The 72,089-nt window shown below is 40.5% G+C and overlaps 1 protein-coding gene and 1 pseudogene across 1 annotated transcript; one reads left to right on the top strand and one right to left on the bottom strand.

Annotated features, from left to right (window-relative positions):
• The first annotated feature begins 42,622 nt into the window (after positions 1–42,622).
• Positions 42,623–46,110, top strand: LOC127420954 (protachykinin-like). Its single transcript, XM_051663607.1, has 5 exons — positions 42,623–43,046; positions 44,489–44,591; positions 44,760–44,783; positions 45,365–45,421; positions 45,609–46,110. The coding sequence occupies exons 1-5, from the start codon at positions 42,942–42,944 to the stop codon at positions 45,653–45,655; spliced, it is 336 nt and encodes a 111-aa protein (XP_051519567.1). The 5' UTR covers positions 42,623–42,941; the 3' UTR covers positions 45,656–46,110.
• Positions 46,111–48,982: 2,872 nt separating this feature from the next.
• LOC127420946 (asparagine synthetase [glutamine-hydrolyzing]-like) lies at positions 48,983–65,471 on the bottom strand (annotated as a pseudogene).
• Between the last annotated feature and the right edge of the window lie 6,618 nt (positions 65,472–72,089).

Below are 72,089 nucleotides of genomic sequence, written 5' to 3'. Positions count from 1 at the left end.
GCAGGAACACATTTTAAAATGTTTGGCTACTTTCTGAAGCTGAAAAGTTGTTTGCATTCTCAGTTCCACAGTCAATGATGTCATTATGATACATGTATAAATGCATCCTCCAGGAAGCTTATTTGAGAATTTGACACATCTAAGAATGATGTGTTCCGAAGAGAACATCTTATTTGCTTGAGAATTTGACACATCTAAGAATTATGTGTTCCGAAGAGAACACCTTATTTGCTTGCAAATGAGACCTACTATAAGAAATGTTCACGCAGAGGAAAAAACAGGTTAATTTCCTTCTAAACATACTCAGGTCTGTAACTTCACAAGGTCATGACAAATTGAATGACTCCACAGAATATGAAATTGCTGCACATTAAAAGCAGTGTAAAACATTTCCAGATAACTATCACATGTAAAAGTTAATTTCATAAATCAAGTGTTTTGCCCTTGATTGCTTGCAGGATTTGTAAATTCAAAATGCTAGGGATGCATGGAAATGAGAGAGGTGGTTGTTGAGAAGTACTGTATACTGTATATGTTGGAATACACTTTCAATGATAATAGTCCAAAAGCCTATACTTGATGATGACCCTTCCTTAATGTATGCACATTGAAAGTAGGCCTAACTTTTAAATAGCAACTTGTGCATGTTGTATATAGAAGCATTCAGATTTTCTGCTAGTCATAAGGAGACAATATTGCACTTGCCTTTGCAGAGTGCATCGATTCTGTTATGCAATGGAAATATATTAGTATTAACTACTGCATGGCTTTATGCATTCTAGCATTCTTTAAAGCTCGACTTTTATTATTTAATTGTATAAACTTATTATTAGATAAATGTCTTATTTAATTATTTTTTATTTAAAGAAAATAATGTTTTTGGATTGTGAGGAAAGCATACACAATACACAGAGTGATACATATGCCTAAATCATACTAAAAAACAACTTAAATGCATACCTGATACATACTTTGTGGCTGCATGTCAGTCATAACTTATATGACTCATTTCTTAGAAGGAAAGCAATAATAAACTACTTCATTAAACAGGAAGCAGTTTAAATTTTGTGACTATTATTTGTGTACACATTTATCTATTGAACAGAATATGGAAATGTCCTGGCCTGATTTTAATGTATTTACCTCATAGAGCTTTTAAATTTGCTGCTACAATTATCACATACCTCTGTTAAAATTACACAGCCAATGTGTCATGAATGTAACATCAGCATTTAAAAGAATCTTATTTGATTAAGTTATAAATTAATTTGACATAGGTAGTGATTCCCATCAAAAATGTTTGAATAATAAATTGCAGAGCTATTAAAATTGGGATATTATGATAAAACAATGAATATTTTATTCAATATACTGTATTAGGCCATATATGACGAGGGAGATGCAAATATACTGCACAGAATTATCCTGTAAAAAAAAAAAAATCTAGAATGGCTACTCAAAGATAAACTACTCACATCTTGTATTTGACCTGCTGCTCTATCCACAATATTCCTGAGTCCCATGATGCTTTGCGGGTGATGTTGGCGAAACTTCCGATTAAGCATAACAATCGTTATTTTATGTACTAACGCAGCATTAAAAATGACAGAAACTTGAGAAAACCTGATCACAGAATTATAGCGAGGTGATATTGTTCTTCAATCTGTTAATGATTATGTGTTTGAGGATGATGGCAAATATCACAAATAGAAGCATTTTAGTTATTTTGTTGAGTCTTAATCCATCGATGAAAGAACCTGAGCAGACTAACCTAAATTAGTGCCTTCAAAGCTGTAAAGTTGGACATGTTTTTTTTTTTTTTTTTTTATCCCTTTTTCTCCCAATTTGGAATGCCCAATTCCCACTACTTAGTAGATCCTCATGGTGGCACGTTACTCACCTCAATCCGGGTGGCGGAGGACAAGTCTCAGTTGCCTCCGCTTCTGAGACAGTCAATCCGCGCATCTTATCACGTGGCTCGTTGTGCATGACACCACGGAGACTCCGCATGCGGAGGCTCATGCTACTCCCCGCAATCCATGCACCAAGATTATGTACTTACTGCAGATACAGGGGAGGTCCAGACAGCAGGATGCTCATGTATTACAGGACTCAGGCGATGAGACTGTCATGCTGCCGTTATTTGGATAAAATACAATTATTTTGTGGGAGATGAATGTGTAGTAAGCTCAATCTAGCTTTATTATCAGAATCAGAATCAGAATGAGCTTTATTGCCAAGTATGCTTACACATACAAGGAATTTGTCTTGGTGACAGGAGCTTCCAGTGCACAACAATACAAAAACAATACAAACAGCAGCAAGACATAGATAATAATAAAAAATTAAAAATAGTTATACACATACATACATACATACACACAGACACACACATACATATATATATATACACTATATTGCCAAAAGTATTCGCTCACCCATCCAAATAATTGAATTCAGGTGTTTCAATCACTTCCATGGCCACAGGTGTATAAAATGAAGCACCTAGGCATGCAGACTGCTTCTACAAACATTTGTGAAAGAATGGGCCGCTCTCAGGAGCTCAGTGAATTCCAGCGTGGTACTGTGATAGGATGCCACCTGTGCAACAAGTCCAGTCGTGAAATTTCCTCGCTACTAAATATTCCACAGTCAACTGTCAGTGGTATTATAACAAAGTGGAAGCGATTGGGAATGACAGCAACTCAGCCACGAAGTGGTAGGCCACGTAAAATGACAGAGCGGGGTCAGCGGATGCTGAGGCGCATAGTGCGCAGAGGTCGCCAACTTTCTGCAGAGTCAATCGCTACAGACCTCCAAAGTTCATGTGGCCTTCAGATTAGCTCAAGAACAGTGCGTAGAGAGCTTCATGGAATGGGTTTCCATGGCCGAGCAGCTGCATCCAAGCCATACATCACCAAGTGCAATGCAAAGCGTCGGATGCAGTGGTGTAAAGCACGCCACCACTGGACTCTAGAGCAGTGGAGACGCGTTCTCTGGAGTGACGAATCACGCTTCTCCATCTGGCAATCTGATGGACGAGTCTGGGTTTGGCAGTTGCCAGGAGAACGGTACTTGTCTGTGCATTGTGCCAACTGTGAAGTTTAGTGGAGGGGGGATTATGGTGTGGGGTTGTTTTTCAGGAGCTGGGCTTGGCCCCTTAGTTCCAGTGAAAGGAACTCTGAATGCTTCAGCATACCAAGAGATTTTGGACAATTCCATGCTCCCAACTTTTTGGGAACAGTTTGGGGATGGCCCCTTCCTGTTCCAACATGACTGCGCACCAGTGCACAAAGCAAGGTCCATAAAGACAAGGATGAGCGAGTTTGGTGTGGAAGAACTTGACTGGCCTGCACACAGTCCTGACCTCAACCCGATAGAGCACCTTTGGGATGAATTAGAGCGAAGACTGCGAGCCAGGCCTTCTCGTCCAACATCAGTGTCTGACCTCACAAAATTCCCATAAACACACTCCTAAACCTTGTGGAAAGCCTTCCCAGAAGAGTTGAAGCTGTTATAGCTGCAAAGGGTGGGCCGACGTCATATTAAACCCTATGGATTAAGAATGGGATGTCACTTAAGTTCATATGCGTCTAAAGGCAGATGAGCGAATACTTTTGGCAATATAGTGTATATATATATATATATATATATATATACACAAACACATATGTAGTGCAATCTAATACAAATCTGTTATCTGTAATGTACAGTGCAAATACAAATCTGTTATGCACTGTGCAAATGTTTTTTTTGTTTGTTTTTTTTTTCAGAGGAATGAAATGGCAGAAGAGGTTGGATGTTTTGGATAAATATAAAAAAGACTAAACTGTGTATTGCACATATATTGCTCAGTGGGGCAGTTTAATTGTTTATGAGATGGATAGCCTGAGGGAAAAAACTGTTCCTGTGCCTGACGGTCCTGGTGCTCAGAGCTCTGAAGCGTCTGCCAGAAGGTAACAGTTCAAAGAGGTAGTGGGCAGGGTGAGTGGGGTCCAGAGTGATTTTTCTAGCCTTTTTCCTCACTCTGGAAGTGTATAGTTCTTGAAGGGGGGGCAGGGGGCAACCAATAATCCTCTCAGCAGTCCGAATTGTCCTTTTGTAGTCTTCTGATGTCTGATTTCGTAGCTGAACCAAACCAGACAGTTATTGAAGTGCAGAGGACAGACTCAATGACTGCTGAGTAAAACTGTATCAGCAGCGCCTGTGGCAGGTTGAACTTCCTCAATTGGCAAATGAAGTACAACCTCTGTTGGGCCTTTTTCACAATGGAGTCAATGTGGGTCTCCCACTTCAGGTCCTGTGAGATGGTAGTGCCCAGGAACCTGAGTGACTGCACTTCTGCCACAGTGCTGTTTAGAATGGTGAGGGGGTACAGTGTTGGGGGGTTCCTCCTAAAGTCCACAATCATTTCCACCATTTTGAGCGTGTTCAGCTCAAGGTTGTTTATTGTTAGTTTATACACATTGGTTGGACAGAACACATAATCTCTGTATCTCATTGTACACAAAAGTTCAATGTTCTCTGTAAAATAACTATAAAACAGTATGTATTATTAAAAGCACTAGCTGTACAAATAAATTTAATTGATACTGAATTAATGTCCACACTGTCCAAATCACCTTTTCCCCTTAAGAGAAGGCATGCACATTCTGCAAAAACACTCACAAGAAAGTGAGTTGCAAGCAGGAAAAATAGAATAGTTAATTTCAAACGTAATAAAACATCTCACTACTGTACATGTCTCACCTAATAATTATGGTCTTCCGCTGTAGAATTGATCCATTTAGCATCACAGCATGAAAACAGTTGAAAACATTGTCACTACTCACAGACAGTTCAGGAAAAACACTGTTCCACTTTATACTCAGTAATAATGCCATTTCAAAACATGTGAAGCATTCACAAAAAAAGATGCTAAATAGAAATGAACAAACTCTCAAATGTCTAATGAACTTTCAGCACATGTACACACAGGGTTAGGTTACTTTTGAAATGTATTCCACTACAGATTACAGAATACATGCTGTAAAATGTAATTTGTAACATATTTCATTAGATTACTCAAGGTCAGTAACGTATTCTAAATACTTTGGATTATTTCTTCAGCACTGGTAGATTTTTTCATAAATCTAATTGATCTTGTTTTAAGGATTTTTAGATATTTTTAAAGGAAAACAATACAAAAATTATCATCAAGAATACGATTTTTGCCCTAAAATCAAAGGTCTTACTAGAAAAAAAGAAATTATGATCCAATGTGAATTTTCTTGATAAAAAAATATGATTGTGCCTGGTAACATGTGCATGTAAAATGGCTAGAAATAGCATTTTAGCTTAGCATAAAGCTGACAATTTACACAAGGTTTATTTCTATTTCTGCTGCTCCAAACTTACTTCAAACTTACTTCTCTGTCTGCTCGTATGAATGTAACGTATCATAAGAAAGTGTTTCACTGCTGTTCAAATGCACTTTGGATCGCATCATTTATATGGATAAATGTTTTCCATCTGAAAGGACTAAATATTAAATGAAACAAATGACAATAAAATGCAAAGTAATCTCTTCAGTAATCAAAATACTTTTTGAATGTAACTGTATTCTAATTACCAATGATTTAAATTGTAACTGTAGTGGAATACAGTTACTTATATTTTGTATTTTAAATACGTAATCCCGTTACTTGTATTTCGTTACTCCCCAACCCTGTGCACACACACCTGTTAGCACAATAATGCTATCATTTATGTAATTCATTGTGCTCCGTTTCTGGATGTCTATCGCAGCTGGACTGTTACAGTGGATAATATAAGTAATCCTGCTGTTGACTTCTTGCCAATAAAGTGAAAAGAGCACACAAACAAATTATTTAAAAGCTTTTTCAAACAGATGTTTCTAAGTCAATCCATCTGTAGGCAGCCAATGGAAGAAGCATCTGGAACTGGAGCGCTTTGCGAGTGGTTTCTGATCATAACATTGCTGTTTTAGATCAAACTTTAGTTTCGCTTGATTGTTAGGTAACCATTGACTGCACACATTGTCCGGGGAATTTTAAAGACATCTTACAACATTTAAAAAGCAAGAACCAAACCGCATAATACGCAAGCAAGCAGTGACCGGCTACACACAAAACGCCAACCAATCGCACTTCCGCTAGCCATCCGGAAATTCTGCCCACCTTGCGAAATACAGTGGACTCGCTGAGAATATTGTGGATAGGCAATCACTGTTTTTGATGATGGAAATTAACAGAAAATGTCTCATAGAATAAACAGTACTATAACAAAATTTTTGCACACTGACTTTTACATGCAAGATTCTACCTGGTGAAATTAACACTAGAGGTGCTATAACAACTATATGTTTTATTCACTTTCACACAAATCACGAGTACAACAGCTGATTATGACTTTACAAACACTTATTTTTCACACTATTACTCACACACTTCTATGCTATGATATCGAAACACTTTTCATCTAAAAATATAACTTGAAAAATGATACATTTTAACGCTTGGATTGGCCACGTCCACACTAATACGTTTTTGTTTGAAAACGCATTTTTTTATCTACGTTTTGGCTTTCCGTCCTCACTGAGATGGCGTTTTTGTCAGCGAAAACTGAGCTTTTTGAAAACGCTCTCCCAAGTGGATAAATTTGAAAACACCGTCTTCACGTTGTAGTGTGGACTGGGAAAACAGGTATAACAATGACGTATTTGCTGTCATGTGGCGCAGTCATGTGATCCATTCAACCAAAACAATTAAGATGGCAGCCTGTGTTATAGCGGCGCTGTTGTGCCTGATATTCACTTTGATAGCGTTGTTAAAGATAAATGCTTCTTTGTACGACATTCACATTGCATTCCTTCAAAGGCGATGGAAAGTTTACTCGGAATTGGTGTCCAGCGACGGAACACGAGGACAATTGCGTTTCAGACCATACATGCAATGGCAATATTTTGCATGTGCAGTAAGGGGATTTAAGTGTTTTTATACGTTTCAGTGTGGACGAGCAACTTTTGGAAAATGCTTGAAAATGGCAGGGTGGACGGAGAGCGTTTCGAAAATGAAAATGCCATTTTCATATGTATCCTGATTAATGTAGACGTAGCCTACTAGACCGCGGATCGAAACCAGCCACGCATGCAAGCTGACACGTGAGATGAGAGTGTCATAAAAGCGACACAAGATGATGTGGTTGCTTGAGAAAATTTGCTTTTCAATTTGCATTTTGTTTTTGGGCACTATTGGTTAGGTTTAGGTGTTCGTTTAGGGTAAGGCACATAATTTTATTTATTTACAGTATTTATTTATTTCCCAAAAATTTTGGCAGGGTCATAATGTTCATGAGACCAGGCTGGAAAAATATTTGCTCTGTGGTGTTTGAACTATAAGTTGAATTCTGTGAATTGTGAAAAGAGTCTATTATAGTATTTAGGTCAGAAAGTTTCATAATGGACCTGCTCTTCCTGAACAGTTTATTCTGGTTTTTGGAATCATTGCTCCATCAGCAGACCACAGTAAAGATAAGCATACTGCTATAACAAAGAACATAATCCAACTGTGGAGTCAGTCTTACCAGTGTGTGGATTCTTCCTCCATTTTATCCTCATGTTCCGTTTCCCTTGTGTCATTTTCCATCTGAAACTCCATGGAGAGTCACACTGACACAACACAGGGGAACAAATCCCCATGATAAATCCCCTCTGCTCTAAAATGAATCATACCTGATATTGTTTGAAATCCTTGACCATGTGAAGAAAAATGTAGTTTTCCTTATTAAATTGTCGAGTTTATTAAGCTGAATGAAGTTACACCATATCATTCCCTAAAAATATTATTTACTCAAAGGCCAATTTTAGAGTGCAGTTTGAGTATTGCAAATAAAACCCTCTTTAAACTAACCAAAACCCTACATTTTCTGTTAAATATATTAACTTGATGTAGGATATGTAAAGAAATGAGGACTGCACTAATTTTACACGTTTTATGTAACATGTCTGTGTAGTAATCTTTACTCGTTACTTTTGGATGGACAGAAATTAGATGAATTTTATGTACAGCCAGTAATTGTCAGTTGTCTTGAGTTTTTGCCACGGTAGTCTATTGTTGGGGTATCATTCATTTCAGATAAGCCTACCTCAAAACAGCATGTAAAATAATACAAACTGTGACTGGTCATTTTTCATGTTGGTTGGACAGAAGTTTCCTGCATAAGTGGGCAGAAAAGGCTGCAAACTAGACCAAACTTTATGCCGTCAGTCAAAACCGTGGCTATGTAAGGTAAGTACAGGTGCACTAAGTAAGTTGGCTGCTACTCGTTGTTGTGCACTAGAATGTTAGTCAACCAGCTCACCAGAATTAAAAACACAATGTATGCTGGTCAACCAGCACATCAGCATCCCATGCTGGTCAACCAGTACACCAGCATTCAAAACACAACATTTGCTGGTCAACCAACACCACAGCATTCAAAAACAAAAATGTTTTTGCTCAACCAGCACATCATCATCCCATGCTGGTTAACCAGCACAGCAGCATTCAAAAACCAAAATATGTTGGTCAACTAGCACATCAGCATCCCATGCTGGTCAACCAGCACATCAGCATCCGATGCTGGTCAACCAGCACATCAGCATCCGATGCTGGTCAACCAGTACACCAGCATTTAGAACACAACATATGCTGGTTAACCAGCAAAAGGTCAATCAGCTCACCAGTATTCAAATACAACATAAGCTGGCCAACCACCAAACCAGCATTTCATGCTATTGACCAGTAAACCAGAATTCTGTGCTGGGGACCAGCAAACTATTATTTCATGTTGGGGACCAGCACAACAGCAAACAAGCATACCATGCTGGAACCAATTTGTAAAATGTACCTTATGATGGTTTTTCAGCAAGACAGTGTGTCTTTATCTGATTGGTCGGTGCTACTTAACTTCTGCAAATTGGTGTACACCTGTCTGCCTGAAAAATAAAGTTACCAGGCTGATAAAACATGTGCATTTGAGAAATAATTATTTACTGGTTTTGCTAACATGTTTTAGGTTAGAGGTAACAAACCTTAAAGATACTGAGTTTGGTGTGAGGTGCTTAGTAGCATATAACAGTGTCAAGCAGAATGAAATGTAACATGTCTGTGTAATAATCTTTACTGAGGACCATCAGCAAATGGTCCTTACCATGCTGTGACCAACGTATAAAACATACATTATACTGGTGACCAACAATGCAGTTCAGCAGGGTGGTGTCTTTGTCATTTGTTCTCTATGATCTTGTGTAAATATACCATAGACAGATGTTCTATCACATATGTCAACCCAAGAGGTCAATTGCAGAAGGACAAGTACCTGACTTTGTTAGAACTTATGCACCTTGGACCAATAAAAACAGTCAGTTAATTGTGCTTTGGTGATTTGTGTCAGATGTTTGATCTAAGACAGTACTGTGCACATAAAGTATCATAATGAAGTATTATTAGAAAAAGCACATTAATTTGATGTCTTTAAACAAAGAAGCAATTCAGCATCAGCCATACAAGTGACATTTTAACAGTTTAAAAGCTTCTTAGTTCTTAAGAGGCTGTAAACACTTTGTGTCCAAGCAGAAGGGATGTCTGCAGACAAAATGAATAACATCATTTAGTGTTATTATCATACACTGGAGGGAAACGATATTACACGCTAATGGAACCATCAAGTCTGCCTGGAATAAAAAGCATCACTTTTCTGCATAATCTCTCTGATATCTGCAATCGGATCTTGGAAGTGACTGCCTATTTAGCACACCCTTTACAAATATGAGGCACAAGCTGTACTAAGTCAACAACATGTTTTAATGGGTTTGGAAACACAGAATTTTTTTCGTTAAGTTGACTGACTGCCCTTGTTCAAGTTTGAAAGCCTCAACTGCAGTTTGCCATGCGATTAAATGACAAAAGCCATATAGAAAATCTACAGTAAGTAACTGGAACTTGATCTGATATTTATTAGTTGCTATTCTTGTACCAGAGAGTTGTAATGACTCTCTACATTGAATATGTGATGTTTACATTAGGTAAAGAGAATTCTATCTACTTTTCAGGCATGTGCACCTTATGCATCTAACCAAGGACCGTCACGGTAATGATTTATGCTGCACAAATCAAATAAAGAGATGGTTACACAAACACTCATCATAAATGTGAGGAGGGTTTGGAGAATTAAATTACGTAGAAGCGGAGCAAACTGGATTAAATGCAGCAGGTCATTACGTGACTAGATCACTGTGCTTAGACTTAACAAATAAGGCTGTAAACAGTACAGAGAAAGAGAACCTGTTAAGGCCCCCAGTAAAAGGTGTTAGAGTATAAAGCAATGTACAGCGTTTAATACCTCTGCTCATTGACAGTCCATTTCACTTTCTAACTGAATTAAACGCTGCTCAAATTTTGAAATCTCTTGAGAAGGATAAGGACATTACACTTTAAAGAGCGTCAAAGGCTTGCACACTTCCTGTCCAATCTATCACTGACATTTGCTGTGTGTATCTCTGCATCCCTCCTCTCAAGCATAAGCCAAAGAAAATCATGATTTACAACCGTGATTCATCAGAGAAGCCATGTTAATTAAAAAACAAGGTGATGTGTGGTCAAGGGCATGATCAACATCATACACTTGGCATTATCTTAACCTGCTGATTCCCAGAAGAGTAATGTGACAGATTAATCATTTTGCAAGTGGTTTCAATATCCCTGACAAATTGAGACTCAAAGATAGGGTCCTGTAATGTGCATTTATGAACATAATGGAGTAGCCTATGTTTAATTACAAATATTACTGTAAACAAGAAAAGGAAAGTTCATCAAGACCAAAAGTTCTCAGACCGAGTGAACTGCTGGTACCGAATTTAAAGTGATAGTTCACCCAAAAATGAAATTCTGTCATCATTTACCTATCCTCATGCCATTCTTGATGTGTATGACTTTCTTTCTTCTGTTGAACACAAACAAAGATTTTTAGAAGAATATTTCAGCTCTGTAGGTCCATTCAATGCAGGTCAACAGGGTCCAAATCTTTGAAGCTCAAAAAAGCACATAAAGGCAGCATAAAAGTAATCCATAAGACTCCAGTGATTAAATCCATGTATTCAGAAGTGATATGACAAGTGTGGGTGAGAAACAGATCAATATTTAAGTCCTTTTTTTACTATAAATTCTCCTCCCTGCCCAGTAGGTGGTGATATCCACGAAGAATGTGAATCGTCAAAAACAAAGAAGAAGAACTCTTAGTAGGGAAGAACACTTAGGAGGGCTGTGTAAAAGTGGAGATTTATAGTACAAAAAAGCACTCAATCACAAAACATCGTATCACTTCTGAAGATATGAATTTAACCGCTGGAGTCAATGGACAATGGATTTTTGGACCTTCAGAGTTCTGGCCATCATTCACTTGCATTGAATGGACCTACAGAGCTGAAATATTCTTCTAAAAATCTTCATTGGTAATACCTTACAATAGGGGTTCCATTCGTTAACATTAGTTAATTCATTGGGTATCTTGAACAAACAGTTAACAATTTTTATTTATTTTTTTTCACAGCATTTGTTAATATTTGTTAATGTTAGTTAAAAATAATTCATTCAAGTTCATAGTGCATTAACCGATGTTAACAAAGGGTACTTTTGATTTAAAAAATGTATTAGTATATGTTGAAATTAACATGAAACAAGTATAATACATTCTGAACAAGTATTGTTCATTGTTAGTTCATGTTAACTAATGCTAACAAATGGAACCTTACTGTAAAGTGTTACCTCTTCATTTGTGTGGGTAAAAAAAGTCATACACATCTGGAATGGCATGAGGGTGAGTAAATGATGCGAGAATTTTCATTTTTGGGTGAACTATGAGTTTTCAATCCAAAACATATTAGTGTGGCTGTGGCTCAAAACCAATGTAGGGCTTTAGATCAGTGTTACTATCAGAAATAATTAATAATTATTTCTGTAGTTATTAATTAATATTTAAATTAATTAATTGGATCATTACAACTCATTAAAACCTCATATGGGACTCCAGTAAATGTAGTGTGCTACGTTTAGGAGCAAGTTTGGTTATTAGCAATAATTAATAATTATCAAAGATAATTATTAATTATTAAAATCTATAGAACATTGATGAGAATCAATGTTAGCTTTTTTAAATCCTTTAAATCAACAATTAACAAAGATAATCGTTAATTGTTAACATCGATGAAACATTAATTAAAATTAACACTAGCTTATTGATCATTCAAATTCAATCATCAAAGATAATTATCAATTATCAAAAATTAATAGAATATTAATAAGGATTAACATTGACGGGGCACCACCCTGGAATCAGGGACTAATAACCAGATAGTATAACAGTCTCAATATTAGATTGTTTTCTTAGGAAAATCGACATCCGAAGAATATCGATTTTCGGAAAAAAAAAGAATGAATGAAGGTTTGAATCCGAGCACTGACATCTCTTTGTAATATAAACAAAGTTTATTTATGCAGTAATATTAAATAATAATTAATACAATGCAGTCAATAAACTTCCGACTTACAGCTACAAACTAAACAGTGATATGATTAGATATGGAAATAAAAATAATTCTATAACACATAGGGTGTGTGTGTGTGACAGTGTGTGTGTAAGGAGGGAAGCGCACAAAATAGCGGACATGACTCTCGTGGAGAGTATGTCACGCGAAACTTCTGGCCTGGGAATATGACCGCAAATGGGGGCGGAGATGGCGTCTACCAGTTACCACGTATATCCGCTTGTACGATAGCTTAGGGACAAAGCTGGGCTTTAGCATTTAAGCTATCTACGAGCCAAAATGTGTGCCAGAATGTTTGTGAGGGGTCGCGTGCCTGCATGTGTGTGTGTGTGTGTGTGTGTAATTAGTACGAGAGCGAGAGAGAAGTGACAGCCCTAAAGCTGATTTTGCGATCGTGGGAGAGAAAGCAGCTGTTTAGTTCATCGCTCAGAGACGCGGTGGATGGCTCGTAAACAGTCCCGTGTTGTTTGACTCTTTAATGGATGAACTCAGTTGCGGTCTCACCCGCGATGGCGAAATTGCACAACAATCCAATTTGGTTGGACCACAATACAGCAAAACATATTCGTGATAATTAATACCCTGAGTATTAATAATGAGTGGACATGGCGGTCCGTAAACTGTACAAGCAAAAACCTTGAAACACAAGAATAACACGCTATAATATTCTATCTCTGCCCAGACGTAAACCTCTTACTTGAATCGCATGAGCACACAGGTAGAATGTGTTTTCCTCCGTCCTTTAACTCTGACCCGGTTCCTTGAGTCTCGGGTGATGACGGGAGGCCGTTTCCTCGCTCTGTCGGCGGGCGGTACGGCTGTTGATTGTCGGCAGGCGGTACGGCTGTTGATTCTCGGCGGGCTGGCGGAGAACTCAGAGATGTCGACTTGATTGAAGATGGAAGAGAAATCTTTAATCTCTTCACTTCTGTAGGCAAACGGATGAAAATGCGAATTGCTCGGTGGTCTTCGGATCCGTTAGAGTGTTTGGTTGAACACAGAGTAATCTCAACTCGTCCAGCGAGATGAAGATTTTATGGCTACAGTTTCAAGTCGGACATTACTTCCTTGTGCCACGAGGTTGCACCTGAGAGCAGCAAAAAGCTACGTCTATATTCGGTGAACAAAGTCGCTGGAAGTGAAATCCCGGAAGCATTTCAGAGGTATTTCTACTCCTGATGATGTCATGGTTGATGGACATTCTGTTGTGTGCCTTATCCAATAGGAGTTGAGAGTTCGATCCTTTAGTGAGCAAGGCTTCATGGATTTGTAGTCTGTTTTGGACTCCCTTTGTTTGATTTTGGCGTGATTTTTATCAGGAAGATTTATGACTTGGTGTGGGGGCTTGAGTTAGGTTTTTATGACTGTATTAGGCCTGCCTTTGTCTTCTATCTGAATACATGAGGCCCAACACCAATTAGCCACGGACACATGAAAGCTGCAACTTTCCACTCTTCTCAGCTTGTTCAAGAACAAATAAATAACATTATTATTCTATTTGTAAGCTTTTATTTGGTGTTGCTCCACCTGATTGTGGATAATGGCTAAACTGCGGACTGAGTGAGGCCACTATTCAATGGTCTGAACTGTCATTTTATCATTCTGCCCATAAAAATGTATAATTTTAATAATTGCTTGAGTCCCGATTTTTATTTTTTTTTACTCAGTATCTGCAGGGCTGGTCAGCTCTTACACTATTTTCCTCATTATAACTGTGAGTACATTTTGTTCCTTTTGGCTGCATAAAACGTCCCATTGGATACATTTCAACAGACACAAGGAGGAGTACAGCAATTAAAATAGCTTGGAAAAATATTATTTTTTGACATTTAGAACACTATTCCATAATATTCCACCTGATAGTCAAATTTTAAATTTGAGTGAACAATCCCTTTAAGTTATAAGTATTACACTAAATAGCAGACCACAGATTTTTTTATGCTCTGGCTTCTTATGTCTGAAGATACAATCCAAGGACTTGTGAAAGTGCCAATCATTGTTATCACAACATCAATACAAAGTGCTTCATTTGTCCAATTTGTTTGCATCATAATTATCTCCAGCAACAGCATAACAAACACAATTACTTTTGTTTGTTTAATAGACATCCAGTCACACAAGCTTCTTTTGTGCCTGTTATGTGGATCGAATTGCCAATCTGATATGAACTGGACCTGAATTGCGCTTTTTACCTCTGAATATGATAATGCATACACTTTTACCCCTGACTGAGATAATACATAAATCTATTTTGCAACCATCAACAGGAAGACAGGATCTGGTCTATTTTATGTAACATTGATAATACCAAATTATTTAAATGCATATTTCTAGAAGTTTACTGTCAACTTTTAGAGGCACACTTTCATATAGATGGCCTCAAAGCTAATAGACATTAACTAAAAGTCGCATAACTTCAATTTTGATGGGGTCTTCAAAATAACTGTGTTAAATGCTTTATTTTGTATGGTGATGCTAGACAAATTTGAAATTGTCATAAGTAAAAATCAATAAATTTATGGTTAAATTATAAATGATGGATTATAAAACATCAAATAAAAAACATGATTTGCCTTCAAGAGCCAATCACAATAACAGAATCTTTTAAATAATCAATATGCATTCACTCATGACACTGTAAGGCTTGCACTGGGTCTTTAGATTATTATGCAGCAGATTATGCTGATGTATAGAATTTTTTCACCCCTTCATCTAAAGTCCTGGATTTCTTCTCTTTTTCATATGTCAAAAGTGGTATTTCATTAGAGATGCACGTGAATAATAACCCATGAGTTATATATCTGTCACTTTAAACAAGCAATTATCTTCTGTTTCAATTGTCTCTGCTTCGTGACTAGTAAATTGCACTGCAATTATATGTTGCATAAGTAGCCCTGGTTGCCACTTTGACAGAATGTGAATTTGTTGAAGTTAGAGTCATCCACTGATCCTCATCTGCTTCAGACTACAATACAACCCAGCGTCCTCCTCTTCTCTGATATATTTCACTCTCTCAGTGTATATTAAAATGTGCATCACAGAAATCCAAAGCATTGGTGCAAATGTTCTCCTTCAGTGTTGCTCTTCTGGTTAACAGATTTGATTGCAACTAAGACTTTCAGGCAATTTCTCAGAAACCAAAACAAACAAGCACACAAAAAGTAAAATAGCACATCTTATTTAAAGAAATATGTACATTTTGTTTTTTATTTATTAGTTAAGACTGATCACGGTGACAGTAGGTTGAAAGTTTTTCTGCTGAAATCAGTCTGCAGTTACCGAAATTCGAATTACTGCCTCCAGAAGCTGGAAGTGTTGCTGAATATATGGGCACAGGTGAAATGTCCACAGAGTGGCGCCAAAAGTGAGTTGTATTTTCAGTTGTAAATTATGTAATAAAGTCAACAGGAATGCATATTTTATTAACTCTACCCCCAAATCCAAAGCAACCCTAAACCTAACCGTCAGTGGAGTAGAAATATAATTTGTACGTGAACATGGAAACTCTGAATACCGCCTGTCATTGTTTATCTAAGTGCAATTACATGGTTCCCACAAGACTAGGACCCCCGTCTCGGACGTTGCTTGCACAGTGTGCTATCAGTAGCGCTAGAGGAAAACAGGTTCACATTTGGCTGAATAGGCTTGATTGAAGGGTATTGACTGCTGAATTGGCTAGATTCCATTAATGACATGTTGAGAGTCTTGTATTGCACGGGCACCAGCCTTTGTAGTGGTAAATATGCTTTTTTCTAGACCACAATTGTCATGAAACTTAATGCAATTACAACTTTTAGCTGATGCTGATGAAAAATCAAGATGAAAAATCAAGATGAAAAAGCAAGACCTTTATGTGATTATTTGAGTGAATAAGTGTAGCGCGGAGGAGGGCGGGGCCGGGCCGGAATGACGCATGCCTGGACCCCAATCAGCCTGATGAGGCCAGCGAGGGATAAAGGCGACCGGGGACCGGGTGTGTTTTTGTTTAAGTTTATCATTAAACTTTATTTATATTATCAAGCCGGTTCTCGCCTCCTCCTTTCCCTTATAACCCCTGTACAAAAACAATTATATACAGTAAAACATCAAGGTTGAAACTCAGGCTGCTGTTATTGTAATTTCTTGGGAGGCCAGAAATCAGGCACTTGAATGCAAAGAATGAACTGAATTTTGAATTACACTCCACTTGTGAAGGAATATAAAATGTAAACAATTTCTACGAATGTTTATTAATACAAAGCCTTGACAGAAGGTTTTAACTCTAAAACACTGTCTCTCACAAAGTTTTTAGTGCTTTTCAAATCCCAAGGTGGCATTCCCTCTAAACGTTCTTTTAAGGAAATAAAGGACACTTTTTAGCAAGCACAAAAGATATTTCATAACAGACATGATAGATGTCCATAGATAGCACAAGAAATGCAGTTCTAGATTGTTTAAATTGTTTAAATTAAAATTGTGTCATGATTTGCTCACCATCATGTCATCCCTAACCCATATGACTTTCTTTCTTCCATGGAACAACATATAAAGAGACATTTTTGCAAAATCGACAAGGACAAAGGACAGTTAAGCTCCTAAAAGGACAAACACCATAACAGTAATCCATATGACGTATGTGCTATATTCCAAGTCAAATGAAGTTTAGGATAGCTTTGTGTGAATAACTCTTCTGAAGCCACACGAGATATCATATGACTTCAGAAGACTTGGAATAAAGCACAATGGTCATATGGACCTCATTTAGTTTTGTCTTTTTTTCTGAACAAAGAGTTTGAAATTGTACAAAAAGTTCAACTAAATGTTTATTCTACAAAAGTTTCTCCTATTGTGTTCCATGAAAGAAAGTTACACAGCTTTGGAACGCCATGAGGATGAGTAAATTATGTCAGAATTTTCACTTTTGGGATATTGCAGAAGTTTAGATTTTATTGCTTCTACGGTATATTCTAAACTGTTTCGCAATTTATTTATTTGAATTGCTCACACATACCGTTAGAAAAGGCTTTTCTTGTCTAAATGAACCAGCATCCTTGAGATTGGTAGTAACTGCAATTCACACCCAATTTGCACTGACAGCAACCCCCCCCCCCCCCCCCCCCCAAAGAAATCAATGCACTTTCAACAGCACTTGAAAGGCAGTCAGCCAGATCCTGACATTCAGTCCAATTATCATGTCACAGCACCACAAAGGATGGTAAAACAAGGTATAAGTGGAGTTCCTGCAGTCTTTTCTTTGTCTTTCATGTTGACATACCTATTGTGATATACTGATACACACTAAAGATACCGCAAACATTAGACAAGCCTTATTTTCACCTTTAACCGCAAGACAGGTGCCCAGCCGTGACTCCACAGTGTGAACAAAAGCCTGTGGAAAATGAAGATGTCACTGATGGTTTTTCATGGAGTGGATAATTGGGGCTAGGTGATGTCCACCTTTTAGTGATTGCCACCCCCTGTGGTGCAATTGATAGGTATGAACCTTCACATGGAAAGCATGTGAAAAAGTTGCGTAATGTGCGCTCCTGCACGCCCCCACTGAGTCAACACCCTCCACTCATACACACAGAGTATGCTCTGAATAACATACTTCCATAGTTTTACTATTTCTGCAGAATATCCAGTATGTAGGGTGAATAAAGGTATGGTGGGACACTTTGATATTATTTGTCATTGGTGGGTTTTTTTTTTGTTTTTTTGTTTTTTAAATATGATCCAAAGTGCTACATCAATTTCATCTCTTAGGTACTGGTTTAGAATGAATTTGATGCTGGTTTTTAATAATGAAAAATATATACATAATAATAAATAATTAAGCTTTAGTGTCCCACTTTACATGAATTTACCCTGCATTGTGCACAAAATGTTCAGTATGCATGCAATACCTTACGTATAACTTAATGTATTCTCATGTGCAGTACACAGCAGAGCTTGCTACATGCAATTAACCTAGTTGCCAAACCTAGTTGCCAAGTGCATATCTACTCTGTCTGTTTCTGACTGATGGTGTTCTCAGTATAGTACAGTAGAACAATTCCCAGTTGCATTAGAATGAGCTTTATTGCCAAGTATGCATACACATACAAGGAATTTGTCTTGGTGACAGGAGCTTCCAGTGTACAACCATACAAAAACAGCAACAAGACATAGATAATAATAAAAAATAAAAAATAATTATACACATACGTACAGACACACATACATACATACACACATATACATGGGTAGTGCATTAGTAGAAAGGGACTCCATTTAGTCACACATCCCTTCACTTAGGGATGGGGACAATGACATCATATTATATAGTCTATTGCAGCCTTATCAATCACACTGCTCAAATTAAAGATGTCAAATTTAATTTGATTCATGAAAGCAAATCATAAGCATAGCCTGACAGGGACGGTCTGTTTTACGAAGGTTACAGCTAGAGTTCGATACCACATCAAATTAAGAAAATTGCATGGGAGCGCAGCATAGGAGGTTGTGACGAAACTTGCCAGATAAAAACCAAATAAACTAGATCTCTTTTTCATAAACACATCCACAATGTAAAATATTGCCAATTTTACCAGATTAAACAGTAATTTCTTACAAAAAACACAGTACTGTATTGGGTAGTTGACATGAAATAATTTCAAGAAGTTAACATGTTATGCATTGTGACATGCCATATTCCCTCTAAAACTATTTTAAAAAGCATATTAATGATTCTTTTATAATTATTATACTGTACATGAAGATTGTATGACCTCAAATTAATTGAGAGACTACTTACAGTGCATTCAGGAAGTATTCAGGCACCTTCATTTTTTCACATTTTGTTATGTTGCAGCCTTATGCTAAAATGCTTTAAATTATTATTATTATTTATTTTTCAAATTAATCTACACTTCATACCCCATAATGACAAAGCAAATGAGTGAATTTGCAAATTTATTAAAAAGAAAAAACTACAATATCACATTGGCATAAGTATTCAGACCCTTTGCAATGACACTTGAAATGTGGTGCATCCCATTTCTGGATCATCTTTGATATGTTTCTACACTTTGATTGGAGTCCACCTGTGGAAAATTCAATTGATTGGACATGATTTGGAAAGGCACACACCTGTCTATATAAGATCTCACAGCTGAAAATGCATATCAGAGCAAAAACCAAGTTATGAGGTCAAAGGAACTGCCTGCAGAGCTCAGACACCGATTTGTGTTGAGGCATAGATCTGAGGAAGGCTAAAAACAATTCAGCTGAATTGAAGGTTCCCAAGAGAACAGTGGCCTCCATAATTCTTAAATGGAAAAAGTGTGGAACAACCATGACACTTCCTAGAGCTGGTCACCTGGCCAAACTGAGCAATCGGGGGAGAAGGGCCATGGTAAGAGTGGTGACCAAGAACCCCAAGGTCACTCTGGTTGAGCTCCATAGATCATGTGTGGAGAAGGGAGAAACTTGCAGAAGGACAACCTTCACTGCAACTCTCCGCCTCTCCTCAGTGCAAGACACATGAAAGAAACTGAATTTGCAAAAAAAGCAACCTAAAGGAATCTCAGACTGTAAGAAACAAGATTCTCTGGTCTGATGAAACGAAGATTGAACTGCTCAATTCCAAGCATCATGTCTGGAGGAAACCAGGCACCGCTCATCACCTGCGCAATACCATCCCAACTGTGAAGCATGTGGTGGTGGTAGCATCATGCTGTGGGGGTGTTTTTCAGCAGCAGGGTCAGGGGGAATGGTCAGGATTGAAGGAAAGCTGAATGCAGCAAAATACAGAGATATCCTTAATGAAAACCTGGTCCAGAGTGCTCAGGACCTCAGACTGGGCCGAAGGTTCACCTTCCAACACGACAATGACCCTAAGCACATAGATAAGACACTGCAAGAGTGGCTTAGGGACAACTCTGTGTCCCTAATGTCCTTGAATGGCCCAGCCAGAGCCCAGACATCTCTGGAGAGACCTGAAAATGGCTGTCCACCGATGGTCCCCATCTAACCTGACAGAGCTTGAAAGGATCTGCAGAGAAGAATGGCAAAAAATCCCCAAATCCAGGTGTGCAAAGCTTGTCGCATCATACCCAAAAGACTTGAGGCTGTAATCGCTGCCGAAGGTGCTTCAACTAAGTACTGAGTTAAGGGTCTGAATACTTATGTCAATGTGATATTTCAGTCTTTTCTTTTTAATAAATTTTCAAAGTTATCAAAAATCTGGTTTTTGCTTTGTCATTATGGGGTACAGAGTGTAGATTGATATGGAAGAAAAATAAATAATTAAAAGCATAAGGCTGCAACATAACAAAATGTGAAAAAAAAAATTAAGGAGTCTGAATACTTTATGAATGCACCGTATGAATTATTAGGCCCACAGTACAAATTACTGTTAAAGTACACTACCGGTCAAAAGTTTTGAAACACGACTGAAATGTTTCTCATGATCTTAAAAATCTTTTGATCTGAAGGTGTATGCTTAAATGTTTGAAATGAGTTTTGTAGACAAAAATATCATTGTGCCAGCATATTAATTTATTTCATTATAAAACAAAAATTTAATAACAATAAAAAAAATTTTTTTTTGAAATTGATGACTTAGACCAAATAATAAAGAAAAAGCAGCCACTAAGTGCCCAGCATATAGATGGGAACTCCTTCAATACTGTTTAAAAATCATCCCAGGGTGATACCTCAAGAAGTTGGTTGAGAAAATGTCAAGAGTACATGTCTGCAAATTCTAGGCAAAGGGTGACTACTTTGAAGATGCTAAAATATAACACAGTTTTGATTTATTTTGGATTTTGTTTAGTCCCAACATATTTCCCATAGTTCCATTTATGTTATTCCATAGTTTTGATGACTTTACTATTATTCTAAAATGTGAAAAAATAAAATAAAAATTATAATAAAGAATGAGTAAGTGTTTCAAAACTTTTGACCGGTAGTGTATATCAACTAGTAGCCAGGTAAACACTGGCAATTCAGACAACCTTTTTCTTTTTTACAGTGCATGCAGTAATCAAAGTTGCAAAGGCAAATCCCTTACTATACACAGGCATTTCAAAAGCACTTCGGGGGAGCCTTTAGCACAGCTGACTCAGGCGTTCTCTATATTCATAATCATTGCATCTGAGTCTGGCAGTAATAAACATATTTTAGGGTGACTGAGAGTTCTGCCAAGACTCCCTCCCCCCACCCCCCACCTCCATTACACTTGGCAGGGTCAGCCCCATTCAGCTTCCTTCGGGAGTGCAGCATAAGTGTACTACCTTAATTAAAGTCTCTCTAAATGGGAATGTCTATGCTGCTGAATGAAAATAGGAAATTGAATAGAGCAACCAGATGACATGAAAAATAAGAGGGAAGTAAGACAGCACTTGTCTGATCCGATGGGGAGACTGGGTGGAGTCACGCATCCTGATTGCTTGTGTTTTTAACAACTGTCTAGCATTTGTGATTTTTCTGTAGTGTGGCTTGAGTGGTCAATAACATGTACAATACTTAACTTAATAACATGATGAATGTCTGGCAGAAAAAAAAATGTCACATGAAGGAATCTGAAGTGTCAAGAGAATCTAAAGAATTCTGTTCAATTTAGGAAAAGCTTTGATTTTAAGTGTCAGTCTATTATAGGCACCTGGCATTGTTCTATGTTATTTCATACAAGTCATACAGCACATATACTGTAGCTGTGACATGAATGCTAAAATCTTAGCTAACTAAATTACATATTCCAGATGAGCAGTTACATTGCATTGTGATCTAGCTTTTTACATTTTCTGAATAAAATGAGAGTTGTTCTTGCTTGTGCAAAACTCACCACAACGATGCTACTGTGTTGTTAATGTTTCCTGGGTAGTTGCTAGGATGTTCTGGGTAGTTGCTAAGTGTTTGCTTACTTACTGGCCCAATTCAAAAGAGCCCTCCCCCAAGTCTCTATGATATTTTGGTCCCTAGAGATCTTGGGTCCATCCTTCAAAGTACGGTAAATATCTGGGAAAATTTTCACCTATTTTATCATCCTCACAAGCCGCAGGATTTCAGCTATTATTCAAAGATTTGGAATGAGTTCATGCCAAAGAATAATATTTAGGATTAAGAGTTTTGTAAAACTCAAAAACAGGACTCAAAACCAGAATAATCAATAGATTTTCACTCGCCAACCACAATCAGGTGAAACAGGTAGCTGGCTCGCAACCACTCAGATTTTTTCTTCAGAGCCAAGCGGTTGTGTGCAAGCTGTCTTCCACTACCGGTCCATTCACCTCCCAAGAAGTATTTGCTGTTGGATATATGCCGCATTCCAGCAGCTTTTCTCTCCTTCTGCACAGATCTGTGCAGATTACGCCCCTGGGCACTTCAACAGCGCTAAGAGAGTTTATATTCCTGCAAAGAGTATATTTTCTCTATTAGAGCAAACACATTGACGTGAACGTCTTTTTAAAGATGCGCCTTTTTCAAGATGCCTTTCCGTCTTCGTGTGATTCCTGTATGTAGGCGCTATCTGCTTCCGACGGCCACGGGCTGGGTCGTAATCACACTGAGGCAGCGTTCGTGGATGGTTCATGTTCTCATTGCAAGAATATGACCATGGCAACGTTGCGGTCACGGCTTTCCTTCTTCTGGGGGAAAGCCACTCTAGCCGCCCCCCGTGCCGTGCCTTCTACCTCCGGTACGAGGCCGGCTCGGCTGGCACTGGAGGCGATTTGCGGGCTTCAATGGGCTCCGCCGGGTAAATCTCCGTGGACCTCCCATTCCCCAGCACGCTCGTTTGCCCCCGGCGAGTTCCGAGAGGAGACTAGCTTAGTGTCCCTTTCGGAGCTCTGGAGCGGGATGAGTGCTCGATCGCTGCATCGGAGAACGTACTGGCGATGTCAGACGCCGAGGACTCGACTGGGCTGCCACCTTCGGGTCGGCCCGCCCAGTCTGAGGCTGACGGTGAGATGACCACCATGTTTGCCTGGGCCGCCACCTGTGTCGGGTTGGAGTGGAACCTTCCACCATCCCCTGCTAGATGATTTGTTCCTGGGTTCGGGCACCGCTCACAGCCAGATGTCTGCTGCAAACCCGGAGCTGGTATCCAGACCACTCCATCCCCCAGTCGGGCTGCGGTACCCACATTCTCAATAAAAGAGCAGTTTCCTCACTCTCTGGGTCACATAGCCAGTGTTTACGACCGCCATTATCACAGCAACCGGGCACTGAGCACCTGCGACTTAGACGCTGTGAACGCGGGCCCCCAGCCTTCGCGCGTCCGGTCGCACCACACTCACACCCACGGCCAGGTGGCTGTGACGGACTACGAGGATGGTCAAAATGTCCCTCCTCCCCCTTCACCAACCCCCCCGACGCCGGGTACATGGAGCAAGGTAAGTGCTTCGAGAGTCCCCTCAGTGTAGCCATGAGTTCGAGACGAAGCGAGGCTCCTCGACGTGGCATCCTCTGCTCCCTCCAGCCGTGAGGCCCCACACACAGGTACATTAAATGCGATCGTCCCCTTAGTGCCCCTCGCCCAGAGCTTGGATGCGTGGCTAGTGCTTTCCAACCCGTCGCGGTGGTTGACAAGGACCATCCGACTCGGCTATGCGATTCAGTTCACCAGGCACAGAGAACACCACCACCTTGCATGCGGAGATCGATAGAGCCTGTCCCTCCAGCCGAGATGAAGAAAGGGTTTTACAGCCCTTACTTCATAGTACCGAAGAAAGGCGGTGGGTTGCGGCCAATCTTGGACCTGCGAGCAGGTCACCCTTGTAGCCCCGTATTGGCCCACCCAGACTTGGTTCTCAGACCTCACGCTCCTCGCGACAGCCCCTCCCTGGCGAATTCCCCTGAGGAAGGACCTTCTTTCTCAGGGACGGGGCACCATCTGGCACCCGCGCCCAGACCTCTGGAACCTTCATGTCTGGCCCTTGGATGGGATGCAGAAGACCTAAGTGGCCTACCACCAGCAGCGGTAGACACGATCACTCAGGCCAGAGCTCCCTCCACGAGGCAGTTTTGTACCCTGAAGTGGCATCGGTTCGCGAATTGGTGTTCTTCCTGAGCTGAAGACCCTCAGAGTGCAGTCGGGTCAGTGCTTTCCTTCCTGCAGGAGAGGCTGGAGGAATGGCTGTCCCCCTCCACCTTGAAGGTGTATGTGGCCACCATAGCGGCACACCACGATACAGTGGACGGTAAGTCCTTAGGGAAGCACGACCTAATCATCAGGTTCCTGAGAGGTGCCCGGAGGGTGAATCCTCCTATGCCACACCTGTTCCCCTCATAGGATCTCTCTGTGGTCCTCCTGGGCCTTCACGAAGCTTTAGACGCTCTGAGCAGCTCTTTGTCTGCTTTGGCGGAAAGGGAACACTGTCTCCAAACAGAGGCTTGCCCACTGGATAGTTGATGCCATCACCATGGCATGCCAGGCCTAGGCCGTGCCTGCCCCTTCGGGAATACGAGCACACTCCACAAGGAGTCTGGCATCCTTGTGGGCACTGGCCCATGGCAACTCTCTAGCAGACATCTGCAGGGCAGCGGGCTAGGCGACACCCAATACCTTCGCGAGATTTTACAATCTCCGGGTTGAGCCGGTTTCGTCCCATGTTCTGTCAGGTACGAACAGGTAAGTTCGGGAATACGGACAGCTGGTCGGGTGTATCGCTTGCGTATAGCACCTTTCCTCTCCAAAGAGGCGAAGATGTGAACCTGTAAACCCTGGATGTCCTTCCTCCCTAGTCCTGTGGCTCGCTAATTCAGCGGAGGAATTCACAGCCGGAACCAGTATGTGTGCTAATATGCCCTTACTGAGGTAGGTGCTCCACAGGTGCCGGTTACTCCGGTAACCCCCTGTGATGTATTTTCCGCAGTATGGTCTCCCTATCGGCAGACATGTGTCTCCCTTCGACAGAGCCCTCTCTGTCCCGGTCACCGTGTTTGTAGAGCTCCTCCCCTTTCAGGCAGGACCTACCACCATGCCTCTTCCATGTGCGACTCTGAGCCCACATGACGTGCTTGCCACATGTTACCTCCCCTCCGGGCAGGATGTGGTCTCCACAGGGTCTTTTCCCCCTGAAAGAATAGGATAGGAAAAGAACACAGTGCCCAGTGCATATATTGAGCATTAAAATGGCACCAGCTGAATAACTGAATACTCTGTGGAGAGAAAACATAGAGAGAAAAGGCCGTGGCTGGCACGGCCTGCTCCCATACTAGATACGTCTATTCCCCCCCAGGGATGTGGGGAACTATACAATGTTTTTTGGGGCGTTGGGGGAGGCTACGTGCAGACCGGTGCACCTGCTACTATGTACGCAGCAGCTTGCATGCACCTGCACTGGCAGTCCACGTAACACAGTTCAGCTAGCTTCGTATAGGGACCCCTAGTGTCACTAAATCGACACAACATCGAGTGAGTGACAGAAGGGGAACGTCTCGGTTACTGTCGTAACCTCCGTTCCCTGATGGAGGGAACAAGTCGTTGTGTCCCCCCTGCCACAATGCTGTACTACCCGCTGAAATGGCCGGGACCCTGTCTCGGCTCCTCAGCACAAAACCTGAATGAGTGGTTGTGAGCCAGCTCCTTTTATACCCATATGTCCGGGGGAGTGGCATGCAAATTCCACTCGCCAATTTTCAATGGCCTTTTCTCAAAGATCTGAGGTGTTTCTGGCTCCCAAGGGTGACCCCTAGTGTCACTACATCGACACAACGTCTCGTTCCCTCCATCAGGGAACGGAGGTTATGACAGTAACCAAGACGTTTTAGTGCCTCTGTAGTCTGTGATACAATCCATACAACGAGCCATGTAAACAAATGTACTATCTTCACTTGATGTCAAGAATTCTGAGGTTTGCTTTAAGGGAATATTCTGGGTTAAATCGAAGTTAAGCTCTGAAAATTATTTAGACTTATACTACAGTTTGTAAAATACAGTTATGTTCTTACAATAAAAGTCTAAGTGGCAATCGTACAGCAGTTGCCCTATACTTCCATTAGTGCAATTCTGTAATCATGATTTATGCTTCCTTTCACAAACAAGTAAAAAAAATGTTTCCATAGTAACTGACAGCATACCACAGACGTTTAACTTAATGAAGAAAACATGGTTGATATGCTGCACATTAAAAGAGGTCAGGACCTGCCAGCAGTCTTTACCTTACAAGGTGAAAAGACTTGTGTTGTATTCATACTGTATGGCATGGCAAAACAAGAGAGGACAAGGCCAGAAATGAATGATGTAGATTATGAGAGCGTCACACACACGAAAAGATCAGACCTCCCACACACAACAGCTTGAAGACTCCTGCAATAAATCTTGGGCAAATAGATGATCCAAAGCACCCAGACCTTACTATTATAATTTTAATCAACAATGTTTGATGTGGTGCTTATTACGTATAAGTATACAGTTTTGTATTTGGAGCTGTAAATTTCATAACATGAATCAACTTATAAAATACAACTGCATTTGACCAGTAAGGCAAATTAAATATTGAACTATGCTTTGGGCTCATGGGCCTCATTTTTTAATTTGTTTTTTTTTATTTAATTAATTTTGTTCTATTTTCATTTTATTCTACTGTGTAGTGTCAGAAATTCACTTTTACTTAAGGGACAATACTTGCCCCACTAGATTTGGTATTCAGGGTTATTTCTACCTTTATGAAGGCATAATGCTTTTCGAACCATATAAAACAAACTGTGCCTCATCCCTTTATGTCAAATACTTAATTAATTAATTCCTTAAAGGGGATGCCTTTTTTTATTATTTTAATATTTTCCTTGAGGTTCACTTATAATATCAGTAAAGGTTGTTTATTTTTTATTTTTTTTCTGGACAAAAAACTGTCATTTATTTGTAAAACATGATCATTTTCCACCCTCATTCTGACCCTCTGTCAGAAACACTCTGTTTTGGTGCTGCTTCTTCTTTAAGACTTGACAGTACACGCCCACTGTTCTGATTGGCTCTCTGTTCTTGGCGGACCTGCTCTCTTCACTTCCCATCTGATACCTGGTTTATACTTGAGCCACTTGTTCGCGAGCTTGCCTGTGGCACAAATGACATAATTGCGGTGTTGGGGCGTTGGCGATGCAAGCCCTCGTTTCGTGCGGCGGTGCGCACTCCAGTTTTTGTGACTTGGGCAAAGAGTGGGTGTGGTGCCGCATTAAAAAATTAACGCATTTCAATGTAAATGCATTACAATGTAAAACATTTTAAGCATAAAATATAGGAACATTGCATTCAATCCCTTGAATTTTGCAGAGACAGACTGTAGCATTGCTCTTTACATTTAAATTATTTTGTAAAGTTTGTCTGGAAAACTTTATCCACCTTATTTTGCAATCGGCTGCATTTCCAAATGTGACAAAGTAACTAGAATGATAATAAGACCAGAATTTATCACACAGCCACAGGATGTACAGCAGAATAATATGCCAATGTCAGATAATTTTCTAACATCAGCATTTATAGTAAAAGAGTTAGTAGATCACTCGTTGCTGTGTTTTTTTAACAAGACAATAATAAAATCTGCTTCTTTCTTTACTAAGAACGTGACGATGCCGTGTTTCTTGTCTCCATGTAAACCTCCATTCATATTTCAAAACCTCCGATGATGCCTTTATTTATTTATTTATTTCCAATGCAATGTGTTTCATAAGCCATGCTGAATGCAAGATCTGCTTGTCTATATACACCATAAAGACAGTGGGAATGTTCTTTGACAAAAAATGAGAGAATAATGCGTTTATTATTTTTCCAAAATAAAACAAGATGCAGCTGAGGCAAAGAAAGTTAAAGCAGCATTTTCCCAGCATCTTTCTGCTCTCTCCAGGTTGTATAACGTTTGCGGTAGCTGTTACAGACAGAGCTGAGCGTATCAGCACCTGATCTCTCATTCATTCTGCCTGTGCAGATAACAGGGTTGCAAAATGCGATAAATGGTACAACTATGGGTTACAAACCAATGTGTTCATGAAAAGAATAATGAATGATAATAATATGATCACATGTATTGCCAGCCTGCAATATAATGCAGTATAAAAATTTATTTTTATATCTCTGAAATAGCTGGAGGTGGCTTATACCGGAAGAGGTCCACATTCAAGGTTGATAATGGCAGCGCCCCAATTACGCTGAAATATAAGGTGGATAAAGTCAAGAAATATTCCTTAAGGATTTTATAGTGCTTTAAGGGATAAATACCTGTCTGTCAGGAGCCTTTTATAGTGTTCGCAGTAAAAACGACTAGACTGAAGTTTGAAACTTTTATTACGTTATATTATATATATATAAACTCACAGGTTAATGAAAATTTAGTCAATTGGCTTTATTCAAGACATGAGCAGAACACACTTTTTGTTTTTGTTTAAATCGTTATTAAAAAACATTCTTGCATAAATTGACCCATTCAGTTTAATGGGACAGCTTACATAAGAGTGTATTTACACAAATGTTTTGCTTATGTTTCATGAATAAGTTGTCTCAATCGTTACACTCCATGGTTTAGTTTGCATTTCTATAAGAGTATATATGGGTGCAAGCATTTTAATGCATATTTTATAAGCAGATTTAAGTTTTATAGTAGCGGTGCCTTACCTTGAATGTTGTATTGACCATTGCTCTTTAGTTTTAAATTGTTTTGTATAGACTGTGAAAATGTTTTATATTGTAGCACATCTACATGTATAATTTAATAGAAGTATAAGGTCAAGAAATTTACTATATGCATTTTATTTTTTTAGTGAAGAGGAGGAGGGCGTGGCCGGGCCAAGAGGATGCACGCCCGGCGCTGTGTTGCCCAATCAGCGGGAGAGGGGTAAAGGAGGAGCCGGGGATGCCAGAGGGAGAGAGAGAGAGATGTATGCGGCCGCTCAGTATGTGTTTCATTATGTTTCAGTTCATTAAAATCTTGTTGATTGTTAATTCAGTTCCCGCTTCCTCCTTTCTCGAACTGTTACACTGGTGCCGAAACCCAGGAAAAGGGAGGGGCCCGCTGTCCAGGATTTTTGTATTGTGTAGGTCCCCCTCGTGCCGCCAAAACAGCACCAACCTGCATCTCAGAATAGCATTCTGAGATGATATTCTTCTTACCACAGTTGTGCAGAGCGGTTATCTGAGTTACCGTAGACTTTGTCAGTTCGAACCAGTCTGGTCATTCTCTGTTGATCTCTCTCATCAACAAGGCGTTTCCATCCGCAGAACTGCCGCTCACTGGATGTTTTTTGTTCCCTATCTGTCACTCACTCGACGTTGTGTCGATGTAGTGACACTAGGGGTCACTCTTGGGAGCCTGAAACACCTCTAATCTTTTGAAAAAAGGCCAATGAGAATTGGCGAGTGGAATTGGCATGCCACTCCCCCAGACATTTGGGTATAAAAGGAGCTGGTATGCAACCACTCATTCAGATTTTCTCTTCAGAGCCGAGCGGTTGCATTCAGTGCATTGAATACAATTCCTCTATAAAAAAAATCAAAAAAGCTCACCTCGCTAAAGACTGCTGGATTTGATGGCGCATTTCAGCGGCTTCTCCCCCTTTGTGCCTGTGCAGTGCAAAGAACACCCCTGGGCGCTTTGGCAGAGCAAAAAAAGAGTATATTCTGAAAAGAGTATATTTTCTATTCATTAAAGAGCCTCACACACGGAACGTCTTTTTAAAGATGCCTTTCTGTTTGTGTGTTATTCCTGGTTGTGGTTGCTATCTCTGCTTCCGATGGCCACGATCACTGTCTTACGTGTCTGGGCGCTGCCCACGCGGAGACATCGTTCGTGGATGGATCATGTCCTCATTGCGAGAACATGACCATGGCAACTTTGCGGTCGCGGCTTGCATTCGTAAGAAAGCAAGCAACCCCAGCGGCTCCCCGCCTCGGTCCTTCTACCTACGGGTATGAGACCGTGCAGGTTAGCTCTGGGGGCAATTTGGGGACCTCAATGGGACCACCTCTGCCGGGTATCCCCCCACAGACCTCCCATTCCCCAGCACGCTCGCTTGCCCCGATTGTGTGCTCGGACGAGATCGCCGGCTCGTCTCAGGGCGGGTTCGACATCTCATCTGGCGCCCCGGAAGATGATGAGTTAACAAGCGCAGCATCGGAGAGCGGGCTCGTCTGGTCTGAAGCTGAGGCTTCGGCTGGGCTTCCTCTGACTCTGAGGCTTCGGCCGGGCGACGAAGGTCACAGCTCGGTCTCTCGGGCAGGCGATGTCCACTCTCGTGGTCCAGGAGCGCCACCTCTGGCTCAACTTGGTAGAGATGCGAGAGGCCGACAAGGCACGGTTCCTTGACGCCCCCATCTCCCAGGTTGGCCTGTTTGGCGACACCGTAGAGGACTTTGCCCAGCAGTACTCAACGGTGAAGAAGCAGACGGAGGCTATAAAGCACATCCTGACCCGGCGCAGCTCAAGATCCCTCACCCCGTCTGCTCGTCACCAAGGGCGTCTCCCTGCAGCAACATCTCCGGCTCCACCACAGCCAGCCCCAGCGTGCAGCCCATCGCAGGAAGCAGATGCCCCCCATCTCATGGCTGGCCACCAAGAACCCGAGGAAGGCTTCGAAGTGCCCCTGATATGGGCGACCAAGGGGCAAGGAGACCCATCTCTCTGGAGCTGGTGCACAGACCACTCCATCCCCCGGTGGAGGGCTGGGAGGAGAATCTTTTGTTTCCTTTTTCGCCGTATGCCCCAGAGGCTGTGGTACCCAAAGGTTCAGCAAAAGAGCAGTTTCCTTGTTTCCTGGGTCACATGTCCGGTGTGCATGGACATCATCACGACAGCCGTTCACTGCTCCTTTATGGCAGGGTTGGCACTCCAGCGGCGGACCCCCCGCCCCTGGGTGCCCAGCTGTGGCACGAATACCCCCACGCAGGATTAGTGCCGACGGACCTCGGGGACAAGGCTCCTCCTCCCCCCTCCTCGGCCAATCTCATGGTGGGTGGCAGGAGCCAGGTAAGTGCTTCGATGTCCCTCGACTCAGCACGGCCATGGGGCTCGAGTCCCCTCGATGTGGCACCTCGAGCTCCGCCCCGTTGCAAGGCCCCACCCACCAGTACGTCCGACTCACTTCGTCTGGCTCGCGCTTTCCAACCTGTCGCGATGACTGACCCTGACCGTCTGACTCGGCTACGCGATTCAGTTCGCCAGGCACCCACCCAGGTTCAGCAGCGTCCCCTTCACCTTGGTGAAGGGCGAGAATGCCGCTACTTTGCGTGCGGAGATCGCGATCCTCCTGAGCAAGGGCGCGATAGAGCCTGTCCCTCCAGCCAATATGAGGAAATGGTTCTACAGCACTTACTTCATCGTACCAAAGAAAGGCGGTGGGTTGCAACCAATTTTGGACCTGCGAGTACTGAACTGGGCCTTGCACAGACTCCCGTTCAAGATGCTGACGCAAAAACGCATTCTAGCGAGCATCCAACATCTAGATTGGTTTGCAGCAGTAGACCTGAATGACGCGTACTTCCACGTCTCGGTCCTACCTCGACACAGACCCTTCCTGCGGTTTGCCTTCGAGGGCCAGGCGTACCAGTACAAGGTCCTCCCCTTCAGCCTGTCCTTGTCCCCTCGCGTCTTCACGAAGGTCGTGGAGGCAGCACTTGCCCCGCTAAGGGAAGTGGGCATCCGCACTCTCAACTATCTCGACGACTGGCTGATCTTAGCTCGCTCTCGAGAGTTGCTGTGCACACACAGGGACCTCGTGCTTCGACACCTCAGCCGACTGGGGCTTCAGGTCAACTGGGAAAAGAGCAAGCTCTCCCCGGTTCAGAGCATCTCTTTTCTCGGTCTGGAGTTGGACTCGGTCTCGATGACATCGCGTCTCACGAACGAACGCGCTCAGTCGGTGCTGAACTGTCTGAAGGCGTTCAAATGGAGGACAGCGGTTCCTCTGAAACTTTTTCAGAGGCTCCTGGGGCATATGGCCTCCTCAGCGATGGCCACACCGCTTGGGTTGATGCATATGAGACCGCTTCAGCACTGGCTTCAGACTTGAGTCCAGAGATGGGCATGGCACCGCGGGACACATCGCGTGGCCAATACGCCGATTTGTCACCGCCTCTTTAGCCCTTGGACCGACCTCGCATTTCTACGGGCAGGGGTTCCCCTAGAGCAGGTCTCCAGATGCATCGTGGTTACAACAGACACCTCCAAGATGGGCTGGGGCATCGTATGCAATGGGCACACAGCCGCCGGTTCTTGGAATGGCCCGCAGCTGCGTTAGCACACCAACTGCCTAGAGTTGTTGGCAGTACTGCTCGCCTTGCGGAGGTTTCGGCTGTTGATCCAAGGCAAGCACGTGTTGGACCGGACGGACAACACAGCGACGGTAGCTTACATCAACCGCCAAGATGGTCTACGCTCCCATCACAAGTCACAACTTGCCCGCCGTCTCCTCCTCTAGAGTCAGCAGCGCCTCAAGCTGCTACGAGCCACTCATATCCCGGGCGACCTCAACACAGCAGTGGATGCACTGTCACATCAGGTTACCCTCAGGGGAGAGTGGAGAATCCACCCTCAGGTGGTCCAGCTGATTTGGAGTCAATTCGGTCAAGCACAGGTAGACCTGTTTGCTTCCCGGGAATCCTCCCACTGCCCGCTTTGGTATGCCCTGACCGAGGCACCTCTCGGTATAGATGCGTTGGCACACAGCTGGCCCCCTGGACTATGCAAGTATGCATTTCCCCCAGTGAGCCTACTCGCACAGATCCTGTGCAAGATCAGGAAGGACGGGGAGCAGGTCATCCTAGTAGCACCCTACTGCCCCACCCAGACATGGTTCTCGGATCTCACACTCCTCGTGACAGCCACCCCCCCCCCCCCCCGGCAAGTTCCCCTAAGGAAGGACCTTCTTTCTCAGGGACAGGGCACCATCTGGCACCCGAGACCAGACCTCTGGAATCTCCACGTCTGGCCCTTGGATGGGACGCGGAGGCCTACTGCCCGCGGTGGTAGACACAATCGCTCAGGCTAGGGCTCCCTCTATGAGGCGCCTGTATGCCTTGAAGTGGCATCTGTTCACTAAGTGGTGTTCTTCCCGATGGGAAGACCCCCAGAGATGCGCAGTCAGATTGGTGCTTTCATTTCTGCAGGAGAGGTTGGAGGGGCAGCTGTCCCTCTCCACCTTGAAGGTGTATGTAGCCGCTATTTTGGCTCATCACGATGCAGTAGATGGTAAGTACTTGGGGAAGCACGACTTGATCATCAGGTTCCTGAGAGGTGCTGGGAGGTTGAACCCCTCTAGACCACACCTTGTTCCCCTGTGGGACCTCTCTGTAGTCCTTCAGGGTGTATGGGGAGCTCCCTTTGAGCCCTTGGTGTCAGCTGAGCTTAAGGCACTCTCTTTCAAGACTGCCCTCCTGACTGCGCTCACTTCCATCAAGAGGGTAGGGGACCTGCAAGCGTTCTCTGTCAGCGAATCATGCCTGGATTTTGGTCTGGGTTACTCTCACGTGATCCTGGGACCCCGACTGGGCTATGTGCCCAAGGTTCCCACAACCCCTTTTAGGGATCAGGTGGTGAACCTGCAAGCACAAGGAGGCAGACCCAGCCTTGGCGTTGCTGTGTCCGGTGTGAGCTTTATGCATCTATTTGGATTGCACGCAGAGCTTTAGAAGCTCCGAGCAGCTCTTTATCTGCTTTGGTGGACAGCGGAAAGGAAGCGCTGTCTCCAAACAGAGGATCGCCCACTGGGTCATTGATGCCATCGCTATGGCATATCAAGCTCAGGACTTGCCACCCCCTGCGGGGTTACGAGCCCATTCTACCAGGAGTGTGGCGGCCTCCTGGGCCCTGGCCAGTGGCGCCTCTTTGGCAGACATCTGCAGAGCAGCGGGCTGGGCAACACCCACCTTTGTGAGGTTCTGCAATCTCTGGGTTGAGTCGGTTTCGTCCCGTGTAGTGGCAGGCACAAGCAGGTAAGTTCCGGGACAGCTGGCCGGGTGTACCACTTGCGCATAGTGCCTTTCCCCTCCCTTGAGGGGAAGACGTGCACTCTTGACTCCCAGTAGTGTTCACAGACTGTGATCCCTGGATGAATTCCTCCTTAGCCCTGTGGCAGTCGAGTTTGTGGAGAAACTGAGGTAAGTGCTCCGCATGCGGTGGATCCCCATAGGTAACCCCATGTGTTTTATCTTCCGTAAAATCGTTTCCCTCTTGGTAAACGACGTCTTCCTTGAGCAGAGGGCCCTCTGCTCTGGTCGCCATGCTTGTAGAAACTCCTCCCCCCTTGGGTAGGACATACCATGCGACTCTCCACATGACATACTTCCGGGGGGGAGTGGCATTCAAATTCCACTCGCCAATTCTCATTGGCCTTTTTTCAAAAGATCAGAGGTGTTTCGGGCTCCCAAGAGTAACCCCTAGTGTCACTACATAGACACAATGTCTCGTTCCCTCCATCAGGGAACAGTGGTTATGAAAGTAACCATGACGTTTTTGGCACCATTCTGAGTAAATTCTAGAGACTGTTGCATGTGAAAATCCCAGGAGATCAGCAGTTACAGAAATACTCAAACCAGCCCATCTGGCACCAACAATCATTCATGCGATTATTTAATCAGCCAATCATGTGGCAGCAGTGCAGTGCATAAAATCAAGCAAATACAGGTAAGGAGCTTCAGTTAATGTTCACATCAACCATCAGAATGGGGAAAAATGTGATCTCAGTGATTTGGAGCGTGGCATGATGGTTGTTGCCAGATGGGCTGGTTTGAGTATTTCTGTAACTGCTGATCTCCTGGGATTTTAACACACAACAGTCTCTAGAATTTACTCAGAATGGAGCCAAAAAACATCCAGTGAGTGGCAGTTCTGCAGATGGAAACGCCTTGTTGTTGAGAGAGGTCAACAGAGAATGGCCAGACTGGTTCGAACTGACAAAGTAAATCAGATAACCACTCTGTACAATTGTGGTGAGAAGAATAGCATCAAAGAATGCTATTCTGAGATGCGGCTTGGCGCTGTTTTGGCGGCACGAGGAGGACCTACACAATATTATGCAGGTGGCAGGTGTGGCTGAAATGAAAATAATGATCCACATGCAAATCAAGCAAATGCACGTAGGACGCCATTGTTGTTGTTTTTCAGGCAAACCACTTTTTCTCACTGTTCTTAGAATATTACATCAGCAAGCTCGTCAAGTATAAACGCCTCTAGAGTGGGCTACAGAAGTGATAAGGTAAAATAGGCGTTGATGTGTTGTTGTGGAGGCGGTCAGATGCAAATGTCTACCACAGTGTGACATCACAATGTGGAGGAAGTAGAGAACGAGTCGTTTTGGCAGCTTGGTTTCAACAAATGCTCTTTTTTGCAGCCAGGAGGACGTTTTGAGTTCTGAAACTTACAGTATGTTTTTGTAGTACAATGACCGTATACAGCATTTTTTATGCAGCTTTTATGTCAAAAGATCAAGGAAAATTTGAATCCTCATGTCATGAGACCTTTAATACAAAATCTCAAGACTGAGAGTTTTTTTTACCTCTTACCCTTAAAAATAAACCAACATGAGCTCATATTTTTTGTGCAATAATACATAGAACTAGACCTACAATAGAATATTAATAACTTAATCAGAAGTTCCAAATAAAAAAACAGAAGATTTTACTACTGTGCCTTTTCTTGCCCACACATTTTGAATTTTGGGGTCATTCTGGTACTGTGCAATAGTACAGTCGAGAACTGGCTTTTTATTAATTCTCAAATAAACTCAATAAATTGGATTAATCTTGCTATCCTTCATGTTCTGTTTAGAGGCTAATTGAACCCAAGGCAATTTTAACAGCTCAAATTTTTTTTGTTAACAATAAAGTATCAGATTGACTTCTCCTAAACTTCTACTAATAAAAACTGATAACAAACCAACATTGATAACACGCTGAGCCGTTCTTCATGAATTTTTTTTACTTTACTAATGTTTGTGGTCTCAGAGATAAAACAAGAATAAATGCAATTAATTTATTTGTTATTAGTGTAAACACTGTAGATGTACACTACTGTCAGTATTTTTCAACATTGTGTTTTTGCTGGAATCAAACTAACCTCAAACAGAAAAAAAACATACCAGTCACATTTCTGAAAAGTGCATGTCTACTTTGTGGTAAAACAGAGGGATAAAGATTCAATAATATCTTTAAAAATGAATGGTATTATTTTTACACATATACATCACTGTGGTCTTAGGGGCCCCAAACATAAAAACAGCAAAATCAGTCTCAACATGAGAAATGAACAGGAGGCATATCCACAACATGTATGATTTAACAGAACTATCTAATTCAAAACAACAGCAGCTTTTATCAAAAACTAAATTATAAAGAAGTATGTTGACTGTAAGCTTGGACTGCTGTCATTACCTGCCAAGGACTTAGGTAACGTACAAGGTATTAACAATACTCAAAATAAACATGGCTCAATATAAACTCAGGTGCAAACATCCATGTGGCGTCTGTGATGAAGTAATAGCTCTCTGCATGCTTCAGTGCCCCCCACTGCGGTCTGTTCCTTGTGTACCCAATTCTTACACTGTCTGTGTTGTAGTTACGATACATCATTCTAATTAGAGTGGAGAATTCCTAGAAAAAGAAAAAAAAAAAAGATTTGAAAATATATAAATCCTTCAGATGATTTAAAATAATAATAATAAAAACATAATTCACAATATTACATGTAGAGGTCAAAGAGTATATTCTAGTTCTCTCTGTTCCCATTTTCCTGCATCATTTGGCAACAGCATGACTCTGGTGACTTTGAAACTTGGAAAGAATTGAAATGTGTAATTCAGTGATTAAGGTTTTGAACAGATATTTGGGGCTGTTTTGTGCTTTTAAATAGGTTTTACTACCACTGTCTGTTTTTATGATGCCTGTACATACACTCAGCATGCTAAAATTGCACGTAAGAGTAGGTTCAATTTATACCAAGAAATAAAGGAGTAATTTTCTTGTTCAGAGAAATGTAATCTGCAATCTTCTAGAACATATTTGGTAAGGAGGCAAAACAAGAGTGTAGCTGATAATAATACAGTATAATACAGGGATTGACTAAAACAACCTACCATTGTTCAAAGAAAAACGGTATACTCATATTTTGGGTTTTCTTGGGTAAACACTGACCATAAGTACTATAATTTTCTTCATAGATTGTGTTCTTTTTTGTTTCTTTTTTTTAAAGTCAGAGTTATAGAATCATGTGACTTCAAATGCATTTTGGGTGTCAGACTATAGAAACATGCACTCTTGATAATAAGAGAAAATTGACAAATGACAGGTCTACAGTTTTAGAAACATTTATTCACAGATGCATGCTACTAGCTACTGTCTCTCGCTATCTGAGAAGATAAAATTAATCCATCTCATTGTCTCTCCTCCCCCATTCATCATTTCACTCTTCTTCACAAACACTTCATCTTAATTCACTCTTCTCTCTAACCCTTTGTCATGTGGAAGCAGGGGCGGATCTAGAATGTTTTTACGGGGTGGTAATGGGGTGGCATGCAGACTATGAGGGGTGGCAACACCAAAGCAAGCACCCATGCATAGTTCCTATGGATCAAGGTACTAAACAACCGGTTTATTACCTGCGTAATAGGGTTCAAAACAGTGTTACTATGAATGCAAACTTTAATACAGTGAAAAAGACACTGTCAGCATAACATAAATATATATAAATAAATACAATTTTCCAACATTCTTTTGAATGTCCATGTACTAAAATAAAATATTTGATGCCATGAGTGTAACTTCATTAACTATTACTATTATTTTGAATGATCATGGAAAATGAAGCAAAGTGATAACAATTGTACCTGGTCGCAAAAAGTAGTCTGTTAATTTCCCTGATGAACTTTCACCTTTTGCTGACCCTTTATGCTTCGCAGAGCTATTGTGTGCTTCTAAATCACTTGCACCTTTATTAGCAACTGACACATAAGTGCCAGCTTTACATGTCATACATTCTGCTTCCCACGGATCTCGACCTGGACGAAAGCACGGGAATTTTGTGCAAATCTTCTGTAAATTTGCACTTTCATTTTGGCATTGTTTGCACTCAGCTATCATTTGCTGCTACTGTCAAGCAACTGTTTGATACCGAACACAACAGCGCTTTGTGCATTCACGGAGAGATTGACAGGCAGGAATTTGGACAATAGTTGCTGCAAGCCTCTTATAATTGACCAATTGTTGTGCAAGAAGGCGGGACTTACAAAGAGGGGTTAAAGCAATGCAAATATGCGTGCGCACACAATGAAGTATTAGACCAGATGCACATCATAATGCAACTAAAGCCGAATCCCGGAATTTTTCGCAAATTTAGAAATCCCGGCCGGACACTTTTTTAAGGTCCGAAAAAGAGGACATGTCCGGGAAAAAGAGGACGTATGGTCACCCTACATCTGTACATCAGTGGATGGGTGTTAAATATTAAAAATAAAATGCAATAAAAGATGCAAGGGGAGATGAGAGAAACACAGACACATTTACTGACATTTCTGTACATGAAAAAACAGTGAACTCCGAAGTTCAGACAATGACAACCACAAACTCTCTGCTCTAGCAGCGGAAACCTGAAAAAAAAAGCCAATATGCACCTGAGCGCTGTGAATGAGATGACACAGCTCACGAACAACCGCCTCCCATCACACAGCCAAGCCATCATTTTTCACACTTAGTTTATACAGTATAGGGAGGAAACACACTGCGCATGGGTGCGCCCCATCAACACACCTGAGAGCGATTAAGAGATACGGAGAGAAAGAGAAAAATACAACACACACAAACACACACACACACACACACACACACACACACACACACACACACACACACACTACATACACCCAAACAATACGGTCGAGAAAGCCATCAAAATGTGGGACACGGAAAAGAGCGTGAGCTGCGGCAAATCTGCTAACACTAACAACACTGATAACAGCTGCAACGTAAACTTATCATAACATTCAAAATAACACATTGCACAGCCGGATCGCCAGTCAAAACACACACAGATGAAATAGAAACTCCAACTCAAGAACTGGAGATGTTTCATCTGGATTATACACATACGTGACTAAGCTATTTAAAAAAGTGGTGAGGACACGTCTCATCCGTCTCAACCCATAACTGCCGGCGATGTATCTAATAATCATTCAGTGAATACTTGTAAACAACTGAGAAATTAATCTTTTAACTCTTTTTTTTTTCCACGTTTTTGTCTATATTGTCTATGTTGTTTGTTGTTGTGGAACTAAGTTCATCAACCTTCGACAGCCCAAACGCTGTGCATGCACTGCAATAGTAGGTAGGCAGTTGGTTGATGTTGTGATGTTTTGCTTGCATATTTGCTTTTTTTAAACCATCATTGGTAAATCAGCGTGTAAGTTTAGAATGTTTTTCCACCTAAAGTCAGACCCGTTTATGCCCTGAAAATCTCCCACACTGTGCCTTTCACATCACATCCCAATTTGAAAGTTGTATTTTCACAATAAAATTAAGTTATTTCTCCACTGATGGTTAGGGTTTGGGTTTGGGGGTGGAGTTAATAAACTATGCATCCCTAATGACTATATTACATAATTTACAACTACAAATGCAACTCCCCTTTGGCGCCACTCTGTGGACATTTCACCTGGAAGCTGGCGCTCACATGTGCCTATACATTCAACAACATTTCCAGAATAGTCTATGGGGCCAGTGATTAAAATTTCTGTAACCAAAGACTAATTTCAGCAGCAAAGCTTTCAATCTACTGGTGCTGAATTTACAGTGAGATCAATCTGTACATTTGAACAGAAGTCAGTGCAATAACGCTGTTTTGGTCTCTGTAACATTAGGGTTAGATTTAGAGTTAGGTTAGGATTGGATGTACTGTGCCTTTCACGTCATAAACATTCAAAGAAGTAATTGAAAGAATGCAGTTTCGATGTTCCACGTGTGTGAATGTAGTTCCAGTTTCGGCCATTAGGAGCAGTAAAGGCATTCGAAAAGCATAAAGTGACATTAATAGACAAAACTTTCGACCTTCTGTGGCCGATTTTACTGTAAACAGAAGGTTGTGCTAAATGTTTGGTTAAAAATAATTGTTCTTCAAAACAGTGGAGGCTAGAAGACTGTATTTGAACGAAGAGTACAGAATGTCGATTATATACTGGTAATTTTGCAACACCTTAAAATGAATAATTTAAGACATCTCTTTCACTGCTGCTGGGGTCGTTTAGTTTGTGTTAGGCAATCTTACCAAGAAATAACATTTGCATATGATTTTAACACATGATTAAATAAAGAGACATCATTGTCGCTGATAAAGGCACTCGAGTTATGAAGTGTTGTTAGGGCTGTATAGACTCTCTGTGCACTGAAACAAGAGTCCTTTCTCATGGAAATTAGCCTCGTCCCCACTTCCTCGGTGGGTCATCTACCTCCGAGTGTCCTCTCCCTGCTTTTCATTAAAAACATGAAGTTAACCCTGTACAGCTGACTACACAGCCTCTATGAGAGTCTCTCCCACACAGTAAAAAATTCAATGACTTTTTAACCAGTTTATTGGGCTTTTTGGGTCACAGATACTACGTAATGTAAATTACTGTACATAAAAACATATGTTAGACCAACAATATTTTCCCATGCCAAGCAGAGTTGTCTGAATGAACAACTTCATATTGAACAATGTTGCTGAATTGTGACTTCCTAGCATTGCAACTTGAATCAATTATGCAGTTAGCGTTATAGGCTTATTTTTTGCTGTTTGCTGACTTTATTTATGCTGTTATTGTTGTTTTTGTCACCAATGTTTGTAAATTGTTGTGTGGTGATGTTAGGAGTTCATCTTTTAACTTAATGAGGCTTTTTGATAGTGTGTTAAAGCTTGAGGTCTATAGTGGGCAACAGTCTGGTTCCGTGAATAAAATTACCATTACATTTTTCCATAGACTACATTATTGTTAACGATAACTTACAAACTTTAAAAGACAGACCTTCCTTGAGCTCCGGGGTTGCTCATCGAAGTTATATGTTTCTTGTGAAGCCATCCATCTGCATTATTTCAACTTCATTGTTTAAAAATTGTGTTTGGTAGCGGAATTCATGGTAACCAACTTCATTACCCATGATCAGCAGAGAACGATCCACCAATCAGAGAACTGCAGCCAACCAAGCTCACGAAACGTGCCACAGAGCGACCGCCCACTCCCATGATGCTATCGAGTTAAACTACTTATCGGAATATTTTGCAATAAATGTAAAATATATTGTTATTATACTTATAGTAAACAACCTAAAATCAATGGTTTTATATATTCCCATAGTTTTTTATTCAATTACATCATTCGCAATGCTTCATGGGATTTGTAGTCCGTGCCCTTATGAAAGACGGTAAGTACACAGTCTTGTACCTTTGTCTTTTTGTCTGATTTTTAAATACACTGATCTGAAGAACCTATAATGTAACATTGAGAATGTTTTTAATCTCTAAAGAACCGTATCTCCAACTCAAGAACCCTACACAGTGAAAAAATATATATATTTAGTTAATTGGGCCTTTTTAATATGTTCTAGAAGTTTTTTTTTTTTAGTGTTTTATGATTTCATTTTTTCTAGAACTGCATTCTTGATCAAAAAGTGATGTGATTTGTGAAATAAAGAGATCTTCACTGCTGAAACAAACATCTTGGTCTAGCTGGTTTCACAACCTGACCTGATGAAAAGTGCCCAAAACCCCTCCATAACCAGCCAACAGACCAGCAAACCATCTAAACCAGCTGGTTTAAGCTGTGTTTTAGTTTTTTTTTTTTCCCAGACAGGGTTGACTTTTTATAGAGAACATGAAAACATTTGTATCCTCTAGCTCTTGTTTCCTGTCATATGTACATTTCCATAAAAGCACAATTTACTATATTTATCTAAAGTTCTTAAGTAAATGACGCAAAAGAAGTCTCAAACGAGTCATCTGCATAAACAACTTTGCTCAGTTACAGACGGAACTTCGTAACACCTGCGTCGAATTCTCCAGTCATAACGTCACCTGTCTCTGCTGTCTCCATACAGACGAGTACAGGTCCACACGAGGACCATTTCAACTCTATATACTTCCAATAGCAATGTGAGCAACATATTAAAGAGCAGTATTAGTCACTGGGAGTTTTTAGAGGAATCTGACTAATATATTTATTTGTTTTATCGATTTTAAGCGTTGGAAGGAAGCCGTCACCTCCCGATTGCTTTGCTATAAAGCCGAGCGCGCGAGTCAGTACGGGCACGGAGACGCGCAACAAGGGCGCGCAGTGAAGGAGACTTTTCACACAGGAGAGCACTGAGAAACAAACGAGACTTTTAAACGACATTTTAGCGTACATTTTAAAGTGCTTGTAGAAAAAGAAAAGGAAAGTTACTAGGTGAAACATGAAGTTTCTGTTACCGGTTGCAGTATTTTTTCTTGTTTTGTGCCAAGTATTTGGAGAGGAATTGGGTCCAAATGAAGATTGGACAGGCAGCAATCAAATACAGGTGAGTTTAAAAAATAGAAAATTATACTTTTTTTTATTATTATTATTATTATTATTATTATTTTTAATGTTTTCTAAATATGTTCAGTTCATGCAAAATGAAAGCAATTGTAACAAATTCCTTTTTTTTTTTTTTTTTTTTTTTTTTTCTGGCTGACTTAAAGGATCTTTCAGTACACTAAAAAAAAAGTGCCAACCTATAGGTGTTACTATAAGGACCTATTTCTACCTGATGTGACCCTAAAAGCATTCAGGTTGATTCACTGATGTTAAATAATCTCTAAAAACTTGATTTGATAAACAGGCACTTTAAAGTGTAACGCATACATATACAGTATATATAGAGTATATACACATTTAGTTTAACATTTTTTCTCAGTGTTGTTCATATGCCAAAAAGGCACATTTTACTATCAAGTGGCTTCATTGCATTTACTAGAATGCAAGAGTGTTATTTTTATACACTATAAAAATGTTTTGTCATGTAACCTAAAAATATTCCTCATGTGGTAACATCTAAATAAACTGGTTTTCTTTAAGTCAAAAAATGTCATTTAAACTGACTAAATCAACCTGAATACATCAGGTTACACCACTGAAATATTTCTTTAAAGATTAGATCAAGCAGAAATAGCATATTAAGGTAACAACTGTGCGTAACCCCTTTTTACTGTGTATGAAGTAGACCTATACTAATGTTAGTCATTCAACTTGTATCATTCAGTTTATAACAGAAATCTATTACTTTAGTGTTAGTATTACATTTTAAATACTAATTAAGTACAGTGTAAAAATAGCGCGCAACATGAACTAAATGCAAAAGTAGAACCACCTTTCTGTTATTCATAAAATAATTATAGTAACATTTAATATGTGCAATAAGGACACTGAAATGTAAAATGTTGTAAATGTTCTAATCAGACGTCACTGAGTAGTTAATATGGATTCAAGTTAAAAGGAGGTCGCTGTCCAGTGCTGAATTACTGAATGCTCTTATTGCATGATTTGAATGGAGTGCATGTTTCCCATTTGACATTGCGGGTTGGAAGACAGCCAAGCACTTGTATTTCTCATCCGGCTTGGTATCCATAAACTGCATCTTTTTAAACATTTGTCAACTTGTAAAGTGTTTTCACACACACACACACACACACACACACACACACACACACACACACACACAAAAGGCTTTGAAAACAAGGGTAAAAAAGCATTGCAAATAATTTATGTTTAAGTGCGATACATAATAAGTACCTCTTTTCCTATTGCCTTAATTACATTAATTAAATTGAAATGGGGAAATATGTATTGGGCTTAATTGGAGAGTTATAAAAACAATGAGTAGCATCAAATACTGTAAGAGAGGGTACCAGTGGCCTTATTCAGTGAGTGATTGATTACATTGGAGGTCTAATGTCCCACTAATCAAATCTTCTTCTGCAGGATGAGTGGCTTCAGTCCGATCCATTCAGAGAGATACTTAGGCGAATGACGAGGAAACCCCGACCTCATCAATTCATTGGTCTGATGGGGAAACGGTCCTCTGGTAAAACTTTTCCCCATAAACTCTCTCTCTCTCTCTCTCTCTCTCTCTGTTGCTATACATGCTGTACATGTCTCTCTCTCATGCATGTTGTATAACATTCATCGATGATTTAAGATTTATAAATCTGAAACTTACATTTTATCTCCTTCCACTCCCTCCTCCCAACAGCAAATGCACAGATTACACGAAAAAGTAAGTAATTTCAGCAAAACAGTAGAATGCACTATGCTTTTATTTTATGCTTACAATTTGCCTAAAAGAGACTTCAAAATGCAATAATGCAAAGAATTATTATTATTGTTTTAAATAAGAGTTGTTTTTTAAGAACTATAAGAACTTATCAAACTATATTTGATAAGAGGCAACCTGAGCTGCAAAGCAGGATATAATCATTAAAAAACATGTTTTTGCAAAGATAAATTTAAAGAGGAAAGAAGACTTTACATCTGTGATCTTTACCATTTTAACAAGGGCGTAGTCACAAAAACACACACAGATTATTACATTGAATCTGAGGTCTCTATTTTCCGAGTATGAAGAAAATTAATTGTAAAGATATAAAACACTTCAACTGCACTCTAGGCATTTCTTTTGCCAATCTCTTAGAACTGGAGTTGATACTTCAAAGTGTACTGTACATATAGTAATTTATATATATATATATATATATATATATATATATATATATATATATATATATATATATATATATATATATATGGCACCACCATGAAGTGCTTCAGTAGTAATTTCTTCCTTTAATAATCTTCCAGGGCATAAAATCAATTCTTTTGTTGGTCTAATGGGTAAAAGAAGCCAAGAGGAACCAGGTAAGAACTGCACAATACCTTTAAGCCATTAAATAACACTAACAATAACATTAGATTTGGGATAATGTTTTAATTTTTGAAAATTAACCAGCAGTGCTTTAAAATGTGATTATGATCCAGACAGATCTAACTTTGCACCATTGTGTAATTATGAGCCATTTGTAAACCTGCCCTTTTCTCCTCACAGAGTCCTTTGAATGGGGAACAGTACAGATCTATGACAAAAGGCGTTAACAGCTAAAACGGGTCACCGTCACATCTGCTTCCTAAAGAATCATTTAATTCTCATTCATTTTTTATTTTTTTTAATTCAAGTCAGAATTCCAATAAAAATTCTAATTTCACTTTGTGGTGATATGGCAGAAATGCGTGCCGGTTTATTTAAAACATACATAAAGGATCAGGCATTTTAATTCAGTCCAGTTGTGATCTAATGTGTTATTGCCACAACATCTCTCCAGGTGTTGTGGACCATTACAGCAAAACTGCGTGCTTTCAAAGGTACGCCGACAATGTCATTACATAGTGCCTCGTAGTGTTTTAACCATGACTGATTGTGTTCTACTGACAGTCTGGGTGTGTTCTCATCCTCATTGACTGTGCATGTCCTGTCTCTGCTATGAGCAAGGGTTTTGGGATCTTGATATGTCTGTGCAATTGTAGCTTGATATTAAAAATATTTTCTTTATTGGTGGAACTTTTAATTCCTTGTTGCATCGTTACATGTGTGGCATGTTGTGGGTTAATCGTGCACTACAGTGATGCAGTCACTCCCCCTTTTGACGATTTGAGAAATGTATTAACCATTAACACATAGCATGTCTAAACAGCATAATCACTACAAAAAATACACATCTTGACTTTCAATACAAAACAAGCATCAATAGTTTATCTTGTTTTAAGCATAAACCTCACAAATGTTTCAATTTCTCTGAAAACAAGACTTAAAGGGGTCATGTTATTATTTTAATATGTTCTTTGAGGTTCACTTATAATATTACTAACATTTTAGGCACAAAAGCCGTTTTCAGCAACAACAAAAATGACTGGTTTACTTTTTGTTGTGAGGAGGAAGTTTTGAGTTCTGAAACTTACAATATGTTTTTATAGTAAAATTAACTCATATGTCAAAAGATCAAGGTAAAATTTATTCCTCATGTCATGACACCTTTTATATCTTACTGTATGTAGTTTTGATTCTCAATTAAATAAGTCCTGTTTAAAAGACTTTTAAATAATTTTACTGGGAAACAAGACAAACATACTAAGAAAATTTTTATTTTGCAGTGTGAAGGTTTAAGTTGTTTCAAACATAAAAGGTGACATACACATCTTTTACATTAGTCTAACATTAATTATTTTGTATTCCAGTGTTGCCCCACCAAAAAATATACAAACATTACATTAACAGTAATTAACAACCTTGAATATATTTGCTTCAATCACACATTTAGAGCACTTTTGCATCCCAATGCTAACCCAACATTTAGGGCTAAATGGTTAACCCTGTTTTAACTAGAGCCAGGAATTCAACCTGGCTACACTGATTTCTTGTAAGTTTTACAGTAACTTTAACTGGTTATGCTGACTTGTATCTAAAACAACTTACAGTACACCAATTAAAGGGACAGTCCCACTGGAAGTGCTCAAGGGCACAATGGTAATAGTTCAAGTATTGCAGGGTTCAAACCTAAAACCATTCAGTTACCAGCCAAGTCCTAAACAAATGTACCATGGTAACCATACTTTCCACCATAATACCATAGTAACTATAGTCATTGTTACTACTATAAAATAATTCAAACGAGATCTCCTTCAAACATTGTAAGACACATTCAGAATCTTTCGTCATTTTGCCACTATATGGGATTGAAAAAGTATCTTAACCATATATATACAGTATACACACACACACACACACACACACACACACACACTTGTATATACAGTACTGTGCAAAAGTCTTAGGCACATAAGATGTTTCACAAAAGCATTTGTCTTAAGATGGTTATTTATATCTTCATCTTTAGTGTGTCGTAGGAAATATAAATATTAGACAAACAAACATTACTTTTGCAAATAGAAAAGATTAGAACAGAAGAACAGGGAGCCCTGCAACAGATGTCATGGCCCCCACAAAGACCCCCACTGAACATTGTGTCAGTCTGAGATTACATAAAGAGACAGAAGCAATTGAGACAGCCTAAATAGATAGAAGAACTGTGGCAAATTCTCCAAGAAACTTGAAACATCCTATCTGCCAACAACCAAGAAAAACTGTGTCCAGGTGTACCTAGGAGAATTGGTGCTGTTTTAAAGGCAAAGGTGGCCACACCAAATATTGATTTAGCTTTTTTTATGTTTACTGGACTTTGTATGACATTAAGTGATAAATGAAAACTATTTATGGCATTATTTTTGAAGACATCCTCACTATGCAACATTTTTCACAAGTGCAGGGGACTGATATAACCATTACACTTTACAAACGTTTTAGAGAGAGAGAGAAAGAGAGAGAGAGAGAGAGAGAGAGAGAGAGAGAGAGAGAGAGAGAGAGAGAGAGATAGAAAAAATGTTATTGGGTAGTCAACAGAATTAACAAGGCAGCTTGAACAGCTGGACAGATCAATATTTAAGTCCTTTTTTTTTACTATCAATTCTCTTCCCTGCACAGTAGGGGCGATATGCATGAAGAATGCAAATCGCCAAAAACAAAAGAAGAATGTGAAAGTGAAAGTGGACATTTACAGAAAAAAACATCTTAAAAATTGATCTGATTCTCCCCCACACCTATCATGTCACTTCATAAGACCTGGATTATACCACTGGAGTCTTATGTATTATTTTTGTGCTGACTTTATGTACTTTTTGGAGCTTCAAAGTTTTGGTACCCATTAACTTACATGTTGAGGACCTACGGAGCTGAAATATTTTTCTAAAAATCTTAATTTGTGTTCTGCAGAAGAAAGAAAGTCATACACATCTGGGATGGCATGAGGGTGAGTAAATGATGAAAGAATTAAAATTTTTGGGTGAACTATCCCTTTAACATTCTTTAAAACTAATTTTGTGTTCCAAGGAAGAGAGTAAAAAAACATACAGGTTTGGAACGACATGAGGATAAATGTCAATGATGACAAAATGTTTATTTTTAGGCAAACTATCTCTTTAATACATTTAAATTTTACTGAGTCACTCACCAGAGCTAGCAAAGCAGTTTGAACAGTTGGAGTATTTGTAGTTGTAGTTGTAAAGAGGATTTAACTCCAATTTGTAAGAAATTGACCTAAAACAATTCTCTTTTGCAAATACTAAAAACTGTGAATTTAATAGAGAAAGGTGAAACAATCAAATATGGCATCCTAATTCTTGCACCAACTCAGTCCAAGAGAGCTGGAACACGCAGTTACCACAGCAGCCAATATCAATTTGCACTATTTGTCAACAGCCATATTAAGATGCATATTGAATGCATACTCTAAAAGCAGCAAAATCATACAGTGTGCATAGTGTAGTTGAAGAGAATACAATGTTAAGTCAATCTCTGAAGGTTGGGCGTGATTATTGGTCTTTATCAGCCTTGTAGATGGACAGGGTTCTGGCCGAGGGGTCTGTGGCACTGATCCAGCGGGGCATCTAGTAATGTGGCGTCCACTCACAGCAGCTGGGGTACTGCTTCTCAAAGATCTGCCTTATGAAAAAGCCCTCTTTGGTTGTAGGGGGGTTAAAAGGGAACAGCTTTGCTGCTTTCTCTAATTTAGCATCTTTCACCTGAACATGAAATAAAATAAAGGACAAGATACAGTGAAAGAGGTTATATAAGTGCTGCATTCTCTCGCGAGAGTAATATGAGAGCAACTGAGAGCAATACCTCAGTCTCAATGTGCTCCTGTTGGCTTGTGCACCAGGATTTCTTCATGGATGTCATCCCATCACTGAAGGCCTCTTTTCTACTCCAGAGAATCTCATCTGAGATCAGGTTCATTCCTCTGAATGCTTCTCTCAGGAGATGCTTCTCCACTCCATCCTGGTCCAATCAAACAAATTATTCATCTGGTTACAAAAATCATTAACATGTTATTTGAAAAATTTAAGGGAAAACAAATAAAAACATGAATAAACATACAAAGACTTTTTAAAATTCATCTTTTGTTTTCCACAGAAGAAATAAAGTCATATGGGTTTAGAATGACATTATAATGACAGCAAACAAATGACAGGTAAATAATGATAGAATTTCATTTTTGGGTGAACTTTCCCTTTAACTGCAAAAGGTGGAACTATTTTCCTGAATTTGTTCTGAAACAAAAGGTAAGTGTACAAGTTATAGCTTTCTTTCAATAGTCAGAGAGAAAACACACACACACACACACACACACACACACACACACACACACACACACACACAAAACAGGCTATGCTATAAAAACAACAGTACTGGCTATAAAAAGACAGCAATTGCATATTCTGCTTTTTTACATTGACTCATTTGAATTTATTTTAAAAAATCAGGTTCCTCTAGAAAAGGGATTTATTTTCAGTTGGTTCATGTTTTCACATCGGTTTCAGAGCTGATATAATTGCAGATTTCAGACTGAGATGAGGCAGAATGAGTCACTAGAGTGCAAGCCCACCTTGGGTGCTCTCATCTCTTCAGGCAGAGAGAGGTAGTATGCTGTGAACCTGTGATCTAGGAAAGGCACTCTAAACTCCAGTCTAATGAGAAACAAAGCTCTGGTTTCAAGAATACAATGGAGGTCATCAAGCATGTGTGTGAAAGCAGATATTTTGTGTTCTTCTCACCCGTGAGCAGCTGTGGTTCTGTCTGCTCTCAGCACGTCAAACAGATACAGTTCTTTCAGCAGACGCACACTGTCCTCATCACCTGCTTTAGGAGATGGAGCCTTAATCATAACAGACATAATCAGCTGAGTGCAGTTAAATGGCCATAAAATACAACTAATAATGCATCACAGTAATTTCATATGCAGTGGCCCATAAAAATGTATACATTTCCTTGAACACTGTACAAAATAAAGTATCAAACCAAGTGACATCTGCAATCAAATGATGCTAGACCTGATGCTATAACTTTTTCTAATTACTTTAACCAAATGATTGTTAGTGGACATATGAAGTCAGTTCCCCTCAAGCTCACACAGGTGTCCTAGCAGAGTAACCACAAGTGTAGTTCATCACATTAGTTGGGGCAGTGGTAGTTGGGGCAGTGGTGGCTCAGCGGTTAAGGCTCTGGGTTACTGATCAGAAGGTCAGGGGTTCAAGATGCCACTGTTGGGCCCTTAAGCAAGGCCCTTGACCCTATCTGCTCCAGGGGCACCATAATATGGCTGACCCTGCACTCTGACCCCAGCTTAGCTGGGATATGTGAAAAAAAGAATTTCACTGTATATGTGTGAAAAACAAATTATTATTATTAATTATGAACATGTTCCACTGTTTCACAACTAGGTGTCCAAATCTTTTGTCTTAAATGTAAACAGTATAAAAAAAAAAATAAATAAAATAAAAAAAACAAACAGAACAGAAACAAAAAACAGCAAAACACACATACACAAAACCTAACAAAACAAGATTAAAAAAAATTAAATAACACCCAATATAGTTTCAAAAATATAGGCAGATACTGTACAAAACTTGAGCAACACACAGAAGACCATTAAAGATGGTTCTTTTGCATATGCAGTCTCACCAAGGACAGTTTTTTCAACTGAACTGTATCCGTGATGTGGGTGAATTGATCAATGACATGTACCTTATGGAAATAGATGTATCCTTGTGTAAGCTCATCAGAGCCTTCACCTGAGAAAATCACAATGCTGTTGGTCTTCTCATGGATGTACTTTGATATCAGGTACATACCTGCAGATAAAGACCAAATAAACATCATAGAATGTTCCTCTTTATGCTAAGCACTGCTGCCATCTAGTGGTCATGAGTAGAATCTTTGATTCAGATGTAGGGCAAGAACTATATCACTTGGCCACATACCACTAGTCTACTGAAAACTTTGTAGAGATTTTGTCTAGTCCCACAGTGAACCCTTTGTCCTGCTGTCTGACTAACTTTCTGGGCAGTACAATGCTGATGATGCATTTTTAAAGCCTTTCACGGCACCATTACCTCTAATCCAAGGAATTCACATCAATTCACGTGGTCAAATGAGTAGGAAGGAGGAATACTAACTAACTAAACATAATAGTTTGAGGTCAGTGGACACACTCTGCTTTTCCATGGATATATATATATATATATATCCATGGCAAAGCAGAGAGTTTTTCATGTACATACTTGCTGTGACTGTACGCACCAACAGAGGAACGCACAGTGGTGATGTCTTAACTCTCAAGGTGAACAATGAATTCCTCCAGAGCACGAATCCCCTCTTCAGGAGTCAAGCTCACCTCATGGTGGTCACTGCCTATGTGATCTGCCACCTGCAACAAAAAAACAGTGAAAACCCAACTAATCTGCTACTAACAGCTTAAAACCACATATATGTTTATTCTGTTAAGACATGGTGTGTCAAACATGTTACACTGATAGAACGTCACTTGCCTTGCAAGCAGCTGCAACATCTGGGCTGTCATCAGCACCGATGGCAAATGTTCGAATGGGGTACTGGAGCTGCTCTTCTTTGGCCAGTTTCACGAGGGTCGCAGCAACCAGACTGGAATCAAGTCCACCTGGAAATTTGATATTTACCTTTATTCACTTAACAGATGTGTTTATCAGCCAAACTAATCTATCTCAGGACAGATTATAGTTTAAGAGACCCGATTTCACTTATAAATTCATTATGATTAAATGTGTAGTTAATGTGTTTTGCCTTTGCAGGGCAGATGAGATGCAGTACATGGACAATTAAAGTATCATGGACAGCTTAAATGCAATACAATTTAGACAAACTAACTCACTGAATCAATAAATAATTAAAGCACATGCACCTGAGAGAAGGCAACCGATTCTTCTGTGAGCCATCAAACGTTTCCTGATAGTGTTTTCAAACAGGATTCTAATGTTGCTCTTGACAGTCTCCAATGCAAAGCCTGATGAAAAGGGAAGAAATACATTGTTTGTTTTATTAACAGACTGGCGGTACATTAAAAAGCAAATGTAAACAATAAGGATTGGTATTACACTGTACTGCAGCAAAGAGTAGTGAATAATGGTTCAAAAATGGTTCATTTAAAAATGTAGCAATCCTTTGTTATTCATTCAAGTAAATTCTGCAATATTTACATAAAGATTACTCAAAAAGTGGCCAAATGTACTGGAATTCTGAATCCTTACAGAGTGGCTTAATGAAAACCCCCAAGAAACTTTACAGAGATAGCATTCAGTTCTGGGTTATTATAGTTTAAATAATAATAAAAATAATGATGATGATGATGATGATGATAATAATAATAATTATTATTATTATATTATATAAAAATAAATGTCATTTTTATTTTGTGTATTATTTTTATTTTATTTTCCATTTGGTTTAGTATTCACTATCCGAATGTTATTTTTAGTTTATTTTTATTTTTTAAGAGTTTATTAGTTTCAGTGTATTTAGTTTTTAATTTAGCCTTGTTATGTTTTTGTTAATACATTAACTGATACAATTAGAATATGTTTAAAGGGATAGTTCACCCAAAAAATGCTAATTCTCTCATCATTTACTCACCCTCATGTCATCTCAGATGTGTATGACTTTCTTTTTCTGCAGAACACAAATTTAACAACATTAAATTTCTAATGGCCATCTAGTGTTAATCTAGTGGCATTTTTATATTTAATGAAGGCTGGTTGTAAAGGTTTCAAATTTTAGAATATTCAGTGTATCAAAAACTAATGTTTATTTAACCCTTGAATACTGTTCATTAAAGGAGGACACCTTTGCTGTTCAGGGTCAAATTTGACACAAACTGTAATCATACATGGAATTGATTTTTTTAAAGGAAATTTTAAATAAATTCATTATTAATTAAAAGCATTTAATCTGGAATTTGAAGGTATTTAGACTTTCAAAAAAAATATTGAATTATACAATTTTTAATAAAAATAAACACTTTTTATATTTATTTATCTTTTGTTAAAACATAAACTTTATTAATATGACAAATTAAGAAAATATCAGATTGGAGTATTTGCTGCCATCTGGTGAAAAAAATAAATAAGTACATGACATGAAATAACACTCAAAGCCAGTCATCAGTTATCCCATTGATTTAGATGGGCCTTGTCTCTGTAACCTAATATTGAAACAAACTTAGTTTCGAGATGTAAATTTACAAGTTATGAATTTGGATCTATACTTCAATTTCACTACAATTTGTGTACAAACAGAGGACTTTGCAATGGCAAACTTTTTTTTGCAAACATCAAAATTCAAATCAGTGACGTGAACAGCAATAATGTGGGGTCAGACTCTGACTATGCGTGTGTGTGTGTGTGTGTGGTTTGTGGCCAATTGTTTTTTTGTTTTTTTTGGACAAAATTCTCAAAAATGTATTTCTTTGCATGAGTGTGTCTGTTTGTGTGTGTGTGTGTGTGTGTGTGTGTGTGTTCATGAGTGTGCAACCCTCTACGATCATGTTGGAGAAAAAAAAAAAAAAAGTAAATTTTTGTTTTTACTCGCCAGACTTCTGATGACATGTAAGCGTAATGCAACTGAAAAAGATATTAAGTAAACTGAGAAAGGTGGCCTCTTCATATATATGACTTCACGCAATATTGTACATTTTATATTTTGCCTTATCATTTTAATCTCATTTTAACTTTTTAAAAATGTACAAATTTTAAATACTATCAATTTATAATGATGTCCTGAAATTGCATTTTTATTTATGATACAAGCAGTTGTCACTGTTTGAAATTTCATACACATTTTGAACAAAAAATTCACAAGGTTGAAACCTAATAATTCAAATTAGGGCTGTCACAATTATGAAATTTGTCTGATGATGAATTGTCAAACAAATAATTGCAATTATGACCATTAATTGCCTGTTTTAGGGCTATGACGATTAATTGTCTGTTTTAGGTCTTTCACGAATATGACAATTACTTTGTTTGTCATACAAACTGTCACTGTGTGCTTCGTGCTCACAACAAAGTCATTTATACAAATTTAGTTTGGGTCATATAATAAAATAAGGGTATATGATTTCCTTTTCAGGCTTCAAAAACGTATGAATGACAATCAAATATAAAATATAAAAGTATACATTTTAAATTAATTCAAGTAATATTTCAAGTTTCAAAATATTTCTAAATAACTCAAATATATCTCTTTTTTTGTCAGATTTAGTCTTGGTCCATTTTACCTTTTCACACTGTTTTTTTTTTAAACCCAGCCCACCTGTATAGCTATCATATTATATTATATTACACATTATATTATGCAATAGTAAAATATTTCTTTCTTATATTCTTCACTTTCACACAATATTTTAAGGCTCTCCGATTAACTCACGAGCCTTTATTTCTCATGAAGGAAGACTTTGAGATTCTATTTCTTGTAATTTATCATCTCCACAGAAATAGAGAAGTTGGGCATCTATTCCTCTGTCACTGCTTGTCATTAACACTGCGTGAATGAACCCACAACGACCAAGGACATTTGCCATTACACAGTCATTTAAGTGAAACTGGAGCGCTTTGCATTCACTATTAAATTAATACGTTTATACCTCATTTATATTTTCGCTGGAGTTTGGCGTGAGCCTCTGTAGACAGTGAGCTGCTCTGGTGACGTCTGAGCTGCGGTTTCATGACGCTCGCATTTCAATTGAATGAGACAAATGCATTTTCCTGCGTGCTCGTGAGACACAGCATGCAGGGAAAGACGAGGCTGAATCCAGCTTCTTAATCACCTGTTTTATTATTCAGTAAAAGAATATCAGTGCATCGACACAACTCAATACACAACACAAATAATAGTGATAGTATTTGACTAACTGTGGCCCAGGTCAGGAAGCAGACAGAATGGCTTAACCATCCGTCTGCAAGCTGCCTTGAGATGTCACACAGGTCACATAAACTACAACACAGTCTTGATATGATATCTAGGTGATACAGTCTCTGTGTCTGTTCCCCGAACTACAAACACAAACCCCTCACTAAATCATTTAGAAAAATTTTGATTGAGGTAAAAAAAATAAAAAAAACAAAAATAAAATAATGAAAGCGAAACAGCATATAAATGGTAGGGCTACTATTAGATCTCTTTCAACCAAAGCCCTAGTTGTAAATTAAATTCTTACAGATCATAGTTTGGATATGCTCTGTTTAACTGAAACCTGGCTTAAACCAGATGAATATATTAGTTCAAATGAGTCTACTCACCCAGGTTATTGTTATAAACATGAGCCTCACCTGAAGCATCAAGGAGGAGGTGTTGCTACAGTTTAGTTTTTGGTGTTACTCAGAGGACAAGGTGCAAGTTTAAGTCTTTTGAACTAATAATGCTTAACCCTTTAAAGCCTGAGCCCAAAATTCCAAAAATTCCATTCATATTACATTAATATTCATATAACATCACACACCTGAACTGTATATACCATATTGAAGAGAAGAACTAGGGCTTTCAAATTATATAAATATATGTATGATTATTTAAAGCTAATCATCCTTTATCAATAAGATTTCACATAGCAATTTTTACAACCACCATACTTCATCAGACAACTGCATTTTCAACCATTTTAATTACAAGCTAGAGGGAAACTTAGAGCGTATGAAATATACATAATTATGTGGGCAGTGTAGAATAGCAGACAGATTAGAAATATAATCTATTGTTTAAAAGTTATGACCATTCTAGTGATTAGTGGGAAAACGGAATAAACAAACATTTAGAATTTTAAGATACATTTCACATGACCACTCCTCAAATACTCCTTTTGAGCACCTGTAATAATAAATTGAGATTGCATCTGAAATTGAAGGACACAAACACTGAAATATACATTTTATGTGTTCAATAAAACACACACTTTATTTAATTTGAACATTAGAATTACATTAATTACATTATTAAATTCATAAATACTCAACAACTGCAATACCTGTGGAGAGAAGAGAGGGAGAAAAGAGGGGAGGGGGAGGACAACAACACCAATAAACACAGCCCAACCTAGGCCTCTTCACGAAACTGGTCATACTCGGCTAAGTGCCAAGACTGAAAACAGTTCCTATCACAAACCAAGCAAAGTCTTTTGCCATTACATTAGCGCAACAAGCTACTTTAGTTTTATTTTCAGTCCTAATTTTCCGATAGCATAGCCAACACCTCTTAGAAGACTCTTCAAATTTAGGGACATGGGCTGTGTGGAGTGATGACGAAGGAGGGACTACAGGCTTTGGTGTATGCAAAGGGAAACTTGCATGAATATCGATACCTCCCAGCTGACGAGCCAGATTTTCTCTGAAATCTATCTGGGTTAAGTTCACCGGTCTACGCTCATCCCCTGGTGCTGCATGAATGTGTTGCCATTCCTTAAACAATATGAAATTATTGACGACGGCAATGTCTATGAAGTGGAAAAAAAGAGCCTTCCACCACTTCTGAGTTTTTGTAGGAAGTCGTAAGATTTTATCATTTGGTCTTACCTATCAACACCGCCCATGTTTTTGTTATAATCACTGATGACAGTGGGCTGGAAGGCTACTTCTTTTGTCCAGTCGCCATCATTTTCTACAAACCTAGTAATTTCGGTTGAGCCATTTGCATTGTGGAAATTGGAGAGGCATGTAACTGCACACGTGTCCTTCCACTGAATTACAAGTATATTCCCCTCAATCCTACACCACCTCATATCCCCACGAGATGTCTTGCGTTCCCATCTTTTTCTTTAAATTCTGCAGGAAACAGTTTACAATTCACCCTGCATGTCCCACAGGCATTAGTTCCCATTTCTAAAAACTTAACCATAAGAGTTGGGGACATGTATAAGTTGTCAAACCAAACACTGTGGCCCTGGTTTTTGAATGGCTGCAGTAACGATTCAACTACTTTGATGGCCAAGTCAGTGACACGCCCATCATGACTACCTGTGTAAACATTAAAGTCGAGAGTATACCCCGAGTCTGATGTTGCAATTACCCATAATTTAAAACCCGACCGAGTAGGCTTGCCCTTCATGTATTGTTTAAATCCTGACCGAGCTTTAGACTTGACCATACGTTCATCTATTGCGAGATTTTGGTTAGGCTGAAAGAGCTACTGGCATTTTTGTTTGAGGTGATCCATAAGATAACGCAACTTCAAAAGGTGATCCTGATTATCCTCTGTGGTAGGGTCTAAAACATGTAGAGCTGCTAAAAGAGCCTTGTAGCAGTCAAGCAACATAAATTCCCTCGCCCACGAGCCCTGAAATGACTTGGTTCCCCAATGACGATGGGAATCAGGGAGAATTGAAAACCCCATGTAAATGAGCAACCCAATTAATTTGTAAAATTAATCGGGGGTCACCTCCATCCAAGCTCCTTGGTAGCTGGAATATAACAGACAGTTTAGGACGAGCTCCCACCCCTGACGGTTTGTAAAACTGCATATCTCACAACTACAGCCTGAGTAAAAAACAGCATGAAAAAGTCAATTTCTCACAACATCATACTGGAGGTTGACTGCACAGCCTAAAGCACGCTACCTAAGTCAATACCAAATGGACGAATAGGCTTAAATGGGAGAGGTTTTGGTGCCTGTGAATCGATGTCAGAGTACGAGGGAAGCGTTTACGCTTTCTAGCTGACTTGAGACCTGTGCGAGAATGGCTAGCCATACCCAAAATAATAAGAGTAACAGTGTTAGTGTTACTGTGAGTATCAGTCATATGAGAAATGAAACAAACAATACATACACATTCATACATACCCAGTAGATGGTCTTGGCTGGGGATCAGGTTCCATCTCATCCTCCATCTCCTCGTGGTCTGGGTCTTCCTGCAGTAGTTCCTGGTCCAGCAGATCTTCCTCCTGTGTGATCATGCCCTCATGAGCCATGTCCTCCTCGACTATGAACCTAAGCTCATCAGCAGTCAGCTGCCTACTCCTCTTGAGGGTGCTGATCAGGGAGCCATAGTCGCTAACCATCTCTACAACAGAAAAAAGTACAACAATTGGTAGCCAGCAGTGTGTTCTTCACAAATCCATACACTGAATTGTCACCAAAGGCTTGCAGACTAAGCAGAATGTCCAACTGCAGACAGCCCTCTCACACTTTCCTTGTGAACAGGAAGCTACACACAATCTAAAATCATGTCTGTGTGATGGATGGGTAAGGCTATCTGCTAAATTATAGAAAGATATCAACAAGCTAGATAACTTATCTAACTAGCAGGCCAGTTTTCAGGCAGGTCTGAACAGCGTCAAAAAACAAAAAAAAAAACAAATACTTCAGGCGGATTTTTCACAAGTGACAAAATTGGCAAAAAAAGTTATTGATAGCTAATGTTTATTTAGCAAGTTTCACAGAAACTGCCAAAAAAAGGTTATAAAGAGGATATAAAAAGAGGCTCGCTGATGACGGTCACATCTACTTTTCCAGAAAACAACTAGCTAGCGCTACTCCTACAAATAAATACTTCATAATTAAAAAGGTTTGACTATCTTCCACAAGCGACAAAATTGGGCAAAAAAGTTATTGATATTTAGCTAAAAATGTACATAGTATTGCTAGCTAATGTTTATTTAGCAAGTTTCACAGAAATTTGCTTAAAAATAGAGGCTAGCTGCCTGTCCGATGAAATACTCAGAAAGCCAAAAAGTTTAGAAGAACTTGATGTAGTCACAGAAAATATAAATAGTCTTTTCTAGCACTCTTGATAGTGTTGCCCCCCTTCTATTAAAGAAAATTAAAGAGAAAAGCCCCACACCGTGGTACAATGATTACACTCATGCTTTAAGAGAACAGCTCTTGAAAGTGGAAGAGTACAAATTTAGAGATATTTCACAGTGCATGGAAGGATAGTGTCTGTAGCTACAGACAGGCACTAAAAGCTGCCAGGTCAACATATTTTAGCAAACTCAATAGAAAATAACCACAACAATACTAGGTGTTTATTCAGTACTGTGGCTAAATTGGTTAGGAATAAAGCTTTGACTGAACCAGACATCCCATCGCAGCACAATAGTAATGACTTCATGAATTTCTTTACTGATAAAATTTAAATAATCCAAAATAAAATTGGAATTATGCAATCGTCTGCCACAGCACCTCAGAAAACAGTGTTTCATAATTTTCCCCATGAGCAACTTCGCCGTCATAGGTCATGAAGAGCTAACAAAACTTATCGAAACATCAAAAGCAACAACATGAATGTTAGATCCAATACCAACTAAGCTCTTAAAAGAGGTGTTTCCAAAAACCTCTTCTTAATATTATTAACTCCTCGCTATCCTTAGGGCATGTCCCCAGAATCTTTAAGCTGGCTAAGAAGCCACAGCTTGATCCTGGAGAGTTGACTAATTATAGACCGATCTCAAGTCTCCCATTTATGTTGAAAATACTAGAAAAGGTAGTGTCCTCCCAAGTCCCAACTGTTCATTTCTACAGAGAAATGGTACATATGAAGAATTTCAGTCAGGATTTAGGCCACAACACAGTACAGAGACTGCACTTATCAGAGTTACAAATGACTTGCTCTTATCATCTGATCGCGGATGCATTTCTCTTCTAATGCTTTTAGATCTTAGTGCGGCCTTCGACACCATAGATCACGACATTCTCTTGGACAGGCTTGAGAATTATGTTGGCATTTGTGGACAGGCATTAGCTTGGTTTATGTCCTATTTATCAGACTGCTACCACTTTGTGTAAATGAGGAATTGTCAGATCGAACTAAAATTAAGTATTGTAGGGCTTTACTGATGGTTTAGATCAGTGTTACTATCAGAAATAATTAATAACTATTTCTTTAGTTATTAATTAAATAATAGAATCTAACTCATTAAAACCTCATATGGGGCTCCAGTAAATTTAGTGCGCTACGTTTAGGAGCGGGTTTGGTTATTAGCAATAATTAACAATTATCAAAGATAATTATTAATTATTAAAATCAATAGAACATTGATTTGAATCATTGTTAGCTTTTTTAATCCTTTAAATCAACAATTATCAAAGATAATCGTTAACTGTTAACATCGATGAAACATTAATTAAAATTAACACTAGCTTATTGATCCTTCAAATTCAACAATCATCAAAGATAATTATCAATTATCAAAAAAATCAACAGATTATTATTTAGGATTAATTTTGCCAGGGCACCACCCTGGAATCAGGGACTAATAACCAGATAGTATAACAGTCTCAATATTAGACTGTTTTCTTAGGAAAATCGACATCCGAAGAATATCGATTTTCGGGAAAAAAAACAATGAATGAAGGCTTCAATCCAAGCACTGACATCCCATCAGCATGTGACACAGGTGTATGCAAAACAAACCAAAACACTTCTCTTTGAAATATAACAAAGTTTATTTATGCAGTAATATCAATTAATAATTAATACAATGCAGTCAATAAACTTCCGACTTACACTACAAACTAAACAGTGATATGATTAGATATGGTAATCAAAATAATCCTATAACACATGAGGGTGTTTGTCTGAGAGAGAGAGTGTGTGTGTGTGTAAGGAGGGATGCGCACAAAATTGCGGACGTGACTCTCGTGGAGAGTATGTCACCTGAGACTTCCGGCCAGAGAACATGGCGAGAGAGAATGTGGGCGGAGAGAAACCAGTCAATGGCGTCTACCAATTTACCGCGTGTATCCGCTTGTACGATAGCTTAGGGACACAGCTGAGCTTTATCATGAAGCTATCTACTAGCCAAAAATGTGTGCGATAATGTTTGTGAGGGGTCGCGTGTGTGTGTGTGGTTAGTACGAGAGAGAAAGAATAAAGTGACAGCCCTAAAGCCGATTTCGCGATCGTGGGAGAGTAAGCAGCTGCTAGTTTATCACTCAGAGATGCGGTGGACAGCTCGAAAACCGCCCCACGGTCTTTGATTCTTTAATGGATAAACTCAGTGTGCTGGTCTCACCCGCGATGGCGGAAATGCACAACAGTCCAATGTGGTTGGACTACAACACAGCGAATCTCATTCCTGATAATTAATACCTTGAGTATTATTATTAGCAATGAGCGGACTCAGCGGTCCGTAAACTGTACAAGCAATAACCTTGATACACAAGAATAACACACTATAATATTCTATCTCTGCCCAGACGTAAACCTCTTACTTGAATTGTATGAGGATGTAGAATGTGTGTTCATTCGTCCTTTAACTCCAACTCGGTTCCTCGAGGCTCGGGTGATGACGGGAGGCCGTTTCCTCGCTCTGTCGGCGGGTGGTATGGCTGCTGATTCTCGGTGGGCTGGCGGAGAAATCAGCGACGTCGACTTGATTGAAGATGGAAGAGAAATCTTTTATCTCTTCACTTCTGCAGGCAAACGGATGAAGATGCGGATTGCTCAGCGGTCTCCTTCGGATCCGGTGGAACACAGAGTAATCTCAACTCGTCCAGCGAGATGGAGATTGTATGGCCACAGTTTCAAGTCGGACATTACTTCCTTGTGCCACGAGTCTACACCTGAGAGCAGCGATGAGCTGCGTCTACGCATGGCGAACAAAGTTGCTGGAAGTAAATCCCGGAAGCATTTCAGAGGTATTTCTACTCCTGATGATGTCATGGTTGAGGGGCGTTCTGTCGTGTGCCTCATCCAATAGGAGCTGAGAGTTAGATCCTTTAGTGAGCAAGGCTTCATGGGATTTGTAGTCTGTTTTGGACTCCCTTTGTTTGATTTTGGCGCGGTTTTTATCAGTAAGATTTATGACTTTGTATGTGGGCCTGAGTTAGGTTTTACGACTGTGTTAGGCCTGCCTTTGTCTTCTATCTGAATACATGAGGCCCAACAGTATGGAGTACCACAGAGATCAGTTTTAGGGCCTCTGCTTTTCTCCTTATATATGTTTCCCCTAGGAGACATTATGAATCGTTGAATATGTTTTCACTGTTATGGTGACGATACCCAACTTTATATTTCTTCAAAACCCGACGAAATTTCACAATTCTCTAGATTAGCAGAGTGTATCAATGAAATCAAAGATTGGATGGCTAGAAATGTCCTCCTACTCAATACCAACAAAAAAGAGGTACTAATTATTGGACCAAAAACCTCTAAAAATAAGCCACTAAAATATAATTTGACTCTCAATGGATGTACTGTAATATCGTCTTCTACAGCAAAGAATTTAGGTGTTATATTTGATAACAATCTGTCCTTTGAAAATCACATTTCCAATGTTTGTAGAACAGCATTCTTCCACCTCTGAAATACTGCTAAGTTACGACATCCTCTCGGTTGCAGATGTCGAAAAATTAAATAGTGCATTCATAAACTTAAGACTAGATGATTGTAATGCATTACTGGGAGCATGTCCTGCAAGTTCAATAAACGTGGCCTGTTAATAGTACCTAGAATATAAAAATCCACAAAAGGAGGTGGATGGGACTCAGACCCCAAAAAGTAATGGAGGGTTAAGTTAGTTTTGGAATCAAGAAAATTTATTTCAGTTTTTTCCATTTATGTTACCTGCATTTCAGCTTTTTCCAATTATTTTACCTTTTTTTTTTATTTCAGTTAACAAATATGTTTTCATGTGTACATGTGTATACAACACATCTACCTGTGCCAAGTCCCTCCACGTTGACATAGGTGGCGTGTTTGGGTTCGTCTGTGCAACTGAGGAAGCGGTCGATTTGAACAGACTTCTGACACTTTTCCCGCCAGCTTCAAGTCAAGCACCTCAATGTCTCCTGGAGGGAAGGTACTGATCTTTGCAGGAGTGGACATGGAGTGTGTGATCTGTGTTAAACCTGTTTGGATTAAAATAATGTGTTGCTGTTAGAATCATGTTCTGACTCTTTGTAAGAGATGTGCTCAAAGTGATATTTCAAGAGAACAACTCTATACCTTTGGCCTCAGAGCAGACAGCTAGAAAGCCATCATTGATCATCAACTTGAACAATGGTTTCACACCATAGGTATCTCTACCTAGTTTAAAAAAAAAATAAAAAAAGATATTTCCAAGACTATTTATCGTTTTCTGACTGTACTCATGAGTTGACACTGTGTTAGTGAGTTTTTTTTTCCTACTCCATAAGAAATAATTTTTTTCTTTTTTTTTTTTCATTGGGCTCTTAATGATTTAATTCATCTTTAGGAATATCTTAAGTCAAACAAGGCCAGTTACTTTATTAAGCATCATTTATACAGAACATATATTACAGAGAAGGAAAACTTTGTCCATAATTTTCCGTACATCTTGGAGGTCCAGACTTGAAAGCCCTTTATTTATTTGCCCTTGTTTTTACAGTGCAATGCCATAAGCACCTGCAAGACCATGGGTGGCTCCTTATTACTGTGGTTAGGGGCCTTCTCATCGTTGGAGATGTTTGATTTCCTCCATAGCATTTAAACTAGTTAATTCTGAGTAGAATTTAAATGGTTTGCAATAGTTTTGTGGTAAGCACCATCACAGAGACATCAAGGGAAGCCCTGACAATGCGTGTGCTTTAAAGATACAGCAGGAAAGAGCAGAGCGCATCACACAGTTGGTTTTGTGATGGCTCATGCTACACTCGCACGAAAACCAGGCTTGAATTGAGCATGTTTCAGATAAGGAAGCAAATTTAGCGCGTATAAACACTCCGAACACCAGATGAATATCATTGAATTTGCAGGAAAACTACTGCAATAACCAAAAAACTTAACTCCAGCTTCAGTTCCACACAAACACCTGCAATTACAAAAACTTTCGGGGCTGGACCAAATTAATTCGGCGCTCATTTTGACATATCGACACCCATGTAAACAAGGCTTAATGAGATGTTGCAGGTATCGTGTGAATACCCTTTTGCGAATATTTCCTGCACACCAGAGGTTTTGATTGGTTTTGCCAGGGATTCAGACATATCTTTCATTGCCTAAAAGTGGTGGGGCATTGTCCCAGTAGTTTAAAAAGTGCTGGGTCATATGCCAGCCCGCCCCCGTTGCACCGGCAGTCCTGTCTATGCTACAATATATCATGATTTGTATTTTATATTTATTTACATTGTACTCCTATCCAAGGTATTTCAAAAAGAATGAGGTATTACCATGGCACTAACATAGAAGTATTATGGTACTTTCTGTAAGTGCAAGAAGAGTTATGGCTTCTGTCTGTCACATTCAAATGAGCACATGGAACTAACAGATTAGTTATGGTCTTTATAAGTGGATAAAGCAATAAGGGAAATAAAAAATATTCTGAAAATTACTAAAGTTCAGCCATGAAACTACATGGTGCAAGCTGGTTCTTTGAACTTAATATCTGGTGCCAATCGGCTTGCTCACATGTGATCTGTTAAGCCAATTGGATCACATGGTGTAAGCTGATTGGTCCTTTGACATGTAATCGAGTATCCAATCAACTTGTGTCTCTCTCGATGTGTAACATTTAAATTGCTCAGTTTTGTAGATAAGCCGGTTTCACTGCAGCACGCTGCGAGAGTTTTTCTCTGAAACCCACCTCCACCTGTCAAAATCTGCTACAAGGGGAAGCACCAAAATGCATAAACATGCTCAAACATAATCAATCAAACTCCAGTGGTTAATTCAATGTCTTCTAAAGCGAATCAATCGGTTTTGGGTGAGAACAGACCAAAATGTAACTCCTTTTCACCATACATCTTGACAACAGCAGTCTCCTTGGCTATCATGATTTCAAGCTCGATTACACTTCCTATAGCACCATCTAGTGTACCATTGTAACACAGCCAGAGGTAGGGAAACTTCTTGACACACAGTGGCTGCATGCCATGCAGCTGGTCCACAATTGCCAGACAGTGAAGCCCGAAGCAGCAGTTGGTAAAACCGTTTACGTTCTCATATCAGAAAGCATCTGGACCGCGATGTGCAATTTTCATTGTATTAGTGCACTGAACCACAAGGCACTCATCATTGCCAAACAAGGCCCATATACCACACATTCTGCTGTTGGAAATGCATAAGAAAAAACGAGCCAAAATAATATAACAATATAAGTCCTTTTTTACTATAAATCTCCACCTTTTACCAGCCACGACCAGTTGGTGGCGATATGCACAAAGTAGTGATGGGCACTTTCGAAACACTGCTTAATGAAGCTTTGAAACCTTTACGAATCATTAGTTTCAAATAAGGATGTAACGATTCACTTGTTTTCTCGATGCATCGATTAGTAATCCTGCCGATTCATATGCATCGATCTTGAACTATTATTTTTTTAATCGAGAATCGTTAGTGTGTCAAAAATCGATTTAGACAGTTAAAAACAGAATAAATCTCACGATTCAGCAAATGAGTATACAATATTTTAGAATCTATAAATATTAAATTAGTTACATGTACGATTTAAATCGAGACATGCATGGCTTCATTCTCTAGGGCATTCCAGAGCATGTGTCTGTGAGGGCATTCTTCCATCACCCTTCACGGGATTGTGCCTGCTCTCCATTCAATCTGTAACTCTCACATTGAAACTTTTGAAACTCTGAGCAGTAGGGGTGTAACGGTTTACTCATCTCACGATTCGGTTCACATTACAATTAGAGGAGAAGAACATCTCGGTTACTGTCGTAACCTCCATTCCAATGAGAATTGGCGAGTGGAATTTGCATGCCACTCCCCCGGACATACGGGTATAAAAGGAGTCTCTCCGCATCTCTCCACTTCCGACGGCCACGGGCACTGCCTCACATGTCTGGGTCATAATCACACTGAGGCAGCGTTCGTGGATAGTTCATGTTCTCATTGCGAGAATATGACCATGGCAACGTTGTGGTCACGGCTTTCCTTCTTCCGGGGGAAAGCCACTCTAGCTGCCCCCCATGCCGTGCCTTCTACCTCCGGGTACGAGGCCAGCCCAGCTTGTGCTGGAGGTGATTTGATGATCACACCACACTCACACCCACAGCCAGGTGGTTGTGACGGACTATGAGGACGGTCAAAAAGTCCCTCCTCCCCCGTCGCTGACCCCCCCGATGCTGGGTACATAGAGCAAGGTAAGTGCTTCGAGGGTCCCCTCAGCGCAGCCACGAGTTCGAGATGAAGCGAGGCTCCTCGACGTGGCATCCCCTGCTCCCTCCTACCGCGAGGCCCCACCCACAGGCACGTTAAACACGATTGTCCCCATAGTGCCCCTCGCCCGGAGCTTGGACGCGTGGCTAGCACTTTCCAACTCATCGCGGTGGTTGGCCAGGACCATCCAACTCAGCTACGTGATTCAGTTCACCAGGCACCCGCCCCGGTTCAGTGGCCTCCGCTTCACTTCGGTGAAGGGCGAGAACGCCACCTCCTTGCGTGCGGAGATCGCGACCCTTCTGTGCAAGGCACATTTTGGCGTGTGTCTGGCATCAAGATTGGTTCGCGGTGGTTGACCTGAAGGACGTGTACTTTCACGTCACAGACCCTTCCTACGGTTTGCTTTCGATGGCTGGGCATATCACTACAAGGTTCTCCCCTTCGGCCTGTCCCTGTCCCCTTGCGTCTTCACGAAATTCGCAGAGGCAGCTCTTGCTCCGTTAAGGGAAGTGGGCCTCCGCATACTCAACTACCTCGATGACTGGCTGATTCTAGCTCACTCTCGAGAGTTGCTGTGCGCACACAGTGACCTCATGCTCAGGCACCTCAGCCGGCTAGGGCTTTGGATCAAATGGGAAAAGAGCAAGCTCTACCCAGTTCAGAGCATCTCTTTCCTCGGCATGGAGTTAGACTCAGTCTCGATGATTGCGCACCTCATGAGCGAGCGTGCATGGTCGGTGCTGAACTGCCTGAAGTTGTTCAAGCAGAGAACAGCGGTTCCACTGAAACACTTTCAGAGGCTCCTGGGGCATATAGCATCCTCGGCGCCGGTCACGCCACTAGGGTTGATAAATATGAGACCACTTCAGACTCAGGTCTGAGATGGGCATGGCGCCGCGGCACACACTGCGTGGCCATCACGCTGATCTGCCATCACTTGTTCAGCCCTTGGACAGACCTTGCATTTCTACGGGCAGGAGTTCCCCTACAGCAAGTGTCCAGGCGTGTCGTCATTATGACAGACACCTCCAAGCAAGGCTGGGGCACCGTGTGCAATGGAACAAGGACCGCAACTGTGTTGGTACATCAACTGCCTCGAGTTGCTGGCAGTATTGCTCACCCTGCGGAGGCTTTTACTGTTGATCCGGGGCAAGCATGTGTTGGTCCGGATGGACAACACAGCGACCGGAGCTTATATACGTAAATTGCCAAGGCGGCTTACGCTCACGTCGCATGTCGCAACTCGCCCGCCATCTCCTCCGATGGAGTCAGCGGTGACTGAGGTCGCTGCGGGCCACTCACACCCCGGGCAACCTCAATGCCACAGAGGAATGCGCTGTCATGGCAGGTGACACAAAGGGGAGAGTGGAGACTCCACCCCCAGGTGGTCCAGCTGATTTGGAGTTGGTTCGGCAAAGCACAAGTAGACCTATTTGCCTCCTGAGAAACCTCCCACTGCCCGCTCTGGTATTCACCGACGGGGGCCCCCCTCGGCCCAGATGCGCTGCCACACAGCTGGCCCTGGGGGCTACGCAAGTATGCGTTCCCCCCAGTGAGCCTACTTGCACAGACCCTCGTGGTCCCCGTATTGGCCCACCCAGACTTGGTTCTCAGACCTCACGCTCCTCGCAACAGCCCCTCCCTTGTGAATTCCCCTGTGGAAGGACCTTCTTTCTCAGGGACGGGGCACCATCTGGCACCTGCACCCAGACCTCTGGAACCTCCACGTCTGGCCCTTGGATGGGACGTGGAAGACCTAAGTGGCCTACCACCAGCAGTGGTAGACACGATCACTCAGGCCAGAGCTCCCTCCATGAGGCAGCTTTATACCCTGAAGTGGCATCAGTTCATGAATTGGTGTTCTTCCTGAGCTGAGATGCGCAGAGATGCGCAGTCAAAGGGGAACAGCTGTTCCTCCAGCCTCTCCTGCAGGAAGGAAAGCACTGACCCTCAGAGATGCGCAGTCAGGTCAGTGCTTTCCTTCCTGCAGGAGAGGCTGGAGGAACGGCTGTCCCCCTCCATCTTGAAGGTGTATGTGGTCGCCATAGCGGCACACCATGATACAGTGGACGGTAAGTCCTTAGGGAAGCACAACCTGATCATCAGGTTCCTGAGAGGCGCCCGGAGGCTGAATCCTCCTAGGCCATGCCTGTTCACCTCATGGGATCTCTCCGTGGTCCTCCTGGGCCTTCGCGGAGCCCCCTTTGAGCCGCTAGAGTCAGTCGAGTTGAAAGCCCTCTCCTTGAAGATGGCCCTCCTGATTGCGCTCACCTCCATCAAGAGGGTCAAGGACCTGCAAGCGTTCTCTGTCAGCGATACCTGCCTGGAGTTCGGTCCGGGTGACTCTCACATAATACTGAGACCCCGGCCGGGCTATGTGCCCAAGGTTCCCACAACCCCCTTCAGGGATCAGGTGGTGAACCTGCAAGCGCTGCCCCAGGAGGAGGCAGACCCAGCCCTGTCGTTGCTGTGTCCGGTGCGTACTTTGCACATCTACTTGGATCGCACGCAGAGCTTTGGACGCTCTGAGCAGCTCTTTGTCTGCTTTGGCGGACAGCGGAAAGGGAACGCTGTCTCCAAACAGAGGCTTGCCCACTGGATCGTGGATGCCATCACTATGGCATACCACGCCCAGGCCGTGCCTGCCCCTTCGGGAATACGAGCACACTCCTCAAGGAGTCTGGCATCCTCTTGGGCACTGGCCCATGGCACCTCTCTAGCAGACATCTGCAGGGCAGCGGGCTGGGCAACACCCATTACCTTCACGAGATTTTACAATCTCCGGGTTGAGCTGGTTTCGTCCCGTCAGGTACGAACAGGTAAGTTCGGGAATACGGACAGCTGGCCAAGTGTATCACTTGCGTATAGCGCCTTTCCCCTCTAAAGAGGCGAAGATGTGCACTTCTTTTCCCGTGCGAGTTCACGAACCCCTGAACCCTGGATGTCCTTCCTCCTTCAGCAGAGGAATTCACAGCCGGAACCAGTACGTGTGCTAATATGCCCTTACTGAGGTAGGTGCTCCACAGGTGCCGGTTACTTCGGTAACCCCCTGTGATGTATTTTCCGCAGTATTGTCTCCTGTCGGTAGACCTGCGTCTCCCTTCGACAGAGCCCTCTCTGTCACCGTGTTTGTAGAGCTCCTCCCCTTTCCGACAGGACCGACCACCGTGCCTCTTCCATGTGCGGCTCTGAGCCCACATGATGTGCTTGCCATATGTTACCTACCCTCCGTACAGGATGTGGTCTCCGCGGGGTCTTAACCGAGATGTTCTTCTCCTCTAATTGTAATGCCCTTAACTGTTTTGTCATTCTGAATAAGTTGAGCTAGGGGTTCAATGCTGATTGCAAACAACAGGAGCAACAGTGAGCATCCTTGTCTACATATGTGTTCCAAGGCAAAGCACTCAGATCTACATCCATTAACTCTAACCGAAGCGAGCGGACTTGAGTAGAGTGTTTGTATCCATTTGATAAAATTGGGGCCAAATTTAAACCATTCAAGAGTTTGAAATATTGCAGGGAAACACAATCGAATGCCTTATGTGCATCAAGTGATAGAAGCAATAACTTCTCTCCTTTGGATTTTGTATAGTTCTTTATATTTAACACTCTGCGAAGGTTATCCCCATAGTATCTCCCTGGAATAAATCCGGTTTGGTCTGGCTGTATAATTTGGTTAATAATTTTATTTACCCTTTTGACTAGAATGGCCGTTAGTATGCGTAGATCACTATTCAACAATGAAATGGGCCTTTATGATTGACAGTCAGTAGGATCTTTGCCTTCTTTGTGAATTACTACTATGGTTGCTTCCCTCCATGAGGGGGCCACCGTGCCTGATTGCAGCGCATGATGATATGCTTTTAGAAGGAGCGGGGATACTAATTCTTTAAAACTTTTGTAAAATTCATTAATATATCCATTTTGTGGATTTTGTATAAGGATTTGTAAAATTCTCATTGGCAGTATCTTCATATCGGCTATTCTATGAATCTCAGCCTTGGGAGTGAAAAAATAATCTATTCTAGATTAGGATGCATGTCTACGAGAGTAAAAAGTAAAATCTCTACAATTTGGAAATTTGCTTCGCCATATATCCACTAGTTGTAACTCAGAAGATTGATATTTTAGCAGCTTACTCATTTGGGAGAGTGGGGTGTTAGGAATAGGTTGTCTATCCATACATTTTGACATAATACAATTGAAATCTCCCCCAATGAATAATATTCCAGAGCTATGCTGTGAAATTGTGTTAAAAACTCTTCTAATAAAGTCAGGCTTATCTTCATTTGATGCATATACATTCATGAGCGAGACATCTATACCATCTATAGAAACATTTAACAAAATAAATCTTCCCTCTGTATCTTTATGAGTCGTTGCAAGGGTAAAATTTACTTGTCTATGTATCATAACAGATACTCCTTTCTTTCTCCCCGATGGATGACTGGAAAAAATACACTTTATCTGCCCATGATCTCTTTAGTTTTTCGTATTTAGCGTCAGACAGGTTTGTTTCTTGCAAAAAAGCTATGTGACAGTTAGTTTGTTTACATATTGGTACATATTGGTAAGTTTGTAGTCACAAGGAAGAAGCTTTTCTCATCACTTTCCTTTACACTGAGAAGTCCCAGGGGAACAATGGGACCTGCATTAACATAACTAAAAAGAACATTCATAGAACTCAAGAGCATAGATATAGCCAGATATATTTAGGGACCTAGTTCCGAGCTGCACAAGAAGAACAGGCAGCTATGAGAACAGTTCTGTTTATCCCAACGGATAGTTACTTCAACTGTTTTGTGTGCCAGTAATTGCCTGTGCATACGACCAAGATATGGACAAAAGGTCATTAAATAAACCTCCACACAGGCTCTTACATAACCATCAAAACAAGGAATAGGTATATGGCAGCAACAGTGTAATGAATAACAGCAGTTCTTTCTTAATTAATTCCTTAACTGTGTTCGTAGTCACTACATACAAGGCACTTGGATTTTGCACTGTGGATGTGATAATTAAGGTTGGGGGAAGAGGGGAGTACACGACAATTCGAATCTGAATTGAAAGCAATTTAAAAAAACACATACATTTCTATGAAATTGTGCGATCCTCTCATACCGTGTGAAATGCCCGCTTAACCCATTCCCTTCACTCATACTCAGTGATCATATTATCCAGCCCATTAATCTTCCACTTTGTTTTAAATGTTTAATTACTGTAGCCTGGAGAGTAGCCACCTCATTTGACCATGTAGAAAGCTCCCCCTGAACATCCTTGATGTTCTTTTTAATTTGCTCGATTTCAGAGTGCATAGCAGTGGCATTGGTTGCAATTTCATCCCGCACTGCCTGTAGTTCACATTTTACTGTCTCAAAGTGTTCAGTTAGCACACTTTTCAGCTCTTGCTTTATTACAGAATATATATCTGACCTCAAAGAGGAGAGAATGTCCGCCTTTATTACTTCAAAATCCATGTTTATATCTTCGAACCGCCCTGTAGAAGTAGCGGATCGGCTGGAGTTGCATGAGGTACTCTGTCCCGT

The sequence above is a fragment of the Myxocyprinus asiaticus genome, chromosome 30 (genome assembly GCF_019703515.2).
Source record: "Myxocyprinus asiaticus isolate MX2 ecotype Aquarium Trade chromosome 30, UBuf_Myxa_2, whole genome shotgun sequence".
NCBI classification, from domain to species: domain Eukaryota; kingdom Metazoa; phylum Chordata; class Actinopteri; order Cypriniformes; family Catostomidae; genus Myxocyprinus; species Myxocyprinus asiaticus.
The sequence above is the reverse complement of the archived record's forward strand: the minus strand, read 5'-3'. Positions and strand labels throughout refer to the sequence as shown.

Coding starts and splice junctions, on each gene's coding strand:
- LOC127420954 (XM_051663607.1), top strand. CDS start 42,942: ATGAAGTTTCTGTTACCGGTTGCAGTATTTTTTCTTGTTTTGTGCCAA. Junction 43,047..44,488: donor CAGGCAGCAATCAAATACAG/GTGAGTTTAAAA, acceptor CTTCTTCTGCAG/GATGAGTGGCTTCAGTCCGA. Junction 45,422..45,608: donor AAGAAGCCAAGAGGAACCAG/GTAAGAACTGCA, acceptor TTCTCCTCACAG/AGTCCTTTGAATGGGGAACA.